This window comes from Pleurodeles waltl, chromosome 7 (genome assembly GCF_031143425.1).
Source record: "Pleurodeles waltl isolate 20211129_DDA chromosome 7, aPleWal1.hap1.20221129, whole genome shotgun sequence".
In the NCBI taxonomy this organism is placed as follows: Eukaryota; Metazoa; Chordata; class Amphibia; order Caudata; family Salamandridae; genus Pleurodeles; species Pleurodeles waltl.
In genome coordinates, this window is record NC_090446.1 from 380,829,867 (window position 1) to 380,901,955 (window position 72,089).

Below are 72,089 nucleotides of genomic sequence, written 5' to 3' on the forward strand. Positions count from 1 at the left end.
GATGCAAATTGCGGTTGTCGCAGCACAACAAAGGAAGGTCCCACACTGTAGGAGGCTGGCCTGGCTTGTAGTGGGTACCAGAGGCACTTACACCTTGTGCCAGGTCCAGTTATCCCTTATTAGTGTAGAAGAGGTGTTTCTAGCAGCTTAGCCAGATATAAGGTAGCTATGGCAAAGCAGCTTGCCTGAACTAGGAGACATGTAAAGCTCCTACTATACCACTGGTGTCATATGCACAATATCATCAGAAAACACAATACACAGAGTTACTAAAAATAAAGGTATTTTATTTTTATGACAATATGCCATAAGTATCTCAGTGAGTACCCTCAGTATGAGGATAAGTTATATACACAAGATATATGTACACAAACCAAAATTAGGTAAGCAATAGCAAGAAAAGTAATGCAAACAGTGTAGAATTACAATAGATTGCAATAAGAGCACATAGGTATAGGGGCAACACAAACCATATACTCCAAAAGTGGAATGCGAACCACGAATGGAGCCCAAACCTATGTGAGCTTGTAGAGGGTCGCTGGGACTATAAGAAAACAGTGAGGGTAAGAAAAATAGCCCACCCTAAGACCCTTAAAAGTAGGTGTAAAGTGCATCTACTACCCCCAGAGAGCACAGAAGTCGTGATAGGGGGATTCTGCAGGAAGAACAAACACCAGCAATACAACAACAGTGGATTTCAGGACCTGAGTACCTGTACGACAAGAGGACCAAGTCCAATAGTCGCAACAGTGTCGAGAGTGGGCAGGAGCCGAGGAAATGCCAACTGAGGGTGCAAGGAAGCTGCCACTGGATGGAAGAAGCTTGGAGTTCTGCAAAGAAAAAGAGTGCTAGGGACTTCTCCTTTGGAAAACAGATGTCCCACGTCATGATGAAGCTTGCAGAGGTGTTCCCATGCAGAAAGACCACAAACAAGCCTTGCTAGCTGCAAGGGTTGCATTAGAGGTTTTTGGGTGCTGCTGTGGCCCAGGAGGGACCAGGATGTCGCCACTTGGAGGAGGAGATAAAGGAGGTGCCCAGCAACTCAGGGAGCCCTCACAGAAGCAGGCAGCATCCGCAAAAGTACCTGAACAGGCACTTAGAAGGAAAGTGAACCAGAGTCCACACGAAGTCACAAAAGGGAGTCCCACGATGCCGGAGGACAACTCAGAAGGTTGTGCACTGCAGGAAGGCGTGCTGGGGACCCAGGCTTGGCTGTGCATGAACGAAATCCTGGAAGAGTGCACAGGAGCCGGAGCAGCTGCAAATCACGCGGTACTCAGCAATGCAGTCTAGCATGGGGAGGCAAGGACTTACCTCCACCAAACTTGGACTGAAAAGTCACTGGACTGTGGGAGTCACTTGGACAGAGTTGCTGAGTTCCAGGGACCATGCTCGTCGGGCTGAGAGGGGACCCAGAGGACCAGTGATGCAGTCTTTTGGTGCCTGCGGTTGCAGGGGGGAAGATTCCATCGACCCACTGGAGATTTCTTCAGAGCTCCTGGTGCAGGGAGGAGGCAGGCTACCCCCAGAGCATGCACCACCTGGAAACAGTCGATAAAGCCGGCTGGATGAGGCGATACAAGGTTGCTAGTAGTCGTCTTGCTACTTTGTTGCGGTTTTGCAGGCGTCCTGAGCAGTCAGCGGTCGATCCTTTGGTAGAAGGTGAAGAGGGAGATGCAGAGGAACTCTGGTGAGCTCTTGCATTCGTTAGCTAAAGAATTCCCCAAAGCAGAGACCCTAAATAGCCAGAAAAGGAGGTTTGGCTACCAAGGAAGGAGGATTGGCTGCCGAGAGGTAAGAGCCTATCAGAATGAGCCTCTGACGTCACCTGCTGGCACAGGCCACTCAAAGCTGTCCAGTGTGCCCCCGGCACCTCTAAATCCAAGATGGTAGAAGTCTGGGACACACTGGAGGAGCTCTGGGCCCCTCCCCTGGGAGGTGCAGGTCAAGGGAGTGGCCACTCCCCTTTCCTTTGTCCAGTTTCACGCCAGAGCAGGGCTGGGGGATCCCTGAACCGGTGTAGACTGGCTTCTGCAGAGATGGGCACCATCTGTGCCCATCAAAGCATTTCCAGAGGCTGGGGGAGGCTACTCCTCCCCAGCCTTCACACCTATTTCCAAAGGGAGAGGGTGTTACACCTTCTCTCAGAGGAAATCCTTTGTTCTGCCTTCCTGGACCAGGGCTGCCTGGACCCCAGGAGGGCAGAAACCTGTCTGAGGGGTTGGCAGCAGCAGCAGCTGCAGTGGAGACCCCAGAAAGGCAGTTTGGCAGTACCCGGGTACTATGTTAGAGACGCGGGGGACCATGGAATTGTCCCTCCAATGGGGTGACAATTCCATGATCTTAGAAATGTTACATGGCCATGTTCGGAGTTACCATTGTGACGCTGTACATAGGTAGTGACCTATGTACAGTGCACGCGTGTAATGGTGTCCCCGCACTCACAAAGTCTGGAGAATTTGCCCTGAACGATGTGGGGGCACCTTGGCTAGTGCCAGGGTGCCCACACGCTAAGTAACTTTGCACCCAACCTTCACCAGGTGAAGGTTAGACATATAGGTGACTTATAAGTTACTTAAGTGCAGTGGTAAATGGCTGTGAAATAACGTGGACGTTATTTCACTCAGGCCACACTGGCAGGCCTATGTAAGAATTGTCAGAGCTCCCTATGGGTGGCAAAAGAAATGCTGCAGCCCATAGGGATCTCCTGGAACCCCAATACCCTGGGTACCTCAGTACCATATACTAGGGAATTATGTGGGTGTACCAGTATGCCAATGTGAATTGGTAAATTTAGGCACTAGCCTGTTAGTGACAAATTTGGAAAGCAGAGAGAGCATAACCACTGAGGTTCTGGTTAGCAGAGCCTCAGTGAGACAGTTAGGCATCACACAGGGAACACATACAGGGCACATACTTATGAGCACTGGGGCCCTGCCTGGCAGGGTCCCGGTGACACATAGACTTAAACAACATATATACAGTGAAATGTGGGGGTAACATGCCAGGAAAGATGGTACTTTCCTACACATGCCGCCGGAGAACAACTGAGCGAGTTGTGCGTCGCAGGATGGAGTTCTGAGGACCTGGGCTGCACTATGCACAGAGGATTCTTGGAAGAAGTGCACAGAAGCCCAAAGAGCTGGAGATGATGTGGTGCACATGGGTACTGTCGCAGCACAGGGAGGCGAGCTCTTACCTCCACCAAATTTGGACAGCTGGACCTTAGGACAATCTGAGTCACGTTCGTCCACCACCTGTGTTCCAGGGAGCATGCTCATCATCAGGAGAGGAGTCCGAGAGGAGTCCGAGAGTACCGGTTGTCGTCACAGAAGGGTGCCTGCAGAAGCAGGGAAGTGACTCTGTCACTCCACGGGAGATTCCTTCGGTTCTTCTGGTGCAGGATGAAGACAGGCAGTCCTCAGAGTGGGCACACCTTGCAAACTGTTGCAAATGCTGGCTGGAGCTGAAGTTGCAGGTCACAGGAGTCGTCCTGGATACTTTGTTGCAGTTACAGTGGTTCCTAGAGCAGTCTGCAGTTGATCCGACAGTCAGAAGCTGAAGAAGAGGATGCAGAGGATTCCTGGAGGAGTCTTGCATGCTGAATCTGAGGAAACACCCAGAAGAGAGGCCCTAAATAGCCCTGAGAGGGGGTTGGCTACCTACCCAGGTATGCACCTATCAGGAGGGGTCTCTGACGTCACCTGCTGGGTTTGGCCACTTAGAGGTCTCCAGAGTGTCACCACACCTTGGAATTCAAGATGGCTAATGCCAGGGAGACACAGGAGGAGATCTGGGCAACACCCATGGGGTGGTGCTGGACAGGGGAGTAGTCACTCCCGTTTCCTTTGTCCAGTTTTATGCCAGAGCAGCGACTGGGGGTCCCTGAACCGGTGTAGACTGGCTTATGCAAGGAGGGCACCATCTGTGCCCTTCAAAGCATTTCCAGAGGCTCTGGAAGGCTACCCCTCCCAAGCCTGTAACAGCTATTTCCAAAGGGAGAGGGTGTAACACCCTCCTCCCACAGTAAATGCATTGTTCTGCCTTCCTGGGATTGACCTGCTCAGTCCCCAGGAGGGCAGAAACCTGTCTGTGAGGTGGCAGCAGCTGGAGCTGCAGTGGGAACCTCAGAGGGTTGGTTTGGCATTACCCGGGGTCCATGGTGGAGCCCCCAGGCTGCATGGCATTGGCTTCCCAATACCATATTTAGAATGGGGGGACAATTCCATGATCTTAGACACCTCACATGGCCATATTCTGAGTTACCATTGTGAAACTGCATATATATATACTGACATATATGTAGTGCACGTGTGTAATGGTATCCCCGCACTCACGAAGTCTGAGGAATTGGCCCTGGACTGCGTGGTGGCACCTTTTCTAGTGCAAGGGTGCTCTCAAACTTATTAACTTTGCACCTAGCTTTCATTAAGTGAAGGTTATACATATAGGTGACCTATAAGTTACTTAAGTGCAGTGAAATGGCTGTGAAATAGTGTGTGCACTATTTCACTCAGGCTCTAGTGGCAGTCCTGAAGAAAGGTTTGTCTGTGCTCCTTATGGGGGGCAAAAGAAATTCTGCAGCCCATAAGAATCTCCTGGAACCCCAATGCTCTGGGTACCTAGGTACCATATACTGGAGACTTATTGGGGGGGGGGGTCCAGTGTGTCAATTGGAATTGGAACATGAAGTCACTAAGCTGTAGTGACTAATTTGGTAAGTAGAGAGAGCATAAGCACTGGAGTTCTGGTTAGCAGAACTTCAGTGACACAGTTAAGCATACTGACAACACACACATAGGCCACAAACTATGAACACTGGGGTCCGGGCTAACAGGATCCCAGTGAGACAGGCACAACACACTGACAAATAGGGTTTTAACTATGAGCACTGGGATCCTGGCTAGCAGGATCTCAGTGAGACAGTCAAAACATACTGACAAGCACTCACAAACAGGCCAAAAATGGGGGTAACCATGCTAGAAAGAGGCTACTTTCTCACAGCCAGCAATGCAGGCCTGCCTTTAAAATGACACTGGGCATCTCAGCAGTGCACCCATGGGTTCACTAGCTATGCTGGGTTCCCTAAACCTACAGGCCCTGCCATATACTATGGACTTATAGGTAGGTTGATACAGCCAATTATAATCAGCCTAATTTGCATATCCACTTTACACTGAGGACAGGCCCTGGGATTGGTAAGCAGTACCCAGGGCACAGTCAAGAGTCAGTAACCACCGGTACCTGTCGAAAAAGTTTGGGGCTATCCAGGGCAAAAAGGAGGAATTTTGTACAACAGATTTTTGGGTTTTGTCCGAAGCCTAGAGTAAGAACTGAAGACCCTTAGAATCTGGAGCGTCCTAGAGCTCGAGACCTCAGGATCATCTGAGAATAAAAGGACGTTATCGGCATTCAACAAAATCTTATCACCCACTCCCTCAGACCACTGAAAATCTTTGATAAGTGCACCAACCCTCACCCATGCAGCCAGAGGTTCAGTTACCAACACAAAAAGTAAAGGTGACAAGGATGGATGCCCCTCATCACCAGAAACCACCCCGATGCCACCCCTTCAGCCCACACCCTTGCTACCAGATTAGTGTAGAGAAGGCACACAAGGCTCACATTCCTTGGGCCAAACCCTACTCTGTCAAGGAGGGTAAACAGAAACACCCAGTCCAATTAATCGAACATCTTTTGAAAGTCAATCGAGACCAGGGCTCTGTGACCACAGAATGCCCACTAATAGCAATGGCATTGTGAACCTTTGCAAATGATGGCGGGTGGCCCGAGGGGGCAGGAACACGGACTGGTCGGGGTGAACCAGGCGTGTTATTACTCCAGCCAGACAGGGGGCCAGCATCTTAGCTCATATTTTTACTTCTAAATTCAAAAGCGAGATTGGTTGGAAGTCCCTACAATGTGTACCATCTGTACCCGGCTTCAGAATCACCATAATCTCTGCCATCCACAGATCAGAGGGCGACTCGCCACTCTTCTCAGCCTCCTGGAAAGTCTCTAGGAGCAATTGGACAGTTTGCGGCCACACCAGCTGCCACAGTTTGGCTGGGAAACAATTGGAGCCCGGCGCCCTGCCACCTTGCAGCTGAGTCAAGGCCGTGCACAGCTCATCGCATATAACATCCACCTCCAGTGACTCCTGCTCTTTGGGAGTTAGGTAGGTTCCTCAGAATTCCTGACATTCCAATGATCTTTGTCCCTCTGGCCCTTAGAGTAGCTAAAGATTCATCTACTCGCCATGGCTTTCTGAACCACCCACAATGTAATGGAGGAAGAGACAGAATCCCTTTTGTTGGCAAGGAGTTGCTGGCACATGTTTTGGCACAGTTCCCTGAACTAATCCTTTTGGAGGTACCAGCAGTCCAGGAACCACTGCATTCCCCTTCTCCCAGGCCCAAAGCCAGAAACACTATCACCAGCGAATGATTGGATAGTCACTTGGCCAACAACCAGACATCTGTGACCCTGTGACTTTACTGGCTCTGTGTGGAAAAAATTGTCCGATCGGGAGATTGAGCGAAATGCCCCTGAGTAGAAGGTGAAGCCACTCCATTGGATCATGTGCTCTCCACACATCTATGAGCTTCCAGTTATGTTTGAAGGCCGCAAGAAGAGTCTGTCCATGATCCATTCCTGCAGAAACTGAAGAACTGTCAGGGCTCATGCGGCACACTCCATTAAAATCCCCACCAATTAACCATGGGGTGTTTGGAAGTTCTTGTATAACCCCCAGGTCAACTAAGAAATCTGAGAAGAGGTGGGGTCGGGCATATACACAGCTCAGTGAGATGGGGCGGCCATGTCGAATGCCAGTTACGGCAACATAACCACCAAAGGAGTACACCCCCTAAGCACTAGAGAGCTTTTGGGAAATCCCAAGTGGTACACCTGAGTGTAGCCCTTGCAGGCCTAAAAGGGACATTTGCTTCCCAAAAGGTGCATCTTCTGAAATATCACTACATCTGCATTGGACCTCAATGCTGTCCCGGAGCACCCCACCTCGTTTGATCTTTTCTAACATCCCATTAATGTTCCCAGATTGAATGGACAGTGTACCCTGCCCCCCATGACTCTGGCTATAGCTCCTCTGAGAAATAGAATCTGCCATAGTGCAAGCATGTGATCATGCTGTGTCTAAGAATTGTGTTTGTTCTGCCTATAACAGTACCCACCATCTGCATGTGAAAAGGTAACACAATCCGAGCAGCGCCCAAATAATCTCATCCTCCCACAACACCCCCCCCCCCCTCTTCATGAACTGGAAATACCTGTTGTGGTGCGACTAGGGACCAAAGGCAACAGGATTGTTGTGTGATGCCTATCATCCCCGCTGCCCAGACCCTCCAAAAAAACGAATTCCATCTCAATAAGGTTTTTTTGTTTATTTGATGGTTCAGGTCAAAGATGGTAGAGACCAAACCAGCAAAACAGAGCAGAGTAGAAGTGTGTGCATCACTCCCAAACTTAAAGCCCCCTAAGAAATTGACACAGTGGGTCAGGAGCCTCCCCCAAGGGGAAATCAGTGCCAGGCCTCATTAAGCTGACCACTCACTCTGCAGGTGACGTTTCTCCACGGATTGTGCTCTCAGGACTCAACGAATGGGCCACCATCCCTTCTTCTTTGAGTCTTCATGGATGGCCGTTCTCCATTCTCGGGTTGGGCCTCCACAATCTCTCGGGCCTCCCCTCCCCATCACTGGGGAGGAATCAGTCACTGGGCGCCACAGCGGTCTCTCCTCCAATCACTCTCACACTGCCTCATGGGATTCAAAGAAAAGTCTCCCATCTTGATAGTTTACCTTTCGGGGGAGGGCCAGGACCAAGAACATATGCTTTTAATCCCATGACTTTCAATTTTTCCTTGGCGTCCTGAAAGGACCCACGCTGCTGCTGTACCTCCAGAATGTAGGCCGGGAAAATCATCACCGGAAAGGATTGAAAAGTCAACTGGCCAGTCCTGCCGGCTGCCCTGATGTCTGCCCCCCTCCACCTCATCTTACCGACCAAGCTATGCCCCTGTACGAAGTGTAGGATGATGGAAGAAAGAAGCATTAGTCAGAATCAAAACTAGACAGGTTTTGTAGTTGACAGTCGTGGAATTCTGCAGATGCTGCTTGCCCTTTTTTTTTTATTTATTTTTTATTTTTTAATGAATCACGGAAAATGGCAGACTTAAAGACTCACGGAAGTAGAAAAAAAGCCATTTCAAGGACTTGTAAAAAGGGTTTCAAATAAACTAAGGAGAGAGGATTAAGGAGAATGGTGTGTGTGATTGCGTGTTTCTGCGTCTAAGGGTCCGTGCGAGTGTGTCACTTTGTGTGCGCATGTGTGCGCCTCTTGTGTTTGTATGAGAGACTTCCTCCTTCCGAGAGAAAGAGAGAGAGTGAGAGAGAGAGAACGAGAGAGAAGAGATCGGTGAGAGAACATTAATTAGTTATATAGCTGGGCTAATCCACTGCAAGGAGACAATTGAATGTTTGGCGGTTTTGATTATTTTCCAAAGGCCCTGCCAAGTTTGAATGTTATGTTTTAATCGTGGGGATGTTCACATGAAGGTGCCCTCATCACCCTTAAATACCTCTTAAGACATCAAAGCCTGGTGTGTCACAGGTCGAATTCCTATTCGGATACATTTTATAAAACAGGAAGGTGTTGGCAGGCTTTTGTCGGTGATTTTGTCCAATGTTCAATGCCAACCATAAATGGAAAAACTATTTTACCGTTGCTTTTGATCCTTGGTTCAATAATGCTGCCAGAAAATACTTTTCCAGGAATATTCCATTCAAACTAGAATTTTCTTGGCAGGTTCCTTGGCAATCGTCATACCAGTGTGCCTTTAATATCGCTGAATTCAGATTAGAGTTTTGCTGTTATTGATTATAATTGCAAAAAACTAAAAATGCGGTCTCCTGTTGGTCTCAATGGCATACCAATTTTACACAGGCTCCATTTTACATAGAAAAAGATCACTTGTCGTAATTTCAGATTTGGAGAACCTGTTCAAAGTGTGGAAAACACCAATGCACATCCTTATATGTTTATGTGTTATTTTAAACTGCTTATCAGGAATAAGTTCTATGTGTTTTTTAATACAAATATCTATGGTTATTTGTAGAAATATTACAATATGAAATTTTGTGACTCTGAGAAAAGTACGTGTGATGTTTAAAAATGTAATTATGTAATCTGCAGTAATGAGTGAGTCTAGATAATAAGTACAGTGCCTCAAAAAAATTAGAATTTACCTCTGAAAAGTTTGCTCCCTGAAACAGAGTTGCACATCCACATTTCCTAAACTGACCCAAAAGCATCGGATCCATATGTAATCATATTTCTCCACTCTAACAATAAAAAATGTATCAGTTCGAAAGTAAAGCTTATGTTGACCCCTCGGTTCCGTTATGAACTTGTTCTTTAAGCTAAATTGTGTCCTACTGCTCCTGAAAGGTACTTAATTAGAAATGCACATACTTGATACCAGTAACAGCAGAAGGACTGATATGGATACCTGTACCATTTGGTTGCAGTGAAATTTCATATCCCATATTCCTAACGATTCGTGATAGATTCGTGCTTTGTCCAATTGCATGCCTAGAAGCACTGCGAACAATTGCCAAATGACTGATTAGGCCTCTTCTGCTCTTGCTCCATGGTTTCCTTACACATGCCTTGTTTGACGCGCGCCTAGGAGCACTGCGAGCAATTGCTGACTGATTGATTAGGCCTCTTCTTTTCTCACTCAATGTTTTTATCTCTGACAATGCAATAACAGTTGTCTTCAGCGTAATTTACCTTGTGTGGCAAATGACTTTACTGAAAGCTTGGTTGCAACGCTAAGGTTTAGACACATTCTTCTTTAATAATGGTGCACATTTTTTTATTGATGTAATTGCTGCATCAAGCACCCCAGCACGTCTATATGACTCCACTAAAAGTTGGGTTGCAATGCTAAGGCTTAAATGCACTTTATAATGTCAGTGGCATACACTATTTATCGCTGCTCTTACTAGCAAGTAACTCCTGCAGCAATTCATACATGTTTTAATTGTCAACTACATTACCAAATAATTTTGATTTGTTTGTCTTTAGTTGTAACAATGGTTTTAACGATTTGTGCATGATCATGGACTGTGTTTTGGATGTCAAAATCAAAGCCCTACTTTTGAATTTTTAATTGTAATGGATTTTAGTATCTGTTCAGTAAATACTGTTCAAGTGATAGATTGCAAATTGTACATAGCACCTCAGACAGACATTTACGAATCACAATATGCCTTTGATACTTTGTGAATTTGGATTTGGTGATTTCAGTTTTCGATTTTAAAGAACCATCACAACCCACTGGTACTTTCAGGTCGTAGGTGTTTACTGGAAGCATTGGCCATAGTATATTTCAAAGTAATAGGATACACATTAACAAATATAAAATCTGTATGGCCAGCACTAACATACCACTGCTAATTCTAATAAGGTCACCGTAGTTTATAAAAAACAGTTTGTGTCCAGCCAACTTACATTTGTAACTAAAACAACAAACTTTTCAATTTTTTAAATGTCTGCAAAGATTTTGAAATGCCATTGAACAGCTAATCAACGAGGTTCAATCCCAGCACTGGATGTAAGTTTCCTAGTGATGGTGAAATAAAGGACCAGCAGCTTTTTGCAGTGGTCTGCTAACAGGGCCATCTTATGTGTGTGAATAGGTTCAGCATGTAATTTAGCACAGCCATTGCATAAGGTACAAGGAGTAGCTGCACAGCAAGTTGTCAGGTGCACTAACACAGGCTTCTGTTTGCAAGCTTCACAAATTCAATCGTTCATACATTACAACTTTAATCCCATGAAGTGCCAACAAACTCAATGTAATGTCATATCAGCCCCTCAGTGCTCTAGCAGGTGATCAATGCTGAGGCGAACCTGTGAATACTACAGCAGGTGCAGCAGGAAGAAGGCAAAGGGGTGTTGAAGCTCACTGAACACAATACTGTTGCTAACTCAAACAGTGACTGTGAGGCTGCTTTTAATGTTTGCCCCAGTGCTAATGTCACCCTGACTACCCCAGTGGATCAATGATCTGCAAAATGTCTGAAATAAACTCACTTAGTTTGCATGTGGATAACCCTTTGTCTGGAAAGAACCCCATGAGTCACAGAAATTAGCAAATTTCATCATCTTTTAGAAGCTATGACCGAATCACAATGGACTGAAAATGAGCCACCATTCTACTGTTGTGATTTGCCTGTTACCACATAGCACGTTTTACAATGATTTTGAGCACAACACACTTTACATCAAAAATGTAGTTATACAGCTTTCAAATTTGCATATGACCACATTTACATTCATTCAAATTATTAATGACAATATATTTATCATGCATTAATTGTATACCCGTGTTCACAAACAAATATAATTGTGTTTTTTTCCTGTTGTAAATTATACAGCAATTTCTGACAGAACATTTTTGACTGATTCTAGATCTAATGCAAAATAATGGACTTAAATACATTCTTATAAAACAGGTTGCCTGATTTTCAACTTAAGAAATTGTCAGGACTAGACGCTTAAAAGTTTCATGACGTTCACGTATGCTGCCTATGGAATGAGAAAGCTAATGCCTTTTGAAACTTAAGAATTGATCGGTTTAATCATGTTTATGATTTTTTAAATTCACTTATTAATGAGATCTGTGGTTTGTGAAAACATTCACCTTTTCCTTAAAAGCTTTGAACTTTAAAAAAAATAGAACGATTATTCAAATCATTAGTTTAGGCTTTTGCAAATACATATACGATGCACACAAATGAAATATATTTTGTGTATGTATTTCTAATGTAAGTATGTTCTGATATTATTATATTTTGAACCTAACTACAAAGCAAGGAAGCAAGGAAGAGTTGTACTGCCATCAATGAGTGAGTAACAGTTGATATCTGTACGACATTAGATTTGTTGAAACTATTTCCTTAAAATGTTATAAACAATTGAATTGTCAGTTTAAAGGTCAGAGTAAGAATTGTCAGTTTAAAGATCAGAGTAAGTATTCTTTAAATAAAATGTGGAATTGCAAAAAACATTCTGAATCAATTATTGGAAGCACTAAAAGCTTGTCAAAACATTGTGAAAAGCTGGGACTGCTAATTTCAAAACATTATTTTGCTCTAATGAATGTGTTTAGGTAAAGTTAGTATCTGCGATTTCTAAAAAAATTAGCAGTAAAGAACTATTTTAAGATTCTTTTATTTTGAGATACAGAGCAAACATACTGTAAAATAGCGTTCCCAATTTAGCAAAAGCCAATGTCAATTAAAATGTTATCCTGGTTTTCAAAAATCGTTTAATGAGTAATAGTATCTTATATGATTTGCAGAGCAGTTTTACAGGATGTTAAAAAGTTCTAAAATATATTAGAGTTTAAAATGTGCATAGGATGTTTGAGGAAGTTAAAGCTGATAATTGTAATATGTTCAAAACTTTAAAATACCATTTAGAACTGTACAACACACTTCCCAAGTTTGATGAAAATGCCCATATAAACATTCCCCTTGTCATTTAAAAAATCAAAATCTTAAAATAAAACTACTTTTGAAAAATTATATCAGGTGATGGCTCTGTAAAAAATGCATGTTCACATGTGGGTTTCATGACACTGATCAATAGATTTATTTTATCACCCAGCTTAATGGTACACATTTTATTAATATCTGGCGATCAAAAGGCTGAGTCGTTCCACCAGGATTTAAAGTTCTAACCAAGAAATCAAACACAAATACTTCCAATGGATCTATTAATCTATTGCACCATCAGACTTGAATAATGGTGTAATCAAGTGTCTGTTTTCTTGTGTTAATCTGTGGCACAATTAACAGTAGTGTGAATGTTGGAGGTGCAGGAATTTAGTGGAGGACTGCTTTTTTGATTGTTCACTCTCTTGTTTGCAATTTTCATATGCATTTTACATTGACATTTTATATTTTCTCTCTGCAAAATGTAAGATTTTCTGCACAAGCTTCTTTGTCTGTTAACACCTTTTTGTGTACCACTTGGTGGACATTTTTTCAGGCTTGGTGTGTCTGCAAAACATACTTTTCATGTGAAATAAATATCTGAGGTGTAATGGTCAAAGAATGGCTATGCAAAGCAGCTATTCGTGCTTCTGGTTGTCACGGACAGAAAAAAAAGATTATCAGACCATCTGCTCTAAATAGGGGAGGTGGACTGAGGTCTCTACTCTGACGGCTCCTACTCCTTAATTTGTCAGAGTAAGATTTCTGATGGCAGACACAGTGAGTGCACCACTGTCAGAAAAATGATGGCTCACCTACTTCATATTTTAGCGGGTGGACCAAAGATTTGGCTCACAAATCTGTAAGAAGTAATCCCCACTGTTATCCTATGGGAGGGTTAAGCCTCACAGTAGTGAAAAAGTAATCTCAGAGTTATTCATTACCAGGATATGTAAAACTTAAAAGTACATGTCCAGCCTTTCATTACACAGCACCCTGCCCTAGGGCATCCCTTAGGGGTGGCTTATATGTAATAAAAGGGGAGTTTTAATGCTTTGCAAGGGGGTATAAAATGCCAAGGTGACATGGCATTAGAACTCTGCATTCATGCTGCAATGGCACATCCGGTACATGTTTTAAGGTGCTACGTAAATAGGTGGCACTATAAATGTTGCAGGCCCACTAGTAGCATTTAATTTGCAAGCCCTGGGTATATTGTATACCACTGTACAAGAGACTTGTAAGTAAATTAAATATGCCAGTTGGGTGCATGTCAATCAAACCATGTTTAAGGAGAAAGCACACACACCTTAGCACTGGTTAGCAGTGGTAAAGTGCACAGAGTCCTAAGGCCAACAAAAATGAACCCAGCAAAATGCGGAAGTAAAAAGGCAAAAGGTTGTGGGGTAACCTTGCAGAGAGGGCCAGATCTAACAGTATGCAACATGTTTTCTGTGTTCAATCCCCACTGTGCAATTACAAGTTTTACCAGGTGCGAAAACATCACCTAAACCAATTTGGGTAGGGTCAATGAAAGCTTGAATCATGGAGGAATGCTCCAAGTGCTGCAATGTGTACTTTATGGGTCTAGCAGGACGCACTCATCATCCTTTAGAGTTTGGTGGATGTGGTGCTCCTGCCAAAAAGAGGAATATATCTTGTCTGCCAAACATGCGGCTCCCCCTCTCTTTATAGAGTGAGGGTGAAGCTCCATGCTTCCATTTGCACATCCACATCTAGTACCGCTTGCTGAAACCTCTGAGTGATGGCCTGTCCCCCATTAGGGAATCATTAATTGCATAACAGAACGGCTTCCCTATTGAGGGTGTTCATTCCCTCATGCATTTCCCCATTAAAGATTGCCTGAGTACACTAAGAAACCAAAGAAATGAGCCACACACTGTCAGAGTTCCAGGTCTCACCACAGCATGTCCGTACAATGCACATCTTATGTGCTGATATCCCTGAAGAATGCCGTAAACTGCCGCTTTTATCTTTTAACTTTTAAAAGGTGGCTCCCTCTCCAGCGTTTATTGCAGTGCTTTACTGAAGGGATTTTTGAATGTGCACCACTTGCATAGGGTGGATCACACCTTATTGCCATAACATCCCTGGTGGCATTTGTACTTTTGTAATGTATACCTAAGTTCACTGTTCATGTAAAATCCCCAGTGGCAGTGATAGAACTGCAATAAAAAGTCTGCACACTTCAGAAACAGTGGCTCACGCAAATGCCTGTCAACGTGTTACACTGATCACACCCAGCCACTCGCACACATGCTCCAACGGCCGCACATGCTTCAGGTGGCTGTGTGAACAAGCAGCTATAAAGCCTGCTCCCACATGCGAGGTGGTGCTTGGCCTTGTAGTTATTCCACTTACCTGCTTCTGGCTGCCTAGACAACTCCTCAATAGCGACTCCTCCCCTAGTGATCCAGGTCTTCGGACTCAGGATCTTCCCTTTCTGCAAGAGAACAGAAAAGAAAAACAAGACATGATTAAGGTTTAATGCAAACACATAATGCAGCACTACAGAGACTCACATCTGCAAACATTAGCATTTGCCATTATTGCACGCATCGAGAAAGACTACCAACAGTGATGTTAAACCAAAAGCTTTTGATATTTGCCTAATGAAGAACTAATACTGTTATAACAAAGGACTACTGCTGTGTATCATAGAACTAATGATTATGCAAGAATATTCTGATTGTAATAGTATCATCATGTTAGCCAGTATTGGAAAAGCGGACAGCTCAACCGCTCATGCTGCAGTTTGTCACACTGTTCAATAAATCTCCCATGAATGTGAATCTTTAGGGAACAGGGTGTAGTTCCTATTCACTATCCTGTATTTTTATGGTTGGGATTCCAGTGAAATTTTAGGATAGAGTATTGTATGTGCATGCTCATATGAATTTGGGGATAATTGTTTTATTTTCTTGACAGGTACCCTTTGCAGTAGCTTTACAACATTCTGGGGTGCTGAAGCAGCTGAGCACTGATCTGAGCTGAAGTAGAAGTGCAGTGACCAAGTGAAAATGTTCCAACTGCAACATTTCCCTCTCTTATCAACCCCATTCCCCCCCCCCCCCTTTCTGGTACTAGTGCGCAGAGTCTCTCATCTGATGCTGAGGTTAGTGCTCCGGTAGAGAGGAGGTACAACATTCTTTCATCAGCACCACCTGGAATTCTGGTGAGTGGCACTACCTTGAACATTGACACACACTGTGAGAGTGAGCTGAGTGAGTACATTAAACAAGCATTGTGAAGATCTCTAAGTATGGGTGGTGTACTTCTGCCAGGTCAGTGGAGGGGCATCCTTCCCCTGGACTTGTGACCCCACAGACTGTAATAGTTTAAAAGATTCATTAGTCATTCATCAATGGTTTGATCAGGCAGCTATTTTTAGACCACTATGAACTTGAGAATTTGGTTGCCATTGTTCACAGTAGTCTGAGGTAAAGAATGGCCTATACTGATGCTCCAATGTAAGTGGCAAGGACATTTACTGAGAGATAAAAGAAGGTGGCAGAACTGATGCATCTGGTGACAGTTGAACGTGCTAACTTGATTTCCCACATAAGAACTAAAGAGCCAATAAGGGGTATTATGATGTTAAGAGGCAATTAAGTGGAAAAAACATTCCATGTGCTTCAGTGGATAAGACAGGTCACTAGGAGAACTTATATTTAGCTGTTACATAAATGTATCCAGAGGCACTATGGTGAAGGAAATCTTCATGTCTACATGATAGAGACCAGATGAGGTAGAGACCTCTGGATGTGCAGGCAAGACGAATATCCTACTTTTAGAATGATCATTCTTAGGGTATTTCTTTATATGCCTGTTGAAGAACTTTTAGATATCATGGGCTCCTATAATTAATTGGTTTATACTGGTGCGGTTGGTACATATGGGCATACTCAGTTGCTGATATTAAGAGAATAGAGGGTGAGGATGATTTAAAAACAGAAACAGCTCAACACAAGGGCCTTCTGCTCTGAGCGCAGTAAGACTCAAGATTGTGTTTTTTATTTATTTGTTTTGTTTTGGATGTGGAATGGAGGTGCAACTCCTCATGTGTGGAGTGAGTGATTAATCACCCTTGATAAATGAGCCAGAGCAATCATGTCAAAAATCCTACATCCTTGGATGCAGACAGTAGTGGCCCAAGGCAGTGTTAGCAGATTGTCATCACTTCTAATAAGCTTGGGACCAGCAGGTCAGGGTGTCAAGAGGGGACATGGCGCCCTAGGCTAGGGGTAGGGATTGTGCTCCAACCACCTTTTACATTCCGTTCATTGCTTATTGGATATTGTGGTGTGGAGGAGTCTAACAGCAGATGTACTCCTGGAAGTGCAGTCTATATGCTATGTGCGTGCAGACTGTGTTATAGAGAGGCTTCTTGTACAGTTTTATTTGCAAGTTTACATTGATGTAAATTCACTTACATGTTCTCTTCTACCCTTGAGAGGCAGTGGTGTCTTTGCATTCTAGATCTTCATCTTTATCATTATTGAAAGTGAATGCTCATACAGCAAGTGTTCCCCTCTGTGTGTGCTTGTGCATAGCTTTGCTTTTGGCTTAGTGGTCATTTGCACAATCTTTTTCAGAGTCTTATTGGTGACATCCTCTTCGATTTAAAGAACTATGGCACAAGTGCAGTGTCTTGAAGGTGTGAGTTGGATGCATCTGCAGCAAAGTGTTTGAGTTTTAGGATGTCACAAACAGCACAGATTTAATGAACCCAGCTCAGGTGCTGCTCCTGTATTGCTGTGGAATACCTGCTTGATAAGGCTCCGTAGCTCAGGTCAGGTAGCTCAGGTCCAGTACAGGACAATGTGTGGAAGCAGTGCTCTCTTTCACCATGGGAATCCTGGCGAGGCACCAACATGCAGGCTAGTGAGGGGGAATGAGGCTGCTGGAGCCCAACCCTAGACATATTGTTTGTGCACAGTGCATGTATCCTTTTATGAGTGAGTAAGTGTGTTTGTATGTTTGAATGCTTTAAACATGATCTCATTTCCTGTCTAAAAATTGATGTTGAGGGTCAAACGCACTGAGATCACTTGCAATAGAAATACCATTGAGCCCAAGAGATGTTTGTGTGCTGGCATGTGAGTCTATGATTGAGAGCACAGGGATTTATATTGCATCATAGTAAGTGATTGATTGCTTGCGATGAATTGAGAGCTAGCTAGTTTGAAACTTCAAACTGATCATAAAATTCATGCAATATCTTGGCCCTCATTACAACATTGGCGGTAAATCCCGCACACCGCCGTGCAGAGGATCGCCAACACACCGCCGCGGCCACGGAATTCCACCACAGCTATTTCGACCCACAGCTCAGAATCCGCCAAAATCTAGACACCCACACAAGTCCGCCACACCAAAGGTCAGTGATAAAATGGCGATAACAAAACCTCCACCGTCACAGCAACAAGAATATGCCCACACCATCACGACCCATGAATCCACATGCCGGTCTTTCAACCGTGGTATTCCATTGGCGGTACACACCGCCACGCTCAAAATACACACACATTTACAAAACACAACCACATTGGACAAATCGAAATACACACACCTGATACACATACACACACCACTCCCACACACCCAATACAATGTAAAACACACACCCACAAACCTTTACTACCAAAAATTTAGAAGAAGGCCAGAGAGACAGCAAAGCAAAGACAACACCAGCATACAGAAGCACACAACACCATCACACATACACATCCATTTATTTACAAAACACCACACACCCCTAAACATCACCCACACGTCACAACACACACCACCTCACACACCACCCCATGGCACCGCAAAGACACTCCAGGTTTTCTGAGGAGGAGCTCAGGGTCATGGTGGAGGAAATCATCCGGGTAGAGCCATAGCTATTCGGATCACAGGTGCAGCACACCACCATAGCTAGGAAGATGGAGCTATGGCACAGAATCGTGGACAGGGTCAATGCAGTGGGACAGCACCCAAGAACACAGGATGAAATCAGGAAGAGGTGGAACGACCTACGGGGGAAGGTGTGTTCCGTGGTCTCAAGACACCACATTGCGGTTCAGAGGACTGGCGGTGGACCCCCACCTCCTCCCCCACAACTAAGAACATGGGAGGAGCAGGTCTTGCCTATACTGCATCCTGAGGGCCTCGCAGGAGTAGCTGGAGGAATGGACTCTGGTAAGGCAAAGCTTTAACTACTTCATCCCCCACCCTACCTGCATGCTACCACCCTCGCCATCACCCCATCACTCCAACTCCTCACATATGTCCCACTATCACAAACCATACATCACAACACCAAGCCCTGCAAGCAACAACAGAGCATGGACACCCATCGCCAATGCATGTCCACTACACATACCCACACAGACCCCTAAACAATTAGTACACAAGGTCCTTCACAGGAATGCAAGCACTGAGGGACAAGATCACTCACCCATTGCACACCATGGCACACACAGATGCAATAATCATGCCTTTACACCTCTGCAGGACCCCTACCCAGTGTCACCGGACAGGAGGTTCCAGACATGTCCAGTCCCCCAACAGAAGAGGCCCACAATGATGACAGCAGCTCTGTCCAACTGGATCTAGATGACCAGCCCGGCCCATCTGGGACTTCGGGACAGTCTGTTCCCCTCACACAGTCACAGGTCACCACAGAGCCGCCCCCCTCAGAAAACACCAGCACTGCACCCATCTAGCAGGCCCATACCTCTGTCCCCAGAACACGTCAAGCAGCAGTGTGTCCACCACTACAGGGAACTCAGACTAACCCACCACCCCAAGAACAGCAGGGACCTGGGGGCAGTGGTAGTGGGCACACGGTTCAGGGGACAGAGGCCCAGGAAAACCGGGGAACTGGGAGGGCTGCTGTGCGACGGGGGAGGACAGGCCCAGGGAACCCACTCTCCACGAGGCCCTCTCCAACATCATGGGAGCCTACCATCATTCCCAGGAGACGATGGCAACGTTACTGGCCAAGTTTCAGGAGACCCATCGGCGGCAGGAGAAACAGTATTTGGGGTTCAGGGAGGAACTCAAATCCATCAATACCACCCTGGGCACCATTGTAGGGGTGCTGAAGGACCTCGTGAACACCAGGAGGGACACTGTGGCACAACAAGGGGGCCCTGACACTAGCCTGGATGATAAACTGCCCACCACCTCCGCTAGTGGACAGGAGGCACCGCCACAGGACCACGACACCAGCACCCCATCCCCTGAAGATGGAGAACCACCCCGCAAGCGGTCCCTGAGATCCAGGACAAATACAGAGAACAATGCCAAGACCCCCGCCAAGAAATGAGACCACCCTGAATGTCATCCTTCTGTCCCACTTTGTCACCCTGTCCATCCATCAACTTCCCTAGCTCCACTTCCTATGCCCCTTGGGACAATGCACCTGTGAGACAAATAGACTGGACTCTGCCATGGACATTCCTCCACCATCACCCCTGACCATTTTACAACCCCCTCCACTTTTTAGCACTTAAATAAACACCCTTAAATCACAAAACAATCTGGATTCAGTCTGTGCTTTCACAATTGTGTATTTGCAATAGCTGAGGGAAATAGTAATGTCCATTGTATTGTCAACATACCTATGTCACACAGCTCTAGTCCATGAGGTAACATAGCAGAGGTCACACAGTGGGACCCACATCTGTAAATCGAAAGGGAAAGTGACAAATCAGGGTCCATACACTGGGTGAAAGTGACAGACAGATGAGAGGTCAAACAATTTTATCAGATGTATGAGGCAGTGAGGTCTTCTTACCTGTGTCTCACTGGAAGAATTGATGGATCACGTTGTTTCTGTTGTCTATGTCCTTTTCTTCTGCCTCTTCTTCTTCACTGTCCACAGGCTCCTCAACTGCAACAACACCTCTTTCAGGACCATCCTCCTGCAAAAAAGGCACCTGTCATTGCAAAGCCAAGTTGTGCAGCAGACAGCAGGCCACGATGATCTGGCAAACCTTCTTTGGTGAGTAGTATAGGGAACCGCTTGTCATATGGAGGCACCTGAACCTGGCCTTCAGGAGGCCGAAGGTCCTCTCCATACCCCTCCTAGTTTGCCCATGTGCCTCATTGTAGCGTTCCTCTCCCCTTGTCCTGGGATTCCTCACTAGGGTCAGTAGCCATGACAGGTTGGGGTAGCCAGAATCACCTGCAAATGTCGAGGGACAACTGTTTTTGACACACATTAACCCTTTGGGACAACCCCAGACCCAGTCAACTAGTCACACTGTATAGGGTCCATGTCCTCACCCAATAGCCACACACGGTGACTCTGGAGCTGCCCCATCACATAAGGGATGTTGCTATTCCTCAGAATGTAAGCATCATGCACTGAGTCAGGAAATTTGGCGTTCACATGGGAGATGTACTGGTCGGCCAAACACACCATCTGCACATTCATTGAATGGTAACTCTTCCGGTTTCTGTACACCTGTTCACTGCTGCGGGGGGTACCAAGGCCACATGTGTCTCATCAATGGCACCTACGATGTTGGGGATATGTCCCAGGGCATAGAAGTCACCTTTCACTGTAGGCAAATCCTCCACCTGAGGGAAAACGATGTAGCTGCGCATGTGTTTCAGCAGGGCAGACAACAATCTTGACAACACATTTGAGAACATTGGCTGGGACATGTCTGATGCAATGGCCACTGTTGTTTGAAAGGAACCACTTGCTAAGAAATGGAGTACTGACAGGACCTGCACTAGAGGGGGGATTCCTGTGGGATGGCGGATAGCTGACATCAGGTCTGGTTCCAACTGGGCACACAGTTCATGGATTGTGGCACGATCAAGTCTGTAGGTGACTATTACATGTCGCTCTTCCATTGTCGACAGGTCCATCAGCGGTCTGTACACCGGAGGATGCCGCCATCTCCTCACCCGCCCCAGCGGACGTGCTCTATGGATGAGAACAGTGATCAGAATGTCAGCTAACACTGAGGTACGAAATTAACAACTTTATTGCACACATTTGTCCATCCGCTATGTGCCTGTCTTAGTGTGTATGCAAGGCCTAGATATGTGTGACGCATTTAAAATTAATGTCATGTGGCCCCCTGAAATGGCGGCTGCCTGACCTGTAATGTGGGACAAGGGGATATGAGGTAACTGCGCTGGCGTTGTAAACCGTCGCGGTAGGCGGTCGAAGACCGCGGCGCAATCCTGCATTTGTTAACATTGGACCCTATGGGTCCCAGGAGCCAATGACGATGTACGTCGGCGGTGACAGCATGCACCGCTGCTGACGTGACCGCCATTTTCTGTCTGTTCACTCACTTGATACCTGATCTTCCACAGGAGAGGACCTACACTGCAAGTGCTGCTGTGACCTCAGTCTGGAAGCGACAATGGCTCAAGTGTCTGGGGAAAGGGCCCCTGCCTTCACATCGGGTGGGATGGAGAAACTAGTGGATGTGGTCCTCCCCAGTACACGCCACTACAGTCCTCCAGACAAACAGGTGAGTACACTGTGAGCATACTGTAAGGGCAATGCCTGTTTGGAGTGGTGTGGATGGGAGATGGGGGGGGAATCAGGCGTGCATGAAACAAAAGTGGGTGGATGTGCGTCAGGGCAAGGTTGGGAATGTGGGCCAATGACTGTGACGGTCCGGATGGGTATTGTTTTTCCTTTTCCCCTGTTCTATTCCTGTAGGTCAGCGCCAACCAGAAGAACGATATTTGGTGGGCCATCTCCAAGGACGTCTGGGCCCTGGGGATCCACCACAGACGGAGCACCCACTGCCGGAAAAGATGGGAGGACATTTGCCGCTGGAGCAAGAAGACGGTGGAGGCCCAGCTGGGGATGGCCTCCCAACGTGGGAGGGGTGCCCGTCGCACCATGGCACCCCGATGTTCCTGGCGGTGGCGTATCCGGAGTTGGATGGGAGCTTGAGGGCATCACAGCAGCCACAAGGGGGTGAGTACACTCACATCCATCTGATTCAGGGCACATTGGAGGTGTCTGGCTGAGGGAGGTGGGCTGTGGGTTCCCCTAGGCTAGGGCGAGCCTTGTAGGCAAGGACCCTTTGTGTGGCAGGCTCAGTGGCACCCCATCCCCACCAGTGGTAAGAGCCATCTACACCTAGTCAGGCTCCTGGGACTTGCATGTGTGCAGCAATAGGGCAGAGGCCTTGTACCCCATGTCCCTGTGATCAATTAGGGAACTCAAAGTGCATGGCGTAGTGCAGAGGGCTGCTGTGTCTGTAGTGTCCGCCAACGGTAGCGGTATTGCATGCACTGAACATGTCTTTCTACTTTGTGGTCTCCCTGTTCTTGTATGCATTAGCATCATCAGGCGGAGGAGCTGTGCCACCGCAGAAGGAGGGAGCTGCGTCCCACATGGACCTGGAGGGCGAGACTATGGACTCAGAATTCACCAGTGGGACGGAGGGCGAGGGGAGCTCCACAGCAGGGGAGCTGAGACCAGCGACACCGACTCCTCCTCTGATGGGAGCTCCCCTGCAGTGGTGGGCCCCTCTGTGCCCACCGCATCTACAGGTACAGCTGCCACCCCCCCTACTAGCACCGCCCTCCCAGCAGCCCCTCAGCGTGTGCCCCGTGGCCGCTCACCCAGGAGGGTGGGCATCTCCTTTGTCCCAGGCACCTCAGCCCCTGCCCCAGTCAGCCCTGCTGCCCTCAGTGAGGAGGCCATTGACCTCCTCAGATCCCTCACTGTTGGGCAGGCTACCATTCTGAATGCCATCCAGGGTGTAGAGAGGCAGTTGCAACAGACAAATGCATACCTGGAGGGCATTCATTCTGGTCAGGCAGCCCAACAGCGAGCTTTGCAGACTTTGGCATCTGCACTGATGGCAGCCATTGTTCTTGTGTCCAGCCTCCCCCTCCAACTTCCTCCACCCAGACCCAATCCCCAGTACCTCAGCCTATCCCAAGCACACCATCAGACCAGCATGCACACACCTCAACACACAAGGGTAGCTCTGGCAAACATAAGCACCACACATCCCACAGGCACTCACACAAGCATCATACCCATGCACATATACCAACATCCACTGCCTCCACTGTGTCCCCCTCCTCCACGTCTCCCTCCTCCCTCCCTGTCACGTCTCCACTCACACCTGCATGCACTACATCTTCAGCCACCACCTCCATCACCAGCACGCCCATCACCACACACCGCTCACGTGCACTCACAACCCTCACTACCATTCACACATCCCCTGTGTCCTCTCCCAGTATGTCTGTGAGCCCTCCTCCCAAACTACACAAACGCAGTCACACACCCACCCAACAGCCATCCACCTCACGACAGCCTCCATCCCATGCACTTCCCCCAAAGTCAGCAAACGAACACCTCCTACAACCACTACCTCTTCCTCCACTCCCAAACCCCCTCCATCTACCCATCCCAGTGTGTCTAAAAAACTTTTCCTGTCAAACCTTGACCTCTTCCCTTCACCTCCCCACCTTCTGTCCCCTATGGCCCGCCTTTCTAGGTCCCAACCCAGCACATCAGCCACCACATCACCGGGATCAGTGGTGCCAGCAGTAACCGGCTTCTGGAGTATGCCAAGCAGCAGGCAGCCAGTGTCCCAAGGAGCGAGGCCAAGGACATTCCCCCACCTCCAAAATAAAAGAAGTTGCCCACAGCCTGGAGGGAGAAGGCCAAAACACCTGCCACCAAGGGCTCAGGCAAGACAACAGTTGGGAGTGGTAAGACAGCTGCACCACCATCCAAGGTGGGGAAGGGCCAGAGAAAGAAAGGGAAGTCGCTGCCAACCTGTACGGCGGACAAGACCTCCACCGGCACCGCCACATGCACCACCGCCCCGGGCACCGCTGCCAGCACCCAGGATACTGTGCCCTTCACCTGCACCGCACACACTGTGCCTTTCAGCAGCAGCAAGCTCAGTTAGGCCGCCACCAGCACCGCCGCTCAGGACACCGCCACCAACAGCAAGCTCAGTGAGCCCCCCACCGCACTGCCTCTCAGGACACCACCGCCAGCAGCACTCTCAGTGAGCCACCCACAAGCACTGCCGCTCAGGACACCGCCACCAGCTGCAAGCTCAGTGAGCCCCCCACCAGCACCGCCGCTCAGGACAAGGCCGCCAGCAGCACGCTCAGTGAGCTACCCACCAGCACCGCTGCCCAATGAGCGCCACAAGCACCGCTGCTACTGAGCCCGCAGCCAGCACAGCCAGCCGCCAAGCCACATCCTGTGTCAGTGGCGCCACCGCAGACATGGCTGCCATCCCCAGTGGTCATTCGTACGAGGCTGGTGGTCAGTTCCAGGGGCCTGGACAGCTTCCATGTTGCCGCACTGTCAGTGGAGTGTCAGATCCACTACCTCTGTCCTTGGCAGGATGAAGCACTCTGGGCACAAAGCCCCCTCCAGAACCTGTGGAGTATCACATCCACTACCTTTGTCCTTGGCAGGATGAAGCACTCTGTGCACAAAGCCCCTCCAGAACCAGTGGAGTATCACATCCACTACCTCAGTCCTTGGCAGGATGAAGCACTCTGGGCACAAAGCCCCCTCCAGAACCAGAGGAGATTCACATCCGCTACCTCAGTCTTGGGCAGAATGAATCACTCTGGGCACAAAGCCCCCTCCAGAACCAGTGGAGATTCACATCCACTACCTCTGTCCTTGGCAGGATGAAGCACTCTGGGCACAAAACCCCTCCAGAACCAGTGGAGACTGTTATCCACTTGAGAGACTGTGGCCTTGCACTCCCCAGGATAAAGCAGTGGGCAAACCACCAACTGGAGAGACTTGTGAGACTATGGCTTTGCACTCCCCAGGATAAAGCAGTGGGCAAACCACCCACTGGAGAGACCTGAGAGACTGTGGCTTTACACTCCCCAGGATAAAGCAGTGGGCAAACCAACCACTGTAAAGACTTGAGAGACTGTGGCTTTGCACTCCCCAGGATAAAGCAGCGGGCAAACCACCCACTGGAGAGACTTGAGAGACTGTCGCTTTGCACTCCCCAGGATAGAACAGTGGGCAACCCACCCACTGTAGAGACTTGAGAGACTGTGGCTTTGCACTCCCCAGGATAGAACAGTGGGCAACCCACCCACTGTAGACTTGAGAGACTCTGGCTTTGCACTCCCCAGGATGGAACAGTGGGCAACCCACCCACTGTAGAGACTTGAGAGACTGTAACTGTGCACTCCCCAGGATTGAACAGTGGGCATGTGGTCCCCTCGTGGATTTGGCGTTGTGCACTCAACCGGCTGAGGTGCCCCCCCTTTCCCTTCCCCCTGAGGTGCCTGTTTTATTGCTATCTAATGCCCCTGCAGTGCTCTCTCCGTCATGTTCGGGGATTGAGTGTGGGCCTCGCCCATGCCGTGTGGGCCTAGTGTTCCACGGACTTCAATGGATCACTACCTGGACTACTATTCTTGGTATATATTTGTTTATAGTGTATATATATTTTTGCGTACTGGATTTTAATATATTACAATGGTTTCACTCATTTCCTTTTGTCTTTGCATTCTTCCGGAGGGTTTTGGGGGTGTAACTGTAATGTATCATGCTGTATTAGTGTGTGTGTTGTAGTGGGTGAGGGTGGGGGTGTTGCGTGTGTGTGTCCCTGTTTTTTCCCTCCCCCATCCCCTGTGTCGTAGGTGCAGTACTCACTGTGGTCTTCGCCGCCGGCGTTCGTGCTCCTGGTAGAGGAGCAAGAAGATAAGGGCTGGCAGAATCTGGAGCTTGGGTTCCATGGCGTCCAGATTCCTCGTGGGGTGTGAAGAGGTGAGCGTTTTCCCTTCGAAGTCCTGTTCCCGCGGTGTTTTTGTTTGCGGTGAATCCGCCACGGAAAAGGTGGCGGATTGGTAGGTTGTGATGCTGTGGCGGTACATTGTCCTCCGCCTGTCTGTTGGCGGTGACCGCCATGCTGTTTGTTTGTACCGCCGTGGCGGTCGGAGTGTTAAAGTGGCTGTCTATGTTGGCGGTTTCCGCCATGGTCGTGATTCCATTTTTTTTTTCCGCCGGCCTGTTGGCGGTCTTACCGCCGCTTTAACACCGACCGCCAGGGTTGTAATGACCACCTAAGTATTTTGCACAGTACTGTACAATTTTAGGTCAACTGCCAAGATGGATTCAAAACCAGATTACCATGTTGACTTAGTCACTACACCATATATTCTTCCTAAATTAATGTAACAAAACATTCAAAAAAGGTTAAGAATTTAAATTGCTCCCAGAACTCCCCTTCACCAATCTTTGTGAACTCCTACATTATTTTGATATTTTCCAAAAGGGGTTATGCAGTGTTCCTTGTGATGTCTCCTGAGTAGACAGAATGCAAATTATTGTTGCATGTTGGTATTTAATAGGGGTCACACCTTGATTAGATTATCTCTCATTTAAAGTTCACATTTGTCTATATGCATATTCACTCTAGGTTAAAGTACAACATGATATATCACATAAATGTTCACCTAGTTCTAAACAATGTAATGATTTATTAACAGTGATGCATCTCCTTTGTACCCATCAGGGTCGAACAGAGATCATGGTCCAGAAGGCAAGTACCGCTTTTAATGGGGTATTTTCTATAATTTAAAATAGTATACAAAGAGTAGATGAATCTTTTTTCAGTCTTTGGCACTAATATCCTTTCTTGAAATAGCTCTGTGCTGATGTGATAGAAAAGGACCAATATTGCAAATTACAACTATAATGCTAGTTTCTGTTTGAGAGTTTCAGGTTAAATATCTTTCACAAAAACTCAGGTACCTGACAAGGCCACATTTAAACTCAGTCACATTTTTTTTCTTTGAATTAAAGAGGCCTACATTTAAATGTGCATATGCTGCACCAGAAATGTATTATGAAAAATAATGTTATCAGACATGCTTATGAGGGAGCTCAAGCTGTGTAAAAATTATATTGAATTTTGTTATGGTGTGCATCAATAGGGAAACATCCTTTTTTACGACTTTTTTATTACGAAAGTCGTGGTTAACGAAAGCGCAACAACGCTTTCTTTAACCACGACTTCGTTTTTTTGTGCCTTAACTACGTATGTTCTGAACAATGAACATCCATGGTTAAGGCACAAAGAAGGGAGTTGGCGAAGGAGGACGACGCAGGTGACAAGGGGTTGACTAAGGTAAGTAGTGGGTTTAGGTTTTGGAGAGGGGGTGGGGGTGGGGGTTCAGGGGGTTTTAGGTTTTGGGGTGGGGTTGGGGGATGGGGCGTTTTTGGTTTTGGGGAGGGGGTGGGGGTCAGGGGGTTTTAGGTTTTGGGGTGAGGTTATGGCGTTTTTGGTTTTGGGGAGGGGGTGGTGGGTCAGGGGGTTTTAGGTTTTGGGGTGGGGTTGGGGGGATGGGGCATTTTTGGTTTTGGGGAGGGGGTGGGGGGTCAGGGGGTTTTAGGTTTTGGGGAGGGGGTGGGGGGTCAGGGGGTTTTAGGTTTTGGGGTGGGGTTGGGGGGGTGGGGTGAGGGATGTAGGGTGAATGGTGCCTATTAGTAATGGTTTTATCAGGAATGCCTTTACAATGAAATATCGTTGTTAAGGCATTTGTGGTAAAATCATTAGTAGTAAGGACGAGGTCGGTGTTCCGGCCTCGTTGTTAAGGTTAGTAGTTGTTTTTAATTCAGTGTTCCATCGTATAATCGCATCAATAGCACTAGATACACTGATGCATGAGTAGATTGGGAGATTTGAAGGAAACTAGATAGAGACCTGGGTAAAGACCCATGTATTGGGAAGCTGTAGCGCCAGCTGGTTGGCAACACCTGCACCAACAGCCAGTAAGAGCCCATGTCACTTCACCTGAACACATTCTGATGAGTCTTGGTGCCGGCTCAACATATCCTGATTCTGGGCAAATCCCTCAACATCATTGGTGCGTGTGTCGGCCAATGACCAACACACGCACACCCTCCCTGGTGTGGACCATGATCAGTGACTGACACCAGGGAGGGGTTTTAAAAGTACTCCAGTGCAAAGCACGGAGGATGTTTAATTTTTTTCACTCCTTCGAGAGACGCTGAAGAGCTTCTGCATCTCCCCCGTCCTCCCCTCCCACCCATTTGGGACTTCAGTGCACTGTGATGTGTGCTGATGTCACAGTTTCCCCACCAGAGCAGCGGAGTGGATGAAGTAAGGGTCCTCTCCCTTCTCCACTGGGGAAGAAAGGACAAAACTGCCTCCCCAGATGCCAGAGAGGCATTGATGGGAATGGGAGTCTTCACTTTCTATTGATGCCTTCTTGGCACCGTTTCCTGGGCATGGATTGCAGGAATGAAATATGATTTCAAAATGGTGGGGTTGGCCTTCCTGACATGGGCCTAGCCCTTAGGGGGGCATTATTTAATACAAAAAATAGAATGGTTTCCCCTGGAGGGAATTTCAGCCCCCCAGAAGATATAAAAAAATAAATAATAATAATTAAAAATACTGGAGTCGGCCCTCCTGACACAGGCCAACCACTAGGAGGGCATTATTTCAGTAAAAAAAAGAATTGGGGTGATCCCCCCCCAGGGGATATTTAAAAAAAATAAAAAAATAAAAAAAAAAAATATATATTTTAGGGTCAGCCCTCCTGACACGGGCCGACCCTCTATGAGGTTTGCCTTGAGATCACGACAGAGAAATCTCTCCCACAGAAGACATATTTCACTAGTTTACATGTGTTGTTTTCCGGGAGCCACAATCGACCCCAGGGAAACCATACATATACAAAAGTGATATATGTATATATATATATATATATATATATATACAAACATAGATAGATAGATAGATAGATAGATAGATAGATAGATAGATAGATAGATAGATAGATAGATAGATAGATAGATAGATAGGGAATTCGAGGAGGAGGTCATTGGAGGGGGAGCACCAAAAAGATTGTCACACCTGGTACCGCCAGCGCTAAAGACTTTGATGATGAGTACGTGGTAAGGTGAAGTATTAGTGAGTCTTTTTTATTTTTTTTCCGTGTCTTCCGAGAATTTGCTGATTCAGAGAAGAAGCAAAGTTAAGGTGATGACATTTACTGTTGCACACATCACACAATCACACACCCACAAGCAATTTGGTGACCGTATCTGCATTCTACATAGGCTAATGCTTTAAAGGGACAGTATAGCCAGTATCAGAGATGGTTTCTCGTTGGATGACTGCTGCTGAAGCCATAACTCAGGTTATGGCGGACAGCTCTGAAGCAGGATCAGAGACTGAGGCAACAGATACAGAGACAGCATCAGATGGGGAGGACAATGAGGCAGAATCTGGGAGTGATTTTTCAGTTGACGGAGCACCATCAGATGAAAACCTCTTCCAGTGATTCTGAAGGAGACAATAAGGTCCCTTTGCCAGTACCGTCTGTGCATCAGGACAACAGTGGATTAGCCCAACCCAGAGAGCAGGTGCATGCGGTGGCAAGCAGAGAGAGTGCTCTCTTGGCAGCCTCTTGGCAGCCCCCCAATTTAGTTCATCCCCCAATTCCACCTTTTACTGGTGACGATGGATGTAAGGTCGATTCAGCCAACTTTTTGCCAGTCGACTACATCCATCTCTTTTTGGATGTTTGTAGGAAAGTACCCTCTTTCTTGGTATAGTTACTCCCTAATTCTGCCTGATGTCAGTGTGTTTGCCTGTGTTCACTGGGATCCTGCTAACCAGGACCCCAGTGATTATGTTCTCTCCCAAAAACTCTGTATTTCATCCAACAATTGGCATATTGGTGTCCCACTGTAAGTCCCTAGTATATGGTACCTAGGTACGCAGGGCATTGGGGTTCAAGGGGATCCCTATGGGCTGCAGCATATATTTTGCCACCCATAGGGAGCCCAACCAAAGGGTTCCGCAGGACTGCCATTGCACTGTTTCACTGTCACTTTTCACTGCACCAGGCCACTTATAAGTCCCCCCTATGGCAGGCCTTCTAGCCCAGAGAGCAGGGTGCAAAGTGCCTGTGTGTGAGGGCACCCCTGCACCAGCAGAGGTGCCCCCATGAACTCCAGGCCCATTTTCCCAGACTTTGTGAATGCGGGGGTGCCATTTTATGCGTGTATTGTACATAGGTATACACTGCGTCCTTTGCAGCTGCCAAGGCTTGATGGCATCATTTCCAAGGGATCTTCAGGCATATTGAAGCCCCAGCAGTCCATCCTGTGGTGCACAGCTACCTGATTGGTTTTTCCAGTGGCATGGGATCCCTTTTTGTAGTGCTGCATGGGCTCCTTCTTCAACTTTCGTGTCCCCATCTTATGGGACTCGCTTCTGTGGCCTTTCTGCATTGCTGAGGGCCCCCTCTGACTCCACATCCTGGGTAGAGTCCACCAGGTCCTTCCTGGTCCCAGGCATCTCCACTTTCTGCTAACACCGAGTTTTGCATGTGCCAAGGCTTGTTGGTGGAATCCGAAGACGCAAACCCAACTGTAATCCTCCTTCCGGCGTGGGACTTCATCTGCATCCTCCAGGAACTCGATTTTGTCTTCTTGGGTGTAGTGCTGACTCTCCTTCATCACCGTTGACTCCTCTCTTGCACCTTGCGTCTGGTTCATAGGGGCTGCTGCCCTTCCTGGACTCTGCTGAACTTGCTAGACTAGGTCCCCTTCTACAACAGGTCCTCTTGTCCAGGAATCCACTGTTGATGTCTTGCTGTCTCTTCTGGGCTTTGCATTATTTTTCATTTCTTCCGACTAGGTGTTCTCGGGAATTTAGAGTGATTTACTACTGCTTTCCTGGGCGCTTGGGGGTGTTGTGGTAATTACCTTTCAGCTTTCCTAGTACTCCCAGCACCCCTCTACACACTCTACATACCTAGGTGGGAGACCGACTCTTGCATTCCACTTTTTTAGTATATGGTTTGTGTTCCCCCTAGGGCTTTTTCTTTCTATGTTGATTTTCACTAATTGCACTGTTTTATAACTGTTTTATGCCTATTTATGCATACTAGTCTATATAATTTGTATATTACTTACCTCCTATGGTATTTTTGGTATTTGTGTCACCAAAATAAAGTACCTTTATTTTTGTAACACTGAGGCCCTCATTACAACCCTGGCGGTCAGTGTTAAAGCTGCGGTAACACCGCCAACAGGCCGGCAGTAAAAAAAATGGAATCACGACCACGGCGGAAACGGCCAACATAGACAGCCACTTTAATACTCCGACCGCCACAGCGGTAGCAACAAACACCGCAGCGGTCACCGCCAACAGACCGGCGGAAGACAATGTACCGCCCACGCTATTATGAGAGGCCAATCCGCCAGCTTTTCCAGGGCGGTACCAACGCCATCAAAAGCACGGCGGAAACAGGACACAAAAGGGAAACCACTCACCTCTCGACACTCAACGAAGAACCAGGACGCCATGGAGCCCAAACTGCAGATCCTACCCATGTTGGTGTATCTTCTCATACACCATGAAGTAGAAAGAGGGCGGCGACGACTGTGAGTACTGCACCTAGTACACAGGGGAGGGGAGGAGGGAAAAGAGAGTGACACAAACACGCGGCACGCAACACCCACACCCTCACCCCCAACAACATACACATAAACACATCCAAAAACATTACTGATACACCCCGTCACCCCCTGCAAGGTCAAAAGGAAATGAGTCTAACCAGTGTTATATTGGAACATTCAGATATAGCAATAGAATTTAAATAAACAGTATATACAATATTTACATGATATACACAAGGCCGTACACTGTCCCTTGTAAATGTCCAGTGGTCCAAAAAAGCATGGGCAAAGGCCACACGTGACACCTGCCTCAAAACGGAGAGAACACTGCAGGGGAGTCAGGTCGAAAAAAACACAGGCACCTCAGGGGGAAGGGGAGGGGGGGCACCTCAGCCGCAAGATGGTACGACGCCACTGCTCCTGGAGGGGCCTCCATACCCACTGCTTGATCCTGGGGAGTGCAAAGCCTCAGTCTCTCAAGTGGGTGGTTCACCCACTGCTTGGTCCTGGGGAGTGCAAGGCCACAGTCTCTCAAGTGGGTGGTTTGCCCACTGCTTGGTCCTGGGGAGTACAAAGCCACAGTCTCTCAAGTATCTCATGTGGGTGGTTTGCCACTGCTTAGTCCTGGGGAGTGCAAGGCCACAGTCTCTCAAGTGGGTGGTTTGCCCACTGCTTGGTCCTGGGGAGTGCAATGCTACAGTCTCTCAAGTGGGTGGTTTGCCCACTGCTTGGTCTTGGGGAGTGCAAAGCCACAGTCTCTACAGTCTCTCAAGTGGGTGCTTTGCCCACTACTTGGTCCTGGGGAGTGCAAATCCACAGTCTCTAAAGTGGGTGATTTGCCCACTGCTTGGTCCTGGGGGGTGCAAGGCCACAGTCTCTAAAGTTGGTGACATGTTCCTCTAGTTCTGGAGTGGGCAATGTGCCCAGAGTGCTTGATCCTGCCAAGGATTGTGGGAGTGGATGCTTCTATCCACTGGTTCTGGAGGGGGCATTGTGCCCAGTGAGGCTGCACCTGGGGTGTGGCAGTTACCCTCCTGTCACCTGGGTGTCTGAGCCACGAGATATACATGGAACAGGTAGCATGATACTCTATGGAGGCAAAGCCACACTCCATCCTGTGGCGACTTTGGCTCGTGCCAGTGCTGGTGCCTCAAGTGGCGTGTCCAGGACGCCACCTGCAGCCTCGGACGGCTGCCTACTGGTGGTGCTGTTGACGTCCTATATAGTGTTACCGGCTGGGCACGTGGTGGTGCAGATGGTGGTGCAGGTGGTGGTGACTGCGGCGGTGGGTGTGGCGGAGATGCTGCAGGTGCTGGCCATGGTGCAGGTGTCTGTAGTGATGGAGGGAGGCACCAGACCGTCTCTGGCAGCCTCGGATGGCTGATCCTTGGGAGGATGCTGCAGACTGACGTTGTGGCAGCACGGTGCAGGTGGCGGTGCAGCTGATGGTGCAGGTAGCGATGCAGGTGGCGGTTGTTGCAGCGGTGGTGACTGTGGTACAGGTCTCTGGCAATCCTGAGGAAATGGTGGTCACCAGCCCCTCACCAGGAGGCATCATGCCCTGAGGTGACTTGTGTCCCTTTCGCACCTTGGCAGTCGCTGCTGGGACCTTGGCACTGTCCTCTCTGTGTTTGACTGTGGCCTTGCTGGGTGGGTGGTGCGACTTTCCCCTGCTGGAAGCCGGCCCCTTTTTTACCCTGGCAGGTGGCGGAATCAGGTGGTCCTTCCCATCTGTAGGTGGCACACAGGCAGCTCTGAGGGGTGCCCCCTTCGATCCACCCGACTTGCATGGATCACAGCAGACGCAGATGTGGTGGCTGAGCTGCTGGGCTGGGATCTAGATATCCTGGGGACGGGTGGGCGGGTGTAGGGAAGAGGTTAAAGTTAGCTAGGAAAAGTTTTTTAGACACACTGGGACAGGAAGATGGAGGGGGTGTGGGAGTGGAGGAAGAGGTAGTGGTTGTAGGAGGGGTACGTCTGCTGAGTTTGGGTAAAGGTGCATGGGCTGGAGGCTGTTGTGAGGTAGATGGCTGTTGAGTGGGTGTGTTCCTGCGTTTGTGTACTTTGGGAGGAGGGCTCACAGACACACTTGGAGAGGACACAGGGGACGAGTGAATGGTAGTTGGGGTGGTGATTGCACATGAGCGGTGTGTTGTGATGGGCGTGCTGGTGATGGAGGCAGTGGCTGATGATGTAGTGCATGCAGGTGTGAGTGGAGACGAGACTGGGAGGGAGGTGGAGGACGTGGAGGAGGGGGATACAATGGAGGTAGTGGATGTTGGTATGTGTGCATAGGTATGGTGCTTGTGTGAGTGCCTGTGTGATGTGTGGTGCTTATGTTTTCCTGAGCCACTCTTGTCTGTTGATGTGTGTGCATGCTGGTATGAAGGTTTGCTTGGGATAGGTGGAGGTAGAGGCGATTGGGTGTGGGTAGTGGAAGTTGGAGAGGGGAGGCTGGACACAGGGACAATGGCTGCCATCAGTGCTGAGGCCAGAGCCTGAAATGCTCTCTGTTGGGCCACCACGCCAGAATGAATGCCCTCCAGGTATGCATTTGTTTGCTGCAAATGCATCTCGACACCCTGGACAGCATTCAGAATGGTTGTCTGCCCAATAGTGAGGGATCTCAGGAGGTCAATAGCCTCCTCACTGAGGGCAGCAGGGCTGACTGGGGCAGGGCCTGAGGTGCCTGGGGCAAAGGAGATGCCCACCCTTCTTGGTGAGAGGGCACAGGAAACACGTGAGGGGCTGCTGGGAGTACAGTGCTGGTGGGGGGGTGGCGGCTGTACCTATTGTTGGGGTGGGCACAGAGGTGTCCGCTGCCACCAGGGAACTTCCATCAGAGGAGGAGTCGCTGTCGCTGGTATCCCCTCCTGTCCCCGTCGTGGAGCTCGCCTCGCACTCTATCCCACTGGTGCCTTAACCCTCCGTGGATTCACCCTAATGGGCCATGTGGGAAGCAGCTCCCTCCATCACCGGTGCCTCTGTTCCTCTGCCAAATGATGCTAATGCACACAAGGACAGGGTGACAAAACAAGAAGGGCGGGAAAGACAGAGGACACACATGGTCAATGCCAGCAACACCACTACTGTTGGTCGACACAACACACACTGAGCTGCCTTATGCACTAGGCCTTGCCCAACCACTCACTATGGTAGTCACCAGCCCATGGGGTACAATGCCTAACTCCAGCACATGCACACCTGACACTCACAGGACCCTGCACACTAGTAGCTGCCCAATTGTACCATTGGGGTAGGGGTGCTTCTGAGCATGCAAACAAGGGACATACCCTGGCATGAACGGCCTGGCCTAGGGGCACCCACAGCCCACACACCCCCAGATACTTCCTAAACCGCGAAGAGTCAGCTTTATGACACTGTACTCACCCCCTTGTGGCTGCTGTGATGCCCTCAAGCGCCCATCTAACTCGGAATAGGCCCCTGCCAGGATGCGGAACATCAGGGGGGTTATGGTGCGACGGGTATCCCTTCCACATTGGGAGGCCAACCCCTGATGGGCCTCCGCCGTCTTCTTGCTTCAGCGGCGCAGGTCCTCCATCTCTTGCGGCAGTGGGTGCTCCGTCTGTGATAGACCCCCAGGGTACGCACTTCCTTGGCGATGGCACGCCAAATACCCTCATTCTGGTGCCACTGACCTAGAGGGAAGGTACAGGGGGAAAGCAAATTACTCACCCGTCCGGACCGTCATACTCATTGCTCACCAGTTCCCACCCATGCCCTGACGCACATACACTGACCATCCTCACATGCAGCAATCAGCCCACCCCCCAGCATGTGCCTTACTTCCACACCACTCCAAACAGGCATTGCCCACGCATCTTGCTCACAGTGTACTCACCTGTTTGTCTGGAGGACCGTAGAGTAGCATGTATTGAGGGTGGACCCCATCCACCAGTTTGTCCAACTCCTCCGCAGTTAAGGCATGTGCCCTTTCCCCAGACACTGTAGCCATTGTCGCTTCCAGACTCAGGTCACAGCAGCACTTGCAGTGTAGGTCCTCTCCTGTTGATGGTCAGGTATCAAGTGAGTGAACAGATAGAAAATGGCGGTCACGTCCTCGGCTGTACGTACTGTCACCGCCGGCGTACATCGCCATTGGCTCCTGGAACCCATAGGGCCCAATGATAACCAATGCGGAGTTGTGCGGCAGTCTTCGACCACCTACCGCGACGCTGCACAACGCCAGCGCAGTTACCTAATTTCCCCTTGTCCTTCCTCACGAGTCAGGCAGCCGCTATTTCAGGGGTGCACATGGCAGGGCACCTAACTGCGTCACAGCACATATTGGCACTTATACGGACTCACGATTTGACACACGGATTCTCTAACATGGCTTCTGACACAGTTGTGCTACCTATGTGGTAAATGACCCTATGCTCACCGTTCTCCTCCATAGGCTACAACTGCTGGGTGCTGATGACGAGATGGCAGCATCCTCCGGTGTACAGACCCCTGGTGGACCTGTCGACAATGGAGGACAGACACATTATAATCACATACAGGCTTGATCATGCCACAATCCAAGAACTCTGTGCACAATTGGAGCCAGACCTGATGTCAGCTATCCGACAACCCACAAGTATCCCCCCTTTAGCGCAGGTCCTGTCAGTGCTCCATTTCCTGGCAAGTGGCTCCTTCCAAACTAGAGTGGCCATGGCATCTGGGATGTCGCAGCCAATGTTTTCTAATGTATTGAGCAGGGTGTTGTCTGCCCTGCTGAAACACATGCGCAGCTACATCGTGTTTCCCCAGGTGGATGATTTGGCCACAGTGAAAGCTGACTTTTATGCCCTGGGACATATCCCCAACATCATTGGTGCCATCGATGGTACACATGTGGCATTTGCTCCCTCCCGCAGAAATGAACAAGTGTACAGAAATAGAAAAAGCTACCATTCGCTGAATGTGCAAATGGTCTGTTTGGTGGACCAGTAACTCTCCCATTTGAATGCCAAGTATCCTGGCTCTGTGCATGATGCCTATATCTTGAGGAATAGCAGTATCCCTTATGTGATGGGCCAACTCCAGAGGCACCGGGTGTGGCTAGAAGGTGAGCCCAAGGTCCCCACACAGTATGAGTAGGTGTCTGTGTATGGGGTAGTCCCTAAGGGTTAGTGAATGTCTAACAGGTATCCCTCAAAATTTGCAGGTGACTCTGGTTACCCCAACCTCTCATGGCTACTGACCCCAGTAAGGAATGCCAGGACAAGGGCAGAAGAATGCTACAATGAGGCACATGGGCGAACTAGGCATATTATTGAAAGGGGCGTCCGGCCTCCGGAAGGCCAGATTCCGGTGCCTCCATCTAACAGGTGGCTTCCTGTACTACTCACCGAAGAAGGTGTGCCAGATCTTCGTGGCATGCTGTATGTTGCACAACCTGGCACTGAGAAGCCAGGTGCCTTTTCTGCTGGAGGATGAGCCTGGTGATGGTCTTGTGACATCGGTGGAGCCTGTGGACAGTGAAGAAGAGGAGGCAGAGGAAGAAGATATTGACAACAGAACGAACATCATCATATAGTACTTCCAGTGACACACAGGTAAGAGAGTGCAACTCCTCTTCACATTTCAGTATACTTTAGGACATTGTACATGGCAGCCTCGTAACCTCTGTCTATGGACACTGACTGTTCCCTTTGGATTTCATTTTTTCAGAGCTGTGTACCCCATTCTGCCTTCTGCTATATGTACTGCTGCCCAACAACTGTCAGACATTGGTATGTGTAAATGAACATTTAATGTTGTGATAATACATTTGTGAAAGATCAGTCTGACTCCAGATTGTTTTTTTATTGAAGGGTGTTTATTTAGGTGCTAATGGGTATAGGGGTATGTGCAAGGGGCTGGGGTGATGGTGGATGAAGGTCCATGGTAGAGTCTAGTCTCTTTGTATCACAGGTGCATTGTCCAAGGGGGCATAGGAAGGGGAGCAATGTCAGTTCAAGGTGGACAGGGTAACACAGTGGGACAGAAGGGTGACAATCAGGAGAGTCCGATTTCCTGGCGGGGGTCTTGGCAATGTTCTCTGTCTTCTGCCATGGTCACAGGGACGTTTGCGGGCTGGTTTTCCTTCTGCAGGGGGTGGGGTGCTGGTGGCCTCTTGGTCCTGTGGCTGGACCTCCTGTCCACTAGCGCCAGCGGAGGTGGAAGGCTGTTCCTCAGTTTGGCTAGTGTCAGGGGCACATTGTTGAGCCACTGCCTCCCTCATGGTCTTGCCCATATCAGCCAGCACCCCTGCTATGGTGACCTGGATGGTGTATATTTTGGTGAGGTCATCCCTGATCCCCATGTAGTGTCCCTCCTGCAGCCGCTGGGTCTCCTGAAACTTGGACAGTACCTGTCCATGGTCTCCTGGGAATGGTGGTATGCTCCCATGATGTTGGAGAGTGCCTTGTGGAGAGTGGGTTCCCTGGGCCTGTCCTCCCCCTGTCGCACAGCAGTCCTCTCAGCTTCCCTGTTGTCCTGTGCCTCTGTCCCCTGAACCGTGTGCCCACTGCCACTGACCCCAGGTCCCTGATCGTCCTGGGTTTGTGGGGTTGCCTGGGGTCCCTGTAGTGGTGGACACACTGCTGATTGACATGTCCTGGGGACGGTGGCATGGGCCCACTGGGTGGGTGCTGTGCTGGTGTTTCCTGAGGGGGGAGGGTCTGTGGTGGTATGGGACTGTGGCAGGGGAACCGACTGTCCAGAGGTCCCAGATGGGCCAGGTTGGTCATCCTGATTCAGGTGTGCAGAGCTGCTGTCATCACTGTGGGCCACTTCTGTGGGGGGACTGGATATGGCTGGCACCTCCTGTCCGGTGACGTTGGGTAGGGGTCCTGTTGGGATGCAAATGCATTGTTATTGAATCTGTGTGTGTGATCTTCTGCTATGGGTGTGTTTCCCTGAATAAATGTGCTTGCACTGTCATCTTGGCCTTGTGTGATTGCTCATTAGGTGGGCTGGATGAGTCTATCTAGTGTGCATGCTGTGGTGATGGGTGTCCATGCAGGTCTGTGATGGGTGCCCATGCATTGTTGTTGCATGCAGGGCTTGGTATTGGGATGGGTGGGTTGTAATAGTGGGGTATATGTGAGGTGTTCGAGTGATGGGTGTGAGGGTAGGGGTAGGAGTTTGTGATGGCATGCAGGTAGGGTGGGGTGGGATTTAGTAGTAAAGATTTGCCTTACCAGAGTCCAGTCCTCCTGCTACTCCTGCGAGGCCCTCAGGATGAATAATCGCCAAGACTTGCTCCTCCCATGTTGTTAGTTGTGGGGGAGGAGGTGGGGGTCCACGGCCAGCCCTCTGTACAACAATCTGGTATCTAGATACCACGGAACACACCCTCCCCCGTAGGTCATTCCATCTCTTCCTGATGTCATCCCTGGTCCTTGGATGCTGTCCCACAGCGTTGACCCTGTCGACGATTCTCTGCCATAGCTCCATCTTCCTTTCAATGGATGTCTGCTACACCTGTGACCCAAATAGCTGTGGCTCTACCTGGATGATTTCCTCCATCATGACCCTTAGCTAATCCTCAGAAAACCTGGGGTGTCTTTGAGGTGCCATGATGTGGTGTGGGTGTTGTGTGAGGTGATGTGTGGGGTGCTGTCTTGTGATGTATTATGTGATGTGCGTGGATGGTGTATGTGTGATGGTGTTCTGTGCCTCTGGGTGATGGTGTGGTCTTTGTTTTTCTCTCTCTGCTTGTTCTCATTTGTTCGTTGAAAGGGTTGTGGGTAATGTGGGTGTGTGTTTCATAGTGGTGAGTATGGTGTGTGTATGTGTGTATTTTAAATTATCCAATGTGGTTGTGTTTTGTAAGTGTGTGTGTATTTTGAGTGCGGCGGTGTGTACCACCAATGGTTTACCGTGGTTGAAAGACCGCCGAGGTGATTCATGGGTTGTGATACTGTGGGCTTATTCCTCTTGGCGTTACGGTGTGCTATCACCAGTTTATCACTGACCTTTGGTGTGGTGGACTTGTGTGGGTGTCGTTATTGTGGCAGATTTCTCAGTGTGGGTCATAATACCCGCAGTGGAATACCGCCGTGGTCATGGTATGTTGGCAGCCGTCACCATGGCGGTCAGCAGAAGTTACCACCAGGGTTTTAATTAGTGTTTTCTTTCATGTGTGTAAGTCCTGTGTATAACTACAGTGGTATTGCATGTCTCCTAGATAAGCCTTGGCTGCTCATCCACAGCTTCCTCTAGAGAGCCTGGCTTCTAGACACTGACCACACTGCCCTAATAAGGGATACCTGTACCTGGTTTAAGGTGTAAGTGCCATAGGTACCCACCACACACCAGGCCAGCCTCCTACAATGTTGACTTGCTTCAGCAAATTGTGCAGCAAACAAATTTGTATGCAAAACAATTTCTAAGGGAGCATGGAGGCACTCTAGGGCCCCATTCTAGGGCACACCAGTGGACTCCAACTTCGTAGGCGGAGTTGAAGATATTTTAGGGCCTTAGTGCCCATCTCAGCCAGGCGTCTGTGTCCCTACTTGCTTTACATTGTATCATATTAAAGCAAAGTTCTGGGAAATCGACTGAGGTGGAGCTGCCGTTGGGTAAACCTTTCAGTGGCTGTGCATGGATACCGAACAGCAATGGGCCACTGCTTCGTTAGGCAAGCAGCCACAGAATTTTCCTTCATCTTCTTCAGGAAATCCTGGAGTTCCTTGAGGCCTGCTTGACACCTATATCGACTGTCAGAACGTGGTAGGTTCTGTTCGATTAATGTGCATTATAGTCCCCACACTGCACATACTAGTGGACAGAATATATGCCACATTGTCACAGAGTACCCTGTGTGGCAAAATGTTAAAGGCATGACTGAATTTTGAAGTACTTGTTAGGCAAGTTATGTGTGCAACACAAGAACCTCCATGATTGCCAACAAGAACCAGAATAAGTGTAATAAGTCAAACAAAACTCCTGTGGGACATATTCACCAACATTTCTATTTGTTTGAAAGTGTGCAAACTCAATTTGTAGCTTCACTTTCAAAGCAAAAGTAGAAGTGTTGGTGAATGAGTCCCACACAATATTTGTATGACTTTTTACTTTAGAGACCTTAGGATGTATTCACCATCATGTCTGCCTTAGTTTCAACAGTAGATATGCTTGCTCAGTTTGACGAATGTGCCTCCAAAGGCATACTCGGACACCCCCAACTTGCATCCACAAACTGGAAGAAGTTGGATTTAGCACTGTAAGTGTTCAGATGGTGCATGAAAGACGTGTTCTTGAGCTTCAATGCACTATTAAGGTTCACTTGGCAACTATGCAGGAGTAGTCAGGACTCTGATGAGGATGGAGACATGAACTGGTAAGATAAGCTTATAGCAGGTGTGCTTTCACACGGATATTGCACAGGTAGGAGCCAGAAAGTAAAGGTAATACAGATGCACATCATCTACACCTATGGATTCAAACCCATTGGTGCCACCCTGGCACTGAAGGACAATAACATGTATGGGCAGTGTTTGACCTGCTTGCCATGTTCATCCCCCATCAGAACTTAGTAGATATTCAAATTGCTATATGATAAGTGCATTACAGTCACAGCACTGCACATAATGGTGACTGGTACATATGCTACATTCTCACAGACTACCCTATGTGTCAAACACTACCCTTCTTCATAGTTTATGACCTTCCCTTTGGGGAACTTCACAAACATTCCCCAGCATGTCTGCCTCAGTTTCAAAGATAGATATGCTTGCTCATTTCAAGGAATAGGCCTCCCAAGGAATACTCAGACACTCCTAACTTGCATCCACAAACTGGAAGGAGGTGGATTTGGCAGAGGGAGTGCATAAAAAAGCATGTCTTCCTGAGCCCCAGGTGGTTGTCATGGGAGTCATTAGTAAAGATTCCTTACGCCTGCCTACGGTAATGTACAGGAAGAAGGAGGAGGTTACTTGACAGGTGGCAAATTGAAGTCAAACTTATTCCATCCAATGGTGTATGAATGTGATGTGCCCTTGCCTGGCAGTGGTAAGCTGATGTGAGTGCAGTGATTGGTTAGATTGTGCCTGTGGCTGGCGGTATGAAAGTGTGTGAGTGAATGGCGTGTAAATGGACCATAAAGAGGTTGGTGACTTGAAGTGGCTTCATGTCTCACCATAAGAAGGCTTGGTTTCAACATTCAGATACTTTAATAAGTATTCATGCTTTGAAGCCATAATTTCTGGAGGTGCTAAAACCAACCACGGTGAGTGGTGGATTAACTTTAACACACTAGTACCAGGAGAGTCCAAGGGTGCAGGACTTGCATCTCTCTCACCAGTTTTCCTTCGCCCAGAATCCCCTCAAAATCACAAACTTTGCTTAAAAACATATTTCCTGTAGTTTACTTCATGTAAATGCAAGGAAAATACTGTTTTTTTTCAATGTTTCACCTTTGCAGGGTATTCTGGGTAAAAAAAAACTTTGGGGAATTCACACAAGCCAAACCTCCGTGGACTCCCCTAGGTGTCTATTTTTTAATAATGTCTTGGCTTGGGAGATTTCCCTAAATGGTTCCAGATCCCAGGACTAATTAGTGCACTCACCTCAGTTATCATTTTCGCCACAGTATGTTTTGGGCATTTCCTGTCACAAGTGAGGTACCATTTTGATCAGGAGACTTGGGGGAATGCTGAGTTGAAGAAAGCTTGTGGCTCCCCTCAGATTCCAGACATGTGCAGCTCCGAAATGTGAGGAAAAGTTGTTTTTTAGCCCAATGCTGGGTAACAGAATCCAGTGGGAACCCCACAAGTCATCCCATCCTGGATTCTCCTTTGTGTCTACTTTCCAAAAATGTACAGGTTTGCTTGGTTTCCCTAGGTGCTGGCTGAGATAGAGGCCAAAATCCACAGTTAGGCACTTTGCAAAAAAACACATCCGTTTTCATTGGAAAAATGTGATGTGGCCGCATTGTGTTTCGCTGCATTTCCTATTTCTGGCACTAGGCCTACCCACACTAGTGAGGTACATTTTTTATCTGGAGACTTAGGGGAATGCTGGGTGGAAGGAAGTTTGTGGCTCCCCTCAGATTCCAGAACTTTGCAGAACCGGAATGTGAAGAAAAAGTATTTTGTTAGCTCTTTTTTGAAGTTTGCAAAGGATTCTGGATGGCAGAACCCAGTGAGAGCCCCACAAGTTAACGCATCCTCGATTACCCAGGTGTCTCCTTTCTAAAAATGTACAGGTTTGCTAGGTTTCCCTTGGTGCCGGCTGAGCTAGAGGCCAAAACAGCTAGGCACTTTGCAAAAAACATCAATTTTCAATGAAAAAACTTTATCTAACCATGTTGTGTTTTGGGGCATTTCCTGTTGTAGGCACTAGGCCTGTCCACAAAAAAGAGGTACCATTTTTATTGAGAGATTCAGGGGAACACAGAATAGAAGAACAAGTGTTATTGCCTATTGTCTTTCTCTACAGTTTCGCCTTCCAAATGTAAGACAGTGTTTAAGAAAGAAGACATTTTGAGAAATGCCATGTAATTGACATGCTAGTATGGGGACCCCCAAATTCAGATATGTACAAATACCCACTGCTTCTAAACTCCTTATCTTTTGCCTATTTTGGAAATACCTAGGATTAGTTGATACCTATTTTTCACGCTTTATATTTTACCAAATGAATTGCTGTATACCCGGTGTACAATGAAAACTTTGCAAAGTGCAGCTCATTTATTGGCTCCAGGTACCTTGGTTCTTGATGAACCTACAAAGCCTATATATCCCTGCAACCAGAAGTGTACAGTAGATGTTAGGGCAAATTGCTTTTAAAAATCTATAATAGCAGGAAAAAGTTACGGAACTTAGCTCAATTTCAATATTTTTTTATTTCAACTTGAAGGATCTACACAAATGACACCTTGCTGAATTCAGAATTGTGTCTACTTTTCAGAAATGTTTATCTGTCCCAGATCCACCATTGGTTTCACAACCATTTCTGTCACTAACTGGAAGGAGGCTGAAAGCACACAAAAAATTGTAGAAATAGGAAAGGTCTCAGTAAATTGCTAAAACTGTGTCGATAAATTTGGTTTTCTGATTTAAGTCTGCCTGTTCCTTAAAGCTGGGAAGATGGTGATTTTAGCACTGCAAACCCTTTGCTGATGCCTTTTGCAGGGAAAAAGCAGATGCTTTCTTCTGCAGCACTTTTTTCCCATTTAAAAAAAAAAAAATTGAGCTGTATGTTTGATAATTTCTTTGTCTCCTCCAGGGGAACCCACAAACTCTGGGCACCTTTACAATCCCCAGAATGTTTGAAAAAAAAAACATACATTTGGCGTAGATAGCTTATCTGGACAAAAACTAATTTTATCTGTGTAGGAACTCACTTATGTGTTTTAGGTATTTCTGCACATCTCTAGAAGTGCAGCCAACAGTGTCTCAGCAGAAGGTGCATTAACGCATAGAAGTACAGTTGCCAGATTGAAGTTGGCATAGGGTAGTAAAATGCAGGGTCGGTGGGCACCAGCTGCTGCAGCAGAAAGTTTTGGTGGGTGCAATGCAAGGTGCTGTCCTTGTACAGTGCCAGGGAAATGCGCTTGTCAGTTTATTACATGTTCAGCTAACAAATAACCAGGCCAAGAGGCACACAGCATTCTGTGAGATGGACTGTGAGAGGTCAGCACTGAGCAGCCCTTGATGACTCGCAGTCGATCATTGCAAACCATTGTGTCCCTACTGTGGTGCACATGTCCTGCAGTACCAAAGAAGAGCTAGATAGAAATCATGATGTAGAGGGGCACAGTGATGGGCTGCTCTCCTCTGCTGCCTTTGTACGCAGTGTTAGATTAACTGCCTATTAATGTAACTGTGTGACATGACGTTATTGTCAAACCAATACCCAGGTGCCAGTGCTGGCCAACAAACTCTCAGGCAACATCAATGCTTGGACCATGGCTAGTCTTCCTTTTGGGGTAGGCAAGGCATCCAGGGCCTTTTTACTCAGAGACTGCCCACAAGACAATCTGATAAAAGTCCCTGACCCCACCAATAAATGCTTGTGCCTACTATCAAACACCGAAACAAAGTATCTGCTGTCCAGACTTATATTTTCCAGTGTCACTTTGCATGCTCTGACTTTTTAGCCAGTACTCGGATTTTTGAGAATCGAAAACAAAAGTGCCCCAGAATGCAAAATGCTGTTGATAAAAAATGTTCTGGTGTGCCTGATGAACACTAAATCACTGCAGTACTATTTTGAAAAAGGAAAAAAGTTATGTTCTTTTTTCCTGTATATAGCTGTTGCTACACCTTGTCAACGGTAGTAAGTGCTATATAAATGTAATTACATACAGTCAGGGCCATTGGAAATATGCATCAGGAAAGGGCCAAGTTAAGCAGGAGGGTTGAGCAAATTATGCGTCACAAAAAGGCAAATTTTGAGGGGTAATGTGGCACGTTTTGTGATACTATGACTTCATTATCTTGTCATTTTTACACTTATTAACACTATCTGGGCATTATTTGTACCTTATTAGTACAAGCATATAACCCACATAAAGCAATAAGCAACAGATAGGAAACCAGTTAAGCTTTGCAAAGGTTCTTTCACTGCCCAGTAACACATGTTGCTGCGTATTTAGGAACTTTAGAACAGTTTGAGCTAGAAATATTTTTTTGTTGTTTAAATAAGAAGATTCTGCAGCAGACAATAGATTATGTGGCAAATGCGGTAAATATATGGTTATGCGGAAAATGCTGCAACTGCACAATCGCACAACTCCAGTAGCCCTTCACACAATATAATTTGTCACTTGTACCTTCTTTGCCTGGAAGGATCAGGTTAAGAGTCAGGTTGAGAAAAGGGTAGAGGTCACCTTTCAAGTGCAAATGCTGCCTCTATCATTACAGTGTTAAAGGGGAAGCATTGTCTCAGTGAGGAATGCTAAAGCACATTGTCATGCACAGTGAAAGCACCCACTGTGGGGGTCTGTGAATTGACATTTTACTGTACTTGTAATTCTATTTATTTAGCTCTTACTAGCCCTGACAAAACATTACTGGTGACCTCCACCCCACACTCCTTTGAAAGCACTTTCCAGCAGGAGGGAAAGCTGAACGTGTGTCTTATAAAACAAATGAAAATATTTTCTCCGATGCTAGCTTCCCAAACAGGGCCCTGTCTGAGACAATCACACACAAAGCTGCAGCCCTGGCTAATGCACAAAATGGGGGGGTGAAGCGCCTTTAGCCCAATGGGCATTACACGCCTGGTCTCAGGTGACATAATGTGAGTTTGTAAAGAGCACATTCACTCCTAGTAGCATCTAGAAACTGAATAACAGTTGTTTATTTTTTACCAAATTCAGAGGTACTCATTTTCTCAATCTGATGATGATAGGCTGATTGGACCTGCTGGGACTTAAATCCCCATGAAAGCCGGTGAGAAGCACTTCATATGCTGGGAGAGTGAAAATGATTCAAAGATAGGTGATAATGTGCAGAAGAAAGTGGATTCACACATGAAGTGTACTGTAGTCGAGTTCCTCAGCTGAACAAGTCCACTGCCTTCAGATAGCACACTAGCATCTCTAAAAGAATGGCAATCTGAGGCAAGAGTTTATCAAATGTGGACCAATGCCTCATGCCTCTATGGAGTGGAAGGAGTTAGAAGTGGCAGGGGTAGGGGATTTGCAGAGAGAGCGGGAGGCATGGGACAGGCAAGGGACTCATTTTTCCCAGGAGCCCTGTCCCACAGAACTCTGCTCAGTTTGCCTCCAGCTTGGTGTTGCGGGCCCAAGGTGGAGCTGGGTCCGGTCTGTTGGAGCCCTTGGAATATGTGGCTATGGAAGCAAGCTTCAGAACTTGCGAAGGTGATTTGAGCGCTCGTGCTGTGGCCACCAGACTCCTGCGGCTACTCTTCCTTGCCCCGCTCTCAGTGGTGAAAGGTACCCAGTGCTTCTCCCTGGTGGTGGCAGTTGCCTCCCCCACCATCCCCACCACTGGTTCATTTTGTGGTGTAACTCTCTGCCCATGTGGGGGTATCCAGTGTGTTTGGGCTTGTGCTGGAATGGTGGTATGGGAGGTCTGGGGTAGTGTGGGCAGCAGCTGGCTGCTGCAGGGAAGTGTCTAGTTTTGGAGCACATGGGCTTTGGGGGAGAGGGTCTGCAGGGTCAGAGTGGGTTGGCTGGAAGCCTAGGTGCGGCTTATGGTTAGTGGCTGAGATGCTTCACTGTATTACTGTTTGCCATTTTTTACATACCATGGGCCCAAGAAGAAGAGAAGACTCCAACAATACTATCCCAGAAAAGTGCAAGGAAAAGAAGGGAGGCATAAACAAGACTGTTTCTAACTGTCAAAGATGAGACAATCCAGAGAACAAGTATCTTAAAACCCGGCTCAACTTCAACAAGAGACATGAGGTGAGAGGCGTCACTCAAAAAAGAATGGCAAAGTACAGTGAACATACCAACAAGAGCAAATGAGCAAACAAGGTCATCCTCACATCAAAGAAAGCAATATCATAGGGGAATCCAGGTATATCTACTTCATAGCCTTGCAACATGTGCAGATCTCACTCTATTGGGGTATCAATTATTCAAATAGTACCAACTTATTATATGCACCATAGGATCTTCATCAATCATCATGAGCAAAAAGGATTTATGGAGATGACTTTAAATAATATATCAGAGACACTGTAATCACCCCAGGATAGACTCCTGCATACCCTTTGAATGAAGGTGGATATAACATTGGCAGCCTGTGAGATAATTAAGGGCCAGATGTAGCAAGGGTTTTGCGAGTCGCAAACGGCGAAAAATGCCGTTTGCGACTCGCAAAAGCCACTTTGCTATGTTGAAATGCATTTTGCGAGTCGGATCCGACTCGCAAAATGCATTTCCGAATTACAAATAGGAAGGGGTGTTCCCTTCCTATTTGCGATTCGCAATGGTATGTAATTCCATTTGTGACCGCTTATGCGGTCGCAAATGGAGTCGCAGTTACCATCCACTTGAAGTGGATGGTAACCCATTCGCAAACGGGAAGGGGTCCCCATGGGACCCCTTCCCCTTTGTGAATGGACCCCAAAACATTTTTTCAGGGCAGGGAGTGGTCCAAGGTACCACTCCCTGCCCTGAAAAAACCGAAACAAAAGGTTTCGGATTTTTTTAAATGCAGCTCGTTTTCCCTTAGGGAAAACGGGCTACATTTAAAAAAAAAAAAAACTGCTTTATTTAAAAGCAGGTCGCTAACATGGAGGCCTGCTGACTACAGCAGGCCTCCATGTTAGCGAGTGCCCATAGTCGGTATGGGGCCGCAATTTGCGACCCACCTCATTAATATTAATGAGGTGGGTCTTTGCGACCCCATACCGACTCGCAGAAGGTGTCTGAGACACCTTTCGGCATGACATTTTGCGACTTGCAAATTGCGAGTCGCTAGTACTCGCAATTTGCAATTCGCAAAATGTCATTTTGCTACATCTGGCCCTAACTGAAGTGTGGACAATTTTGTTTGTAAATCTTTGGCCAAGCAAGAGCAGTAAGCAAACAAACCTCACACGTTCAAAAATCTCATGGTTTAAGTTAAAGTGCATAAAACATCATTTGCACATCCTCCCCTAATCTCATCAGTTTTATTGTCATCCAGTTTAATATACATATATATCCTAATCATTAACAACTGGAAAAGTCTGAGGTCTGACAAGTTGACAGTAGCTAACCAGGCAACACAAGATGTATAAGAAGACATAAGTCAATTTGCTGTTCCAACGTATTAAGGCACCTTAAGTGTGTTGTCAGTCAACAAATGAAATGAGCAGAAAAGCATTGGTATGCATGGATAATCAACCATGAAAAACCAACTGGAGAACAAGCACAGCAGGCACTCTGAAAACTGGTGTAACCTCAATGACTGCATTATTTACTTTGAGCACTGTAGTGCTTAATTTGTAACAAAATAAGTGCCAGGACCGTCGACAGGAGTCCTTGTACCAGCCATCGCCCCATCAGTGCTGCCAATATCAGTACCAACACAACTACTAATCCTCACAATCGTACAGGTGTGACAGTTCAGACTAGTCCAGGCCCCCAAAGCTATAAGAATGGTTGGGTGGCAGGTTTTAGTCATTTTTAATGCATATTGAATTAATAAAGAGCTGTTGTACTCATCGTTCATTAGATAAACAGTGCCACAATGTGGCAGGCTGTCATAAGTGCCAGTGGTGACAATTAAGTGCTGGTGCTGAGCACTGGAAACAACCAGCTCAATGTAACAATGGTCACTGAGGCCTTGAACACGCAATCTCTCGAAATCAATGTTTAAATCGATTTCTTCTTCTGAAAATAGCAACTTGATTTCAAGAATTAGATGGTAAATTGCCAGGTGCAATGCTTGAGGCTCTGGAGTTAATAAGGGAGTGTCACAAAGAAAAAGCTGCTTCTGATTATAATATTAATATACTGAGGACATTACCAATATATTACATAAAATGATATCAGCTTGGTTGGATATCGAAAGGGATATTAGGGGTCACATAACTGCTGAGCCTACAACTGATGCACCGAATACAAAGGGAGAAGGTAACAATTGTAGCTTGTGTAGTGGCATTTTTCAAACAAAACAACACAAGGTTACAAACTAATCAAATACCTCACTTGTAGAGGAGAGTGCAAACAGCTCTTTGTGCGTGAAGGAGGCAATGTTAATGACTATCCCTACTAAATCATTGGGAATTAATCCTAACTAAGCTGAAATACTTCAATATAAAGAAGGGAAAGACCAGTTCACAGAGCATCAAGTAAATGACCCTGCTACGAATCAGCAAGTGATGGAAAACTATAAAGGGCAACCAAGCCTCTCTAGGAAAAATAAAAACAGGTTTAAGAAGCTTTTTGAGAAGGACAAGAGTAAAGCCAACAACATCCTTCAAAAGTTCTTCTCTAATGCACTGGGGATGACTCAGCAATTCGAACAGGATAAGTCATTCACACAGGTAGCTGTGGGGGAAGGCGCAGGAACCCTCCCAGAAAGAGATTCTTTGGTTGTTATGAAGAGATACAGCCACCTCATCCAAAAGATGTCCTCTGATGCTGCTTTGAACACTATTGATTGATATTATTGTAGCCTGACACCAGCGATGATAAAGCAGCACATGCAGCAGAGTGGTCTTAAAGAGGGTGTCACAATGTCAGTGGTTCTGATGAGGAGCTCCGCTGCTGGCTTGAATCATTCAGCCTCAAGGATTTGCCACAATTGATATCCTTATTAAGGGCTCCAGCAGCGGCATCAAAGCCTTGAGTACTGAAACAAGGGCTGAAAGCAATTTAATCGAAATAGAAGATGGGGAAGAATCTATAACACCTCCTAACTCACCGTTCTATGAAAATTTGGGTTTTCTGGAGGAACCGGCTCCAGAGGCTTTCGTTGTGCATTAGCCGTGCGCAAACTTCGACGCCGGTTATGCCTCGATGGACCTCAGTGAGTTTCAAGATTTCAGAGTCATTGCCGAGTCTGGCAAAACTGATGAGGTTAGCAACGATCATTATAGACATTTACAGTGAATGTAGGCTATATTTTTATTTTTAACTAATAGTTTGTCTTTCTTTCTTTTTTGAACCATAGAAAGCATCAGCAAAAAGTGCTGTCTTAGAGGGGATGATGCCAGTGTTTAATGCCTGCTTATGTTGTTAAAAACAGACTGAACGTTCCACAATCCAAAACAAAAAGCCTTGTAAGAAATGTGTTTGTACATATAACATTACGGATTTTGAAGAGGAAGCCCCAGGTGTACCCTGAGATGACAAATGGCCTGTTAAAGGTTTTGCTCCATTTGTTTTGAACGCTTGGCTCAAACATGAATTTATATATTCTCTTTTAAGGCCATAAAACTAATGATCTGCAGCAAGAGGCTCACAAAACTATACGCCTCATACACGTCAAGAATAATTTGTCATATATGTAGCTTGCTAGACCCACACAAAGTGTATAAACTGTTAAGGTTGGCAAATGGTTTGTCAGAGGTAAAGAAAAATGTCTACCATGATATAATTAAAAACTTGTCGACCACACTCACAGAATCCGGAGAGCGTGTGAGCCGAGCTCAAAACTAAACAATATGCAAGGCTTGTGTACATATTTTTTCGAAAGATGGCAGAAAGGGCTATAGAAGGGCGTACATGTGATATTTATTTAAAAAATAGAGAACCAGTCAGCTCTTTACCCCCACAAACAAATGTTTTCAAAATGATGAGCCCTAACGGTAGCGTGTAATTTATGTATTATTTAACACTGCATACTTACTCACTTTTAGGACAAGCATCAGAATGTCATGCGCAAGCCGATTCTGAGTTATGTCTGGTATACATTTGTATTGCCAGATTGATATATATGTTACCTAAAGAAAGAATAGCTGAAATACAACCTGCAACTCTCCGCTACCTGAAGCTTGGTGATCTGCCTGTGGCCCTGCAGTGTGACTGTCATACACACCTAGACAATTAGTGTGTCAATGCATTTCTGCCTACAATAGACAAATATAGCATGTCTGGGGGTTAAGACTATCCTGGTGAGCCTAAAGTCCTGTTTAGAGCCATTGACTTTATAGCTGTAAAAATTTCAAAACTTGTGACACTGCAACAAATTATCTGCGGGCCCTGTAGTAATATCTGTAGAGTATGTCATACTCTGTACACATAGTGAAAGTCCTCAACAACAACACTGACAAAGTGTGTGCCATGAAACTGTAAAGTATGCCATGTTTATGTGTAGCTAACATTCTTTACTTTTACTTTCAGTTCATTGGATGCCGGGGCTGACAAACATGTCTGTTGGTGGATTAAGGAAGATTTATTATGGTACAAGAAGGGTTGGAAGCTTTTGAAGTGCTGAAGCACTGTTTAGAAGGGCTCTAGTTAATAAAAAGCCTTTTATCAGAGCACAGATGAAGACCTGATTATCTAGGGAAGAGACATATTCACTCCATAAACCAGTCAGGAAGTGTTTTAAGAGGACACTGGCCATCACTAATGTACAGCTGGATTACCAATGGCAGGTGTACATAATCAGTCTTCAAGATCCAGCCAAGCATAATAACGGTGCTCAATATATAATAATGGTAATAGATGTATTGACCAAGTACGCCTTCACGAAAGAGCTAAACCATAAAACTGGTACTAGTGTCATCACGGCCTTTGAAGTCATCTTCAGGAAAGGGTAAGCCCATCAGAAACTGCAAACAGATGCTTGAAAATAATTTTTAAACAAGTAATTTCAGAATTTATCAAAACAGCACGCAGTTCCGCATTTTGTCATGCACATGGACGTAAAAGCTGCGATGTTAGAGCGTTTTAACAGAACTTTAAAATCTAAGATGTGGAGATATTTCATGGCCTACAACAAATGCCGCGATGTGGACATTCTACTGCTATTTATAGATTTTGATAACGCCAATTATCACAGAACATCAAAATGTCTACTGTAGAAGAAATACCTGATAATTCCTTAGAGGTGTGGAGAATGGTCTCTGGGAGTCTTTCGCTGAAGACTTGAAGAGGCCTCTTTCAAAAGGTGATCATGTTAGGGTGTCAAAGTTGAAAGGGGTCTTTATGAAGGACTACCAGCAGACTTTTAGCTTTGAAATATTTATAGTGGAGAGTGTAGAGCTTAAAGAAGGTGCATATATTTACCGGTTAAAGAACTACGACAGTGAAACTGTGTCAGGAGCCTTTTACAACGAAGAGTTACAAAAGGTCTTGCTCGATCTAAACAGGGTGTACAGGATGGAAATGATTCTGAAATTGAATTGTACTGGGGCTAACAAACAGGCATTTGTCAAATGGAACGGTGGACTGATAAATTTAACATTTGGGTGCTGGTCAGCTCCCTGCAGTACATGTGAGCACGGTGCGCTCTGAAGGCCACAATATGGAGACGGCATCATTTTATATCACCTTGCCATCCAATGGCAATCAAATTTCTAATTATACCATGAAACTCAATAAACCTGTGGCCCGAAAAGGGACTGCAAGGTAGCCCTAACAGAAATTCCATATCTGAGAACATGGAATATATTTACTAAGTTGAGGTAAAATTTACTATAAAGGGTGATCGGGACCCCTAGATCATTCATGCTGGCTTTCCTTACCGCTTTTACCCCAGCATCACAGCGGTGGTTGAGGCCATCAATAAATCCATAGCCAAAATCGAAACGTATTTCAATATTTACCTGGTATTAGATAACTTTAGAAGGAAGGTGTTTCTTAAATCTCAAAGTTGCAATACAGAGTTTAGCTGTACAGGTAAATTAAGAAGGGTTTTAGGTACAGTACAACATATAAAAAGCCTTGTAAAACTGGACCCCTCGTACCCTTATACTAATGGGGGGGGGTTTATACACTCTTTGTCTATAGCAATATTGTAGAGCTGCAGAGGGTCGGGGATAGTTATTCACCATTGCTAAGATGGGTGCAAGTGAAGAGGGAAAATAACACTGTGGATATCAAACCCATCTAAGTAGCAATTTCTAAAAACCATTTTGACACTATGTCAATCGTGATCTTCAACTACCAGTCCGAGCTGATGTCCTTTACAGGAAAGTGATAGTTAAGCTTCATTTAAGGCTGCAACGTGACAGCGAATATTAAGAAATCATCACAGTGATCATGAAAACATACCACAACCCTGCTCTGTGCAGGGACCATTTTAGATGCCAGACTGGGTATGGAGGGCCACCATTCTTTCAATGGTCCCCTGGTATGTATTGGGCGGGGCTGGGAGGTTTCTTCCATAGCTTGTTTAGAAGAGCTGTGCCTTTCTTAAGATGAGGTTATGAAATTGCAAAACCCCACATTAAAGTGGCCCCGTGAACATTGCTCAGGATGTGGTGGGATCTGTGACTTCTGCTGTCACATGAACAAACAACCCCAAGAAGGAGTGGGAGTGGTGTACGGACCAAGCACAAGTATTAAGAAGAAGCAAAAGGCTTCGAGGCGTAGCAGGCCGCTGGTGACCTATTGAAAAAGAAGGCGCTCACAAAAGAAGATCCATAAGCTAGAAGAAAGCCTCGAAGACCAAGAGAAAAGCAGCTAATGTAAATATTGCTTAAAACACAGTACCCTGAAACCATGGCCTTTGTGTACTGCACATCCAGAGATTGTGCCAAATCAGAGTTAGACTTGTTTTCACTAAAGCCCACTCAGACCAGCATCAAAAGAAGTTTGTTCATGAAAGTTTGGCCGTAGCCCCTTTGACGCCATTGGTGCAAGAGAGTTTTTTGTGTCAGGGTCTACGGATATGTATCTGGATCTCAACAATATGCTGCTGCGTCTTGTCTGTAAAATCACAAAAGTGGATAGTACCAACATAACTGCTGCCGCCAAAGTGCAGATGATCGCTTACCCCATCACAACCATGTTTAATCAGGTGGACATTGCCCGCGGCGACCGACTCATTATGCAAAGTGACAACAAGTATGCCTACAGAGTCTACATTAAAAGTATTCTAAGATTCAGCAGTAACATGCACTTTTCAGCTGGGCTCTTCTACAAGGATACTTTTGCGCATTTTAAAGACAAGGAGCTGGACAGCAACAGTAAAGATTTTGTAAAAAAAGTGACATTTGTCACTGGCGGTAGACAGTTTTACCTCATTGGGCATATACTTTCAGACCTTTTCTTTCAAGGAAAACTACTCATCAATGGTATTGATCTTAAAATCAAACTTAACTGCAACAAGGGCTCTTTCTCATCAACAGGGATGCAGAACAGTATAAACTGGTCATACTGTCCGCTAGCTTGTTTGTGAAGAGAGTGAAAGTGTCCCAAAATGTCACTCTGCTTCACGGAAGCCGAAGCCAAAGCTTTGCAGTTGTTAAACACCAAGTACGCAGTCAAAAGAGTGGCTTTGAGGATATTCAGCATCCCAGCAGCAAAAAGTATTTTTGGGACAACCACTGAAATTTATTGTCATGGGGATTGTTGTTAACACAGCTTTTTGCGGCCTCTATACCTCAAGCCCATTCAACTTCAAACACTAATATTCAGCGCTGTTCCATGAGGGGTTTGTGATTCCTGCAAAACCATACACACCCAGCTTTGCAGATGCTAATTTATTAGGGTATATCTAGGCTTCGACTGGGAAGCACCTGTGTGACTCGGAAGTCGTTGTTACAAGAGAAGAATATTGGGTGGGCTATGTGCTATTTGCTTTCGATCTGACTCCTGACATGGAAGACAGCGACCACTATAATTTAGTCAAAAACAACAATCTAAAAGCTGAAATATGTTTTAGACAACACCTGGGTGTGAATGTGAACATGGTTGTACTTTCTGTATTTGACAATGTCATTCAGACGAACCACGTCCGGCAGATTTTGTTTACCTATCTATAAAATATTGTAAAATGTACACTTTTCAGATTCAGGATTTCTTAAGCCACCATAAATATGGCAGGAAATACTCTTTAGGTGTTTTTCCAAGCAACGCTCGGCCTGGGGAAAGAAGGGCAGAAAAGCCATGCACCCTCACCTTTAACACAGATCCACACTACAAGGAAGGAACTCACTGAGCAGCCCTATTTTTACATAAAGACAAGGTTACAGTGTTTGACAGCGCAGTTGCATTCCCCCTAGCAAAGTATTTATACAAGACCTGTGTAGTATTGTAGTGTATCTAGTTTCAAATAATATTGTAAGTAGTATAGTTTTGTGGTATTTTAGTGTTGGATTGTATTTCACATTCTTAGGGGTTGTAGCATTATGCAGTGTATATTTATAGTGTTTGGTATGTTCCGTCTCCACCTGTGGCATATGGATTCTTCCTCAGCTGTGACAGCATTCCGTGCTGGACGGTTGAGGATGCTGATGCCTAAGATGAGGTTGGGGTTCCTTTTTACTTGAGAAGATAACTGGAAATAAAATACTGAAGATAACTTCACTTGTGTGGACCTGCCTTCATCTACAACTTCATTACCACATTTTGGCGACGATACTGGCGAAGGAACCATGATATCTAAGGAACTCTAGCCTGCTTCTGGCTTTAGGATTGTCGTTTTCACTTTTCCTTTGCTTTCTCTGGTCTCAGGTACTGTTTTAACATACAACTACTTTTATATTCTATATGTTTTGTCTTAGTTCTTCTTATTCTTATTTATCTTTAGTCTTTTATGTGTTTCCATACTCTTTCGTTATTTATTGTCTTTTTATCGTTTTAAATATTCCATAGCTTTATTTACTAACAGTGTGAACAATTGGCTTTCTCTCCGTGGTTTCCATTATTTGTGAAACCATCCAGGCATTTAAATTAGTGCTGGATGATTTTTACACGGTTACTGTGCTGTGTTTATTTTAGAAAATCACGGACGCGCGCACCATTCTCGTTGCCTTCCACGTATGCGGTATCCAGGCAACGAGAACAACACTTCTCTTCGTGCGCCCGTGAATGTCGGCGCACGCTGCTTTATTGGGGTCAGAAGTAGCGCGTTCCTGCTATTAACCTGTTTTCAGGCTGTTAGCTACGACGCACGTGTGCGTATTTCTTCATGCGCACGCTAACTAAAGAAGTCAAAACATAGTTGTTCCAAATAATGGCCTGTTCTCGGGCTATTAGCTAAGACGCGCTTTTGTGTGTCAATTACTTTAACAAAAAAATTAATCATTGACACTAGTTTTAATTATATAAATTAAAACTATATATTTTTGCTGTACAGTTTTTTTTTATTGTGTTCATAATAGGTAAACACTATATTATTTTCTACTTATCTACTTTAGCTCTTTCTTTTATTTTGTTTTTGGTCTAAACCTCTTCTCTTATCTTTCACTAATCAGTAAATTAATTTCAGTTTCTTTTGTTCACTTCTTTACTTCTACTTTTTGGGCTCTGTTCATCATATCCTATGCAGAACATCTCACCTCCTCCTTTTTTTCTATCTTCTCCTGGTGAACCGACAATTGCTTGGCCAAAATGGAAAAAAGTATTTCTAACATATTTAAAGGTTTGCGGAAGCAATTTGTCTGTAGAAAGGAAAACTTCACTTCTCCAACATTGTTTGGGTGCTGAAGGAAAAGAAATATTAGACACCCTACCTATTGTGTCTAATTTAGATGGAGCTGTTGGAGATGCTCCTTTGAACGACTTTGAGGAAACTCTTCTTCGTCTTGACACGCATTTCTTGCCGAAAGTATCAATTCTTCTACAAAGATTCTATTTTGGGAAGTGTAAACAAATGAATGAGGAATCGATAGAAGATTATTTAACGAATCTCCGTAAACTGGCTGCACTCTGCAATTTTGGAGCTAGCTTGGAAGAAAGTATTCGTGACCAATTTATGTTGGAGTGCAAAAGTGATAAAATTAGAGAAGCTCTATGGTCCAAAAGTGATCCTTCTCTGAATGAAGTATTGAACGTTGCAAAACAAATTGAACATTCTGAATCCTGCATTGAAACTTTAAAAAAAAGATCTAAAGCTTCTCCTTTGTTAAACAAGATTGATTCAAAACCTAAGAACTCTACTAACATTAAAAACAAAACTAAAACAACCTGTTTTAGATGTGGTTCACCTTCTCATTTAGCAAATTTTAAAGACTGTCCAGCTATTCATATTGTGTGTAACAAATGCAACAAGAAGGGTCATTTTGCTAAATGCTGTAGATCTTCAAACAAAAGCGATATAAAAATCAACGAGGTGACTGATGACAGTGAAGAACAAGCGTTTATTTTACAAATAGTTAATGATGTTAACTGCATTTCTACTGTCCATTGTGAGTACCCAAAAGATCTGGTTATGATAAATGGCATTTCAATCAGAATGATGATGGACTCCGGTGCAAAACTGTCTCTTGTGTCAATCGAAGATTTTAAGACTTTTTTTAAGGTAAAGTAGATCTACTGTTACCAGATGTATGTCCTTATTCATATGGTGGCAAACCTATAGAATTGAGAGGATACTTTATGGCAAGCATTAATTTTAAAGGAAATAAAATTAGTGGAAAAATGTATGTGCCTGTTGTTGGAGATACTATTCTGAGTTGGTCTCATCAAAAGGAATTGGGAATTATTTTGAATCCCAATGCTGTGCCGCAAGTTCTTGTTCAAGAAATTTCTGACTTTGAACATCAATTATGGAATGAATTTCCAGATGTATTTAATTCCAATGTGGGTTGCATTAAAGACTACAAACATCGTATAGTTTTGAAAAAGGATGCCCAACCCATGGCTTCAAAAGTGAGGAAAAAGTAAAACTAGAACTTTCAAGACTCAAAGACAGTGGAATTATTCAAGAGGTGGAAGAAGCGCAATGAATTGCCCCTATAGTTGTGGCAACTAAACGTTCTGGTGACGTTAGACTATGGGGGTCATTCCGACCCTGGCGGTAAAATCCGCCAGGGCCGGGGACCGCGGATGCACCGCCAACAGGCTGGCGGTGCATCCCTGGGCATTCTGACCGCGGCGGTACAGCCGCGGTCAGAAACGGGAAACCGGCGGTGTACCGCCGGTTCCCCGCTGCCCTGGGGAATCCTCTACGGCGGCGCAGCTTGCTGCGCCGCCATGGGGATTCCGACCCCCTTACCGCCATCCTGTTCCTGGCGGTTTTGGCCACCAGGAACAGAATGGCGGTAACGGGTGTCGTGGGGCCCCTGGGGGCCCCTGCAGTGCCCATGCCAATGGCATGGGCACTGCAGGGGCCCCCGTAACAGGGCCCCACCAAGATTTTCAGTGTCTGCCATGCATACACTGAAAATCGCGACGGGTGCAAGTGCACCCGTCCCGTCGCACCCTTTCCACTCTGCCGGCTCCATTCGGAGCCGGCATCCTCGTGGAAGGGGGTTTCCCGCTGGGTGGGCGGGCGGCCTTCTGGCGGTCGCCCGCCCGCCCAGCGGGAAACTCAGAATAACCGCGGCGGTCTTCTGACCGCGCAGCAGTATTCTGGCGGCTCCAGCCGGCCCTGCGGTTACCGCGGCCGGCGAGAGTCAGAATGACCCCCTATGTGTTGACCTTCGTTACCTGAATAAACAAGTTGTGGAGGATAGATTTCCATTGCCTAATATCAATGAAATGATAAGCACTTTGGGAGATGCAAAGTTCTTTTCCATCTCGACTTAACCTCGGCGTACCATCAAGTACAATTGACTGAAGACTCTAAACTTCTAACTTCGTTTATCACCCCCTTTGGTGTCTTTAAATTCAACCGCATGCCATTTGGTTTATGTTCAGCGGCTGCTGTGTTTCAAAGACTTATGCAAGACATTTTAGGGGGAATGAAAGGTGTTTGCTTCTTCCAAGATGATGTACTTGTTTTCACAAACACACATGAAGAACATATTAAGAAGCTGAGAGAAGTGCTTTTAATTTTCAGATCTAAGGGTATTACATTGAAGAAGGAAAAGTGTAAATTTCTTCAGTCTGAAATAACATATTTAGGTCATGTTATTTCAAGTGATGAGTTAAACCCAAAAATGAATTAGTACGCACTATTATAGATTTGTCCACACCAACATGTAAGAAAGATGTTCAGGTATTTCTGGGTATGGGGGAGTTCTATGCCAGGTATATTCCCAATTTTGCTAAAAGGTCAAGCTCCATTAGATCTTTGCTTAAGAAAGGCATTGAGTTTGTCTGGTCTGCGAATTGTGAATTAGAATTCCAAGATCTTAAGACAGCTCTTGCTTCTGCGCAATCTCTTGGGAGTTTTCAACCTGGTCTTTCGTGTCATCTTATAACAGATGCTTCTGATAAAGGTTTAGAATGTGTGTTGAAACAACTGAGGGACGGAATCGAGATTACTATTGCCTTTGCATCTCGTACTTTGCGTGGTGCAGAATTCAATTATTCTACAATTGAGAAAGAGGCATTAGCAATTTATTGGGCAGTTAAGAAATTTAGACAGTTTCTTTGGGGAATTGATTTTGAGGTGCATTCTGATCACAAACCCCTGCAAGAGATCTTTGGAAAGAAGGGTCTAGATAACGTATCCTCCCGCATCTTTAAGTGGGTGGTAGGGCTTCAGGATTATCGATTTACGGTGAAATATGTTCCTGGGTGTGACAACAAAACGGCAGATTGTTTGTCTCGATTAACATCTAGTGATGTGTCTGATGATTCTAACAGTACGTCGTGGTGGACGGATGAGGAAGTACAAGTTTGTGCTATTGCAGATGGATGTGTTTCAGAACATGAGTGGCATGATGAGTTGGGTAAGGATCAAGATCTCTCTAAAGTGATAACTTTGTTAGAGTCAGGTAATTTGAGGAATGATCAAGATGTTTCCATTTCTCCTTTCAGGAGGGTGTGGGACGAGTTGTGGTTACATGACGGTTTGTTGTTGAGAGGTAACAAGCTCATCCCTCCATTTTCTCTGCGAGAACATCTTCTTGATCTCTCACATTCAAGTCATCAGGGAATAAGTAGAACTAAAGAAAGAATGAGAGCATCGTATTGGTGGCCTGGTATGGACATTGTTTGGAAAGGAGAGTCAGAGAATGTATTGAATGTCGCTTAGCGGACAAAGCGCTAAAAGTGAGGACTCAACCATTGATAATCAAAGAAATTCCCAAAGAAGTTTGGGAAGAAGTTGCCATTGACATTATGGGACCCATTTTTTCAGGGTCATGTTCTAAATATGTTATTGTGCTTATGGATGTGCTTTCTCGCTGGCCAGAAGTGTTGATTGTCTCCGAAGTAACTTCAAAGGTTGTTGTAGATTTTCTTTCCAAGGTTTTCAGTAGGGAGGGAAATCCTAGAATGATTTTGTCTGACAATGGTGTTCAATTCACCTCAAAATATATGTGCGACTTTCTATTGTCCAGGGGTATTGTGCACAAAAAATGTGCACTATATCATCCAGAAACGAATGGTATGGTAGAACGGTTCAACAGAACATTGAAAGAAACTATACAATGTGTTAAGGTAAATGGAGTTCAGTGGGAAAAGTTAGTGGAGAGAAAAGTTGAGGAATATAGGTTCACACCACATTCCAGCACTGATCAGACCCCTTTTGTGTTGTTTAGGAAGCGTGTACCACATACCAAGATCAATCCTCCTTGGCTCAAAAAACATCTCTCTTTTACTGTAGATGAAGATTCTATCAAAAGAAATGCTATAGAGAAGGATAAATATCACCAACGAAGAAGGAAAGAAGTATATGATGTTCGCAAGCCGGTGAAAGAGTGTACTGTACATGTTGGGGATAGAGTCAGAATCAAATTGCCGGAAAGTCTAACATTTCACAATTTAGTCCAATACATAAAGGGGGTTATTCTAACTTTGGAGGAGGTGTTAATCCGTCCCAAAAGTGACGGAAAAGTGACGGATTTACCACCAGCCGTATTACGAGTCCATTATATCCTATGGAACTCGTAATACGGCTGGTGGTATATCCGTCACTTTACCGTCACTTTTGGGACGGATTAACACTCCTCCAAAGTTAGAATAACCCCCAAAGTTGTTAAAGTGTTTAAAGGGGCTGTCAAGCTTGATGATGGGTGTGTCTGGAATTTGAATAGAATTGTTGTGATATAGTTTTGTGGGGAGGGGGATGGTGTAGTATTGTAGTGTATCTAGTTTCAAATAATATTGTAAGTAGTATAGTTTTGTGGTATTTTAGTGTTGGATTGTATTTCACATTCTTAGGGGTTGTAGCATTATGCAGTGTATATTCATAGTGTTTGGTATGTTCCGTCTCCACCTGTGGCATATGGATTCTTCCTCAGCTGTGACAGCATTCCGTGCTGGACGGTTGAGGATGCTGATGCCTAAGATGAGGTTGGAGTTCCTTTTTACTTAAGAAGATAACTGGAAATAAAATACTGAAGATAACTTCACTTGTGTGGACCTGCCTTCATCTACAACTTCATTACCACAACCTGCATTCAAGTATGTAAAAAAAGCTGCTTTGAAGGTGGAGTACAACAAAAAACAGGTACAGGATTCTCTCGCCACTCATGGGGGGAGCACTGTATATATTTTATTAGTAGAATGTCCGAGAGTTTGTAGTTTAGACCATTTTAAAATCCATATTTGAACAATCTAGATAACAATGATTGCGTTGTTATGAAATATGTGAAAGCAAACTCTAGGGGCCAGATGTAGCAAAGGTTTTTACCCATTCTGTGTCTATGGAAAAAAGTGTTCGTACATATGGCCCTAGGTCTATATCAAGAGTTGTTAAAACAGATTACTCAGTTTGTCAAAAGTGTAAGATCGTGTGACGACTCTTATGTGTAGTGATGGCTGTCTAAAATAAAATAATAATAAAAAGACTTTGAATACAGAGTCCAGATCTTTATTCTGATGCACACGCTTCCATTTAAACCTTTTTTTAAAGATGACAGAAACATGTTGACAAATTAAAAGGTTTATTTACACAGCGGTTCTTGCAGTACAAGCAACACAAGGATACAATTTACTAAAGAAATAAAAGAAGAAAAAACGTCAAATGTAAACTATGGCATAACTATACACACAAACATGTACACACATATACACCACAACAGAAGTCATAAGAAACATTATAGGTAACCACTTGTTCATTTTGAATATTGTCTTTTTAGGTTGTAGAGATTGTACAGCAGTGCTCCTTGAGGGAGATATCTGGAGAAAAAAAGGTGATATTGGCACCTTAGGGTGTGGAGTAAAAACAAATGGAGTCAGAGTCCTTGGAGGGCTATAAGTAAGGTCTTTCAAACTTTCAAGCTGACGCCTGTGTTCAGCATTAATGACAATCGTAGAAGGAATGTTGAGGTCTGCAGAAACGTTTTCCAACCTCTAGGCGCTTTCTGGCACGACAGTGCTTTGCGGTACGTAAGACCTTTGACTAGGTCGTACATGTGGAAGCCTACAACTGGCTGACCTTTGTAGAGGACTGTAGAGGAATTTGCCTTTGTCATTCGACAAGGCCAGGTCTTTAGAAGCTGACATTTTACTTAGCAACATGTGCACGGTTCCTATGTAGATTTGACCTCATTTTTTAAACGTTCTTCAACTATGGTGTCTGAGGATATTGGTGGTTCTGGAAGCATTGAAGGGGGTATTGGAGGTTGCTCAGAGTCAGGGTCATATAGAGTCAACCTGTTTCTTTCATCACTCAGCTGCCTGTAATATGTTAAAAAGTTTTGAAGAGTGTTTGAGTAAAGATCTGCTTTGTTGTGAGGTGTTAACTTAGTACAGTCCAAAATGCTTTTAATCTCAGCATCCAGGCATTGGGTCTAATTTTTCCGTATATCCCAGGCGTCAACAGTGGATGGACCCGTCTGTTCCAGCTGTTGCTGTAGCAACAAGTTCTCCATTAGGTCCTGCTTAGGAGGCTGGTGATTAGGGGTATAGTTATGGCCAACAGAGAACCTATGAAGCCTCCCGCTTGCTTTACTATTTCTTCTTAGAAATTAGGGAAGCCTGTTTATTACTGAGCTTCTTGATAAGGTGGCGCTTCTTCAATACATGGACCAGGTGCTCTGATATAGGGACATTACCTGTTAGGGTGTTTAGGGTGATCTCGTAAATGAAATTGCAGCCACTAAATTATCAGAAGCCGCACACAGGATGGCTTTTCTTTGCTGGGGGCTAGCAGTGACTAGCATTTTTAGGAGAGCTAGATTTCAGAGTAGACGAAATAACTTGGTCATTACCATGTATTAAAAAGTCTAGAGCGTAAATGTTTCTGGAGTCTATTTAACAATTCTTTATTATAAGCTTTGGGCTTGGTTTTAAGCATGTAGGAGATGGGATGATTTGTCTGTAGTCTTCCAGAGTATTGGGTTTTAAGTGTACCAGTAAGTAACCATGTGGTTTGTCGGTAGCGTTGTTAAAGGCTTCCAAGAAAAACTCTGTTGACAGGATTCATCTTCTTTAGATATGTGTTGTGTGTCACAAGGGTTTTTAAATCAACATATCTGTTTTTTGTTTTTTATAACAAATGCACTCCTGTTTCATCCAATAGAAATGAATGTTTTTGTTAATGTGCTCAAACCCTGTGCTGGCTCAGGTATGTCATGTCTCCAAATGACACATTTAATTCTATTTATAATGCCAGTTGTGCATCGCCACTGTACCGCCTTAGTCGGACTTGGCTCACAGACCAGCTGGCCAAAACATTTGTGAATAAGAGTAAAAAATTGCCATTGAAATATTTGATTAAATGAATCTTTTGAAACAAGGCCAGCTGGTCTGTGAGTGAAGTGCGAATAAAGCAGTACAGTGGAGATCCACAACCGCATTATAAATGTTTTTTAAATAAAACCAGGTAAGAGGCGTTGAGAGCTATTGACCGACTGCTCTAATCCTTGTAAAACAAATTCTACACAATCTAACATATGCTTAGATAGTAATGGTGTGAATATTGAGTAAAAGCTTTCTCTATCTTAGGGTGATCCCCTCCTTTGCTCATAAGGTCATTGACAATTACCATGTTTACAAGGCGTGTAGGTAACAATGCATTGTCGTTGAGACTATTTGCTATGCCTTCTATGAATTTGATGTGTGGGAACCTTAGGGATAAAGATCTTGCCAGCATGAATAAAACCAAACAGTATTTTTAGGGGTTTGGGATAAAACACTCAGAGCATTTTCTGATAGTTTGTTTATAAAATAGCTTTTACCGCAATTTGAGGGGCCTGCTAAAATGCAGGCGAATAGGTGCTGAGGCCTGATGTCCATAGGCGGGGCCGAGACTCTGATGACCATACAGTAACTATGCGTTAGGGTTTTGTACTCAGCATTCAGGACCCTTTTATCAAACACTCCGCACAAAGTTTTATGCACTGGTACGGTTGTAATATCCCACCAATTTTGGACCATATGATGCTGGATTGTTTCATGGCAGAATATTCGTTCACCAGATCCTTAAGGCTGTCAAAACTGATTTTGACTATGTTGTTAACATTTAAGGCAATGCCTTTGACTTTCACACATACTGCCTTTTTTGATGTACGGTAACTGTAGGGCTTGGGAATGGCTGAGGTAAATTCAATGATGTACTCATTCTTGTCGAGCTCCCTTTTCAAATTGCCAAAATAATCACTGAGCTGAGGATCTTCATCCCCTAGTTTGCTCACAGAAATAACAGAGTCTGTATCATGATACAGACTCTGATCCTGAAGTTTATCCATCACCTTGTAAAGCTCCAAATGGGTGGAAACAGTTTAAAACCGGCAATGAAGATGTTTATATTTTTACAAGTTGTGAGGTACTCCTTTAAGTATTTCCAACATAGAGACACAGTTTCATTCTCGATAAACTCACAGCTGGACACCTCATAAGATGCCCCAAAAAGAGATTTAAACAGTTCACCGGGATATCTGATGATGGAGGTCTTTCACAAGTTTTTATGCTGAGCAAATTTTCCCCATAAGAAATTGAGGCAGTGTTTAGCTAATTGACCTTCCCCATAAGAAATTGATACAGTATTTAGCTAACTATCATCTGGCGGGGTTGACGTCTATGTACTTGAGTCTCAAGCATATACTCTCATGAGCGTAGTAATCATCTATATATTTCTGCTTTGAGGTCTCATTAAAACCCCAACATCTCCTGCTTATCTCTGAGAAATAAGTTAAGATACTCAGAAAAGAGCTGGGTCGTAGTTCATTCAAACTTTGTGTGTTTCCAAATTGGTAACCTTTCTTTGAGGCCACCTGTACCTCAATGGTGCACCATGCCCCAGTTAGTACCCTTTGCTCTTCAAAGTGGCTGCACTCGTTAGCCTCTTTACTTTCAGTTCATGGTCGACATGGGGGAACATTAGTTTACCACTGACTCTGTACAGTAATGCGGGGAAGTAAAGCCCCAAGGGTGGGTAGACTTGACATTTAACCAACCCAATGTATTTATTGAGGGATTTAAAGTCCTTATATGTGATGCGGGGGTGCTCTAAGGGGTATAACTTAATCTTGTTCACAAATGAATACATGCTCGTGAAATCATAGTAAAGTATTTTGTCACCCTGTCCCGCAGCCCTGTACAACTGTACAGCTTTTGTACGCCACCTCAAATAAGCTGTTGCGTGGCTCCAAAGGTTTGAGTAACTCTTTGCTTTTCATGAAGGAGCAGAGCTCCTTGTCTGATGTTAACATTTTGAGCCACTCATGCTCCTCAAGGGTTCTCAGAACAGAACCGCAGTTTTCAAGATATTGCAAGTGTTCAAATTTGGGACCCAACAGCTTTTAAACTCATGGGTTTTAAGCTGCTGGGACAAAAGCAACTGTTGTATTCAAAGTAGGCATGGGCTTAGAACTCCACTCCGCTGGCAGAGTTTGCGGAATTCAAGTACCTTGCACTATGCAGAGTAGCGTCGAGTTCCTGAATTCCGCATTCAGGTGTGGAGTTTGTTTGCGCTCGTGAGATTGGGTTTTGGCTCTCTCTCACGAGCGTGACAATACTCCCAAGGCACAATCATGCAGGCACAATACTTCATGCTCTCTCACGTTACCTGCAGCCGCCACAGCCAAAACAGGGCTGCTTGCGAACACCAACTCACTTCTGAAGTAGATTTTCTACTCCAGAGACAATAAATCTAGTCAAAAAGAGATTTTGACTAAATGTTCTTCTCCAATGGTCCCTGCAATTGTTTTTTAGATTGAGAAGCCCATTATTTTTTCAAACAGGAAGAAAGTGTATCAGAGACTCTAACTTCCTGTTCCTGTCCAGCAGACTTCTCCCAGTGCTCTCCTGGTCACTTTTCACTTGGATTTCGAGGTAGAAGAATTGCTCTTTTTGTCTCCTGGATATACCTTTGGATAAGGACTTTGTTTTTGTTGAATTACACAAGTAAGTTCAACAACTATTCTATAAGGGTGTTGTTTGTTTGCTTCGGCATGCACCAGCATTTCCTTGTACTTTAATTTGATATTTGCTTTTAAAATGTTATAGTGTTGGGTGGGAGTTTATGTATATTCCCAATTATTTTTCACCTTTTGTAAAGGAAAATTGTTTTGCAGCTCAGTACCTTTTCTACATGTTTGTAACATTTGCAATATTATTTTAGAATGTGGCCTAGATTTCCAAAGGGCTATTAACCCCTTAGGTCCAATACTAGTAGTCATCAGCACATTAAATAAATGCTTCAGTGGTATATGTTTTTAAAACTTCATTTAGGGAAGGGATGGCATTGTATTACATTTAATACATTTAAAATGATGGCTATTGTTTGCGTATCCATTTTTTTGCAAAAAGTGTGTATATTGTTGGGTAATAATATTTGAAAGCATAGGAAGATGTTGTTTGACTATGTAGCTGGCAGCCATTTTGTGCATGCAGCCAGTGTCCCTTTGCTGAGAGCAGTGGAATCTGGATTTAACTCAGATCATGAAATTGAGCACTTTTTGGGTGAGAGATGAAAGGAGAGTAATCTAGTTCTGAATATGGTTGTATGACTAAAACAAACAAATGATCTTTAAATATTTTGATACTTAAGCAATGCACCCATGAGTGGAATTTCTAAAATAACATACCATTATACAAAATAAGATATAAGTAAGGAACAATTAGAAAATAATATAAAGTGTATTTATGTGTAGAATCTGTGTGGTACATTTAACCCAAGGAGGCTAACGTATATAATTGACGGGATTACAGTAACGGGAACACTATTACACACTACAAGAGGATGAATATGGACCCCCGATTTGTGTTATTAGAGGTGGACCTAACTGAGTACTGCATAATTAATGATTGTAAAACATGATGTGACCAGGAGTACTCATTTAACATAATACAGCATGTGAGGATTAGAATAGTTCTTGTAAATTAGGTACATACGAGTTAGGTATATATCGTATTATTTAAATGTTATGGAAATGTTTGTGTAATCGGATATTGAGGAGTCGCTTACTAACGATTAAGTATTAAAAGTCACAATAGAATGTCACAAGTTGGTATAAGGGTGACATAACAACTAGGTAATAATGATTTTCTTTGGAGTTTATCAGGCATTTTAGTCCTCTTTCTATTTTTAGAAGTAGTAGTCATACAAATAAGAAGATAAAAAACTGACTCAGTTGGGGAATGCGTACTCGCAATGCTATAATAACAATTAAGAGTCCCCTTTCTATTTCTAGAAGGGGAGTGTATTTAAACAATAAGACTGAAAATGGACTCCGTTTGTGAGTCCTTTAGGGCCATATTTATACTTTTCGGCGCACAACTGCGCCAACGCAGTTGTGCGTCAAAAAATCTAACGCCATTCTGAAGCGCCATGCGGGTGCCGTATTTATTCAATGACGTTAGCCGGCGTTAGCCGGCAGAGCTGCCTGGTGTGCGTAAAAAAAAATGATGTACACCAGGCAGCGCCGGGGTAGGGGAATATGGAGCTTGGGCGCCAAAAAATGGGGCAAGTCAGGCTGAGGCAAAATTTTCGCCTCAACCCGATTTGCGCCATTTTTTTGTACTCCCAACCCCCATTAAAATGACTCCTGTCTTAGCAAAGACAGGAGTTGGGCATAGTGGCATGTAGGGGGGCACAAATCAGGCCCCCCATGCCACAAAAAAAAATTAAAAGAAATACTTGCCTGAACTTACCTTAAGTTCCCTGGAATTTGTCCCTCCATCCTTGGGTGTCCTCCTGGGGTGGGCAAGGGTGACAGGGGTTGTCCCTGGGGGCATGGGAGGGCACCTCTGGGCTCCTTCCAAGCCCACAGGTCCCTTAACGCCTGCCCTGACCAGGCGCTAAAAAACGACGCAAAAGCGCCTGGACGTCATTTTTTTTGACCCGCCCACTCCCGGGCGTCATTTTTGCCCGGGAGTGTAAATACGGCGCACATGCCTCGGAGTCATTTTTTAGACGGGAACGCCTACCTTGCATATCAATAACGCAAAGTAGGTGTCCACGCTAAAAAATGACGCAAACTCCATGAACTTTGGTGCTAGACACGTCTAACGCCAGAGTATAAATATGGAGTTTGTTTTGCGTCGAATTTGCGTAAAAAAAAACGACGCAAATCCGGCGCAAACGGAATATAAATATGCCCCTTAGTTTACTCGCGGTCCAAACAGGGAACACGCCATATGATCGAGGTGAGTGAGAGGGTTACGAACAATAAAGGGGAGGGCAAGTTAAGGGTGAATAGTTGTCCCACGAGGGATGCACTTACAGTAAATTATTGCATATTTACATTTAGGATAAATTTCGATTTTTGGACGGGAAGCCTCCTTAACAAAAGTTACACTTCTAAGAACAGTGAAATAAAAGGTAAGCAAGTATAGAAAGAGAGACTTTAGAGACGTTTACTAATGCAGAGAGAAAAATAAATATAATGAGATTCATTGATTGTATATTAAGATGTTATTATATACAGCAGCAAATTGGTAATTTCAAATTGGATATCACGGAAGATATTGTATCAATGAGAAATACCGGAGAGGAGAGGTAACGACTAAAGACAGGTAGAGTGGTTGGGTGCACTACACGGATTCTACACAAATATATTTATGATGGATCCCCAAATATGGGGTTGTTAGCTCACTTGTAAGTGCATGAAGTCTACTCCAGTGTGAGGTAACATAAACACAATGGTGTATAGTAATGACAAGACATAAATGAGATGTAAATACTACAAGTGTATGGACTAAGGCAACAGACAATGTAATAGTCAAATGCTTGGTCTCCACCTATTGTATACCAAGTGATTAATCTTACTGCACAAGGATGGTTGGTGGCACATATAAATCAGTCTGGACATTGTATTAAAGAATATATATTATGTATTGTTTACAGCCATAGTAAGCTCTGAGGAAGTTGTGGGGAGACTCACTCCAGATGAAACACGTGTTGGCTTGGCTGGAGTGACACCAATAAGAAGAAATAAAGAAGAATATTTGGAATCTATTGTGACTGAATTTAATTATATTATTAATACATTTAAGAAGACGTGTGCTTAGAATACATTCATAGAAGGTTAACAATCTCAGGATTGTCAATATTACAAGGTTGTTTAAGGGGAGGTACCTTGCTTGAGCAACGTTGGTTGAAAATAAGATCTGACCGATAACGATATTATAAAATACTTTGCGAAGGTGAGCACCAATTCTCCGCTCTACCGCCCGAATTCTGTATTAATGCAAAATGACATAATCTTGTCTAAAAAATACATCTGTACTAGCCTACTTGATCCATGCTATAAAAGCATTCTTTCTGCTATCATTCCTTTTTCTGAAGGTGATGTTTCACAATACAAGAGGTGGATTGTTGAACATTCAGGAGGACTGGAAGAATGGCTGGAATTTAGAGTTCCACTCTGCAGTTCTGGGGTACGACCATCAACTTCCAGAGAGGGCAGTCTTGTCCCATATCTGCCATCCTAACCAACAAGAAAACCTGCAACAACAGCAACAGAAGAATTGGACCCAACCTATGCATTGGCTTTGTTTCAAGTGGTAGGTCTTACTTCCAGTGCAGAAGTGAAAGAAAAAGGGGTTGAGAAGGGATGTCAGCACCAATGTAATTCAGAGTGTGTTACAGGAGCTTCTGGAAGACCCAAAAAAGATGTATGTGTATCACAATCTATTGGTGTATTGGTATGGGAAGATGTGCCAATAGCCAGAGCACAGCAGGCTGGCAATAAAGTTTGTAGCTTGTCCTGTAGCCAGTGTGTCTGCTGAACGTGTGTTCAGTATAGCAGGTAGAGTTGTTACAGTGAGAAGGACCGATCACTTGCTTCAAAACATGGAGAGATTGACTATGATCAAAATGAACCAGCATGTTATACCATCTGATTACACCGTTCACGAAACACCACAGGAGGAGGAAGAGGATGATTGATTAGAATCAAGAATGCTAGCTGACCAACTTCTGGAGAAACAACAGAGTTTGAGGGCAAACTCTATTTCCTGGATTGAGTATACCAGTGCCACCATAGAACATTTTAATTGATTCTTGTTCAGCTTCTTTTTCTCTTTCTTTCTTTGCAAAAAAAAATGCTAGTGCAACATTATGTTTGTGTTGGATTTATGCTGCCCCACCATTAATTTTATAGTCACATACAAGCCCATCTTGGAGTTGGACTCATGTGCAGTGAAGAAGCCACTGCGAATCCTTCAGGACTTTGGAGATGATTCCTGCCTCCCTTACATGCCATTGCCTATTCTATTTTTTAACAATACCCAGTAGGACTGCCCTAGAAGATAATTTATTAAAATACTGCCAGTGCCAATGCCTAATTCCAGTGTGCGGATACCATCAAAGAGGAGATATTTTGTTCAACCACTGTGATTAGATTGGAAGAGGTAATCACTTAGGGCCGATTGTATGATTCTGGCCCATTGCCATTCGGTAATTGCGATTTTTAAGAAATCGATATTACCGAATCGCAAAGGGCCATGTATCACATTTGCGAATCGGTAATAGCGATTTCTTAAAAATCGCAAATGCAATTACCGAATCGCAAATTGCGATACTGGCCCCATTCGCAGCTATGGGCCTGTTGGCCCATAGCTGCAATTTTTTTGCATTTCCTAAATTGCGATTTCTGAACCAGAAATCGCAATTTGGGAAATGCAAAAGGCCAGGGTGCTGGGGGCCTAAGGCCCCCTCTCCTGCACCCCAATTATTATTTTTTTCCATGTAAAGTACACACATGCCAAAAGGGCATGTGTGCTTTACATATTACATATAAAAATACAGTTTTACTGCATTTTTAAATTTTGCACCAGGTTACCACCTGGTTGCAGACAATGGTATTTTGCATGTGCAAAATACCATTCTGTGAAAAATTGCAATTTGCGATTTTTTGCAGAATTGCCTTGCGACCTGGATTTTGCGAATCGCAAAATGCGATTCGCAAAATCCAGGTCACAACGCAAAAAATCAAAATTTTTGCGATTTCTATTTTGTGGTCTGCGAATGCCTTTGATGCATTGCAGACTACGATTTTGCACTCGCAAACGGCCGATTTCGCCGTTTGCGAGTGCAAAATATTTTGATACATCTGGCCCTAAGTAACTATTGCACCAATGAGTGGTGATATATTGGTAGAATGTGACTTTGTGAGTGATGACTAATGTAGGTGGTCGCTGCAGTGAGGGAGGGAGTTCAACATATTTGTAAACTTGTTTCTGATGATTTGCAGTATTTGGGGGCTGATGGGTGATCATTTATTCCTGAAAGTGATTGGCCTTTTAAAAGTTGGGGAATTTACCTGCAGTGTCTATCCTTTTTCTGGTTCCT